This window comes from Saccostrea cucullata, unplaced genomic scaffold (assembly GCF_032062105.1).
Source record: "Saccostrea cucullata isolate Sc308-1 unplaced genomic scaffold, CSIRO_AGI_Scuc_v1 ctg3119, whole genome shotgun sequence".
Lineage (NCBI taxonomy): Eukaryota > Metazoa > Mollusca > Bivalvia > Ostreida > Ostreidae > Saccostrea > Saccostrea cuccullata.
This window is the reverse complement of record NW_026935434.1, coordinates 5,107-67,198: the sequence shown is the minus strand read 5'-3', so window position 1 is coordinate 67,198 and position 62,092 is coordinate 5,107. Positions and strand designations below refer to the sequence as shown.

At 32.9% G+C, this 62,092-nt stretch overlaps 2 protein-coding genes, 1 long non-coding RNA gene and 1 pseudogene across 3 annotated transcripts in view; all 4 read left to right on the top strand.

Annotated features, from left to right (window-relative positions):
* Positions 1 to 1,387: 1,387 nt before the first annotated feature.
* On the top strand, positions 1,388 to 19,415 carry LOC134242804 (neuropeptide Y receptor type 6-like; annotated as a pseudogene).
* A 3,785-nt stretch (positions 19,416 to 23,200) lies between these two features.
* Positions 23,201 to 24,748, top strand: LOC134242807 (neuromedin-U receptor 2-like). The gene has a single exon (XM_062724930.1). The coding sequence runs from the start codon at positions 23,539 to 23,541 to the stop codon at positions 24,646 to 24,648; it is 1,110 nt and encodes a 369-aa protein (XP_062580914.1). The 5' UTR covers positions 23,201 to 23,538; the 3' UTR covers positions 24,649 to 24,748.
* Positions 24,749 to 27,562: 2,814 nt separating this feature from the next.
* LOC134242803 (orexin receptor type 2-like) lies at positions 27,563 to 29,384 on the top strand. Its single transcript, XM_062724928.1, has one exon. The coding sequence runs from the start codon at positions 28,247 to 28,249 to the stop codon at positions 29,360 to 29,362; it is 1,116 nt and encodes a 371-aa protein (XP_062580912.1). The 5' UTR covers positions 27,563 to 28,246; the 3' UTR covers positions 29,363 to 29,384.
* A 31,681-nt stretch (positions 29,385 to 61,065) lies between these two features.
* Positions 61,066 to 62,092, top strand: part of LOC134242806 (uncharacterized) — a 1,406-nt gene continuing 379 nt past the window's right edge. The window contains exons 1-2 of the long non-coding RNA XR_009986927.1: positions 61,066 to 61,293; positions 61,458 to 61,568. This is a non-coding gene — a long non-coding RNA (uncharacterized LOC134242806). The remainder of the gene's footprint in view (positions 61,294 to 61,457; positions 61,569 to 62,092) is intronic.

Below are 62,092 nucleotides of genomic sequence, written 5' to 3'. Positions count from 1 at the left end.
AGATTATTCCATGTGATTTACCGTTTCAACGTGTCCGCGTATCTTTTTTTCTGCATTTCCAGTCTCTGGATCAAGTCCATTTATGTTCTACAAAAGGGGTGAATCGCCCTTTTCGCGCCAAATGTCACGAGTAAGTGATATTCGCGCCTTTTCTTGGATTGTTCTATTGTATGAATAGGGGTGCTAACTTCCATGGAATTAAATAAAGTTTGTTATTGTATTGTAACCTCCATGTTCTTATGATACAGAAATTCTATCTACAAATTATATCTTATTCCTTAAAACAAAATATGAATCGTATGTATCAGAATATGGACATGCAAAACAAAAGAAATGATTTCTCTAATTTGTTTCCCCTCTGTTGGTTTATTCCATATTTTAATGGACTAGTCCAATCACCACAAACGATCGACGCAATTCAAGCAGGTTCCAGACGATTTGACGAAAGAATTTACCTGTGCGAAATCTTGGATTTCTTTTCCACAAAGGCCTAAATGTTGGTTTTACCTATTTCGTTCTCAAAAAATTATAGTATACCCACGTTTCAGAAAAACAAAATCAATGGACACAAACTACTAATGCTTACTTCACTGGAGAAAATGCTTTCCTACAACATATGTATTTAGCTATATCCATCTAAAATGTTCACAATGAATGATTTGACAACAGATTTCAGAATAGGTGTAGCGTTAAATTTAATCCAGGGGTAGATCAATCTACTTGCAGAAAAGTCAATCGCATCATCTCGGGTCTTTTCCTCAGAGGTGGAAATATCGACATCATCGGATGTTAAAAATATATACATTTCCTGTCCATAGTAAAAACTGAAAACGGAGTTAGAAGTCCCTTCTATAGTATATTTTAGATTACATTGAATAAAGTTAACTCCATATTACACAGAAAATAGGTCTATATACATCACCCATGCTTTTATTTCAAAGTTTGTGAAAGGGGGGGGGGTGTCATGGCGTATAAATTAACAATACATTTGTGGTCTCCTTCCCTAGATAAAGCCCGAGGAGTGGGACCGAGGAGTTGCGATTGGCAGAAAATCCACATACATTAACCATTCTGTTAACAACTCTTCAGAATGCAGCAAAGGCATCGTTCTTTGACAAGTTAATTAATTAAATATTTTTACAAGGTTCTCAAATAAAAAAACATATTTCAAACACAAAAAAGTATTGCTCAAAAGGTTTATCACTTCTCTTACATATATTGATTGATTACGTCAGGCAAGCTTTTTGAAAAGCTGTTACTTGTAAAGGATTATTTTCTGGTGGTGTTTGTAAAAATTATCATAGATTGACCTTTCTGTCTTATTATATCCAGACAAGAATATGAATTTAACAGGAACCAATGACAATACATCTTCATTGTCTGATCTACACCTGGCGATCTGCTTCAGGAACTTAATGACAAAACAGCATTAAGATTTCTTCCGGTTATTATCTATATGGCACTACTGATGTTAGTGGGCACATTGAACATTGATGTGTATTGTCTATCTACGGAAAAGGATGAAGAATTCATCGGATTATTTCATCCTTAACTTGGCATTCCTGAATCTTCTTACATGTGTAATTGGGATTCCTGTGGAAATTGCCGACCTGCGATATCCATAGATGTATCCACGCACCAGCCGCTTGTAAACTGTTGAGAACGATAGAATCGTTTTCGAATCTAGCATCCACTTCAACTCTATCAGTTATAGCATTGGATAGATATAAACGTATATGCAAACTGGGGAAGCGGTTTTCCAAACAGGAAGCCAAGCGTCTGTGTATCGCTGCTGTAGTTATAGGCGCCATTACCGGATGGCCCGCCGCAGTGGTGTTTGGGAGGAAATATGTTGACACGGGAATTCCATGCGCCATTGGAATTAGATGTTCGACTGCAGACATAATGAAAAATACAATATATCCATTATTGTTTTTGGGGTTCATTGCTCTGTATTTCAGTGTCCGGCGCTTTTTAAGCGCTTTCCGTTTCCAACGGAAGACCTTCTACTATTTTTCTGATGGTAAAGATTATTATTCTTTTTTTTCTTCTACTTCCTAGACCGCAACTTTGAAGTCTCATATCTTACTCATTTCTCAACGGATTTCGCTCAAATTTTCAGATGTTATAGACGTTTATAAACTCTATCAGAATGCTGACTAAAATTTCAAAAAGTCACTTCCGGTTTTGAGTTATTTCCCTTTAAACGAAAATTTATAGGCTTTCGTTTCCAGACAAAGGCTCAGAGACGGCTAAAGCTGGAGCAGAAATTCTACTGATTTTAGATAATAGAAGGATTGAAATTGTGTACATCGGATTTTGTTTTTCGATTTCTCTATTCAAAATGGCGCTATATAGGGGTCAAAAAATAGAACGCTTAAAAAACCCATCTATTATTGTAATGTTTCTTTTTCTTATTATTATTTTTTTTCCTACACTGATATCTCAGTAACGGTACAGTGGATCTATATGAAACTTTCGGTGATGAAAGGAAACATTTATGGCTCAATCCAATACCTTCACTTTTTCTAATTTTACTTCCGGTCGTGAAATATTACATAATTTCTACAATTTTTGTCCGTCCTTCATTGAGAATACTACGCAAAATAGAGATTTGAAATTTTCAGGTATGATTAAATGTGAACTCTACATTTGTAACAGGCTTTTGAATTTTAAAGAAATTTTTTTAATTTTTCAAATTTTTAATTTAAATTTTTCAAAAAATTTTTTTTAATCCAATTTCAAATTTTTTTATGTCATCAAATAGATCTTGGCGAGCACTTTCCAAAAATGTATTTGTTTTGTATGTGAGTACAAAAATGAACATTTTATAAGCTCAGGTGTGTTTTGACATTAGAGTGCAAATGTACTTTTAGAACTTTTCTTTTAAAAATTCATATCTTTTTTATTTATAGACCGATTTCTAATTTTTTTACACCATCAGATAGATCTTTTCAAGACCTTTCCAACGGTATATTTCTTTTTATTGTACGTGTAATAATGAAGAAAATATAAGCTCAGGTAAGTTAGCCTTTCATTTTGACAGGACATGTCAAATTCATTATCAAGGATCCTTGCGGTTAGACGGTACTCTTTAGATCTCTTTGATCTTTGGTGGAAATCCTTTGATGTATGTAAAACGTCATATCTCGCTCATTTCTTGACCGATTTTAAAAATTTTTAAACCATCAAATAGATCTTTTCAAGACCTTTCCAACGGTATATATCTTGTGATTTTTAATGCACTAATAAAGAAACAATTACCTCAGGTATATTAGCATGCTGTTTTGACAGAACATGTCAAACTCATTGTGAAGGACGCTTGCGGTTGGTGAGAATGACTGTACTTTAAGATCTTTAGCTTGTGTCCTCTGATATAAACAAAAATAATTTCACAGTGTAATTGGAAATTTTCAAAGGTCAAATATAATGAAATTGAAACAATTTAAATTTTTCAATTTTGTTTTAAATTGCTTTCTAAGGTAAAATAAGAACTATTATTGCATATTTAAGGATTGAAAACATAAGACCACATAATTTGAAATCTTTGAAAGGTCAAAAATTGTGACTTTTAATCAATTAAAATTTTTCAAAATATTGAAATGGTTCCTAAATGATACATCTGCATTTTAAAAGATCGATAACAACATATGGTGATTTTTGAAATTTCTCAAATGACAAATAGAATGCAATTTAAATGGTTTAAAATTTTCAAAAATTTGAATTGCTCCCAAATGCGAATACTTCATTTGTATTTTGACGGATATAGAAGATCATACAACGTGTTTTGAGATATTTCAAAGGTCTAATAGAGTGAGTTTTAAACAATTTAAAAATTTCAAAAAATTTAAATTGCTTCTAAATGTAAAACCAAGTATTATATATGTATTGTGACAAATAGATAACAACATACAATGTGTTTTGAAACATCTCAGAGGTCAAATAAAGTGTGATTTAAACGATTTAAATTTTTCAAAAAATTTAAATTGATTCTAAATGTAACAATCAATGTACTATATTTGTATTGAGACAGATGGAGAACATCATAAAATGTGTTTTGAAATCTCTCAAAGGTCAAATTGAGTGAGATTTAATCGATTTAAATTTTTCAAAAAATTTAAATCGCTTCCAAATGTAAAATTAAATACTATATCTGTGTTACGACAGAGGGAGATCAATATACAATGTGTTTTGCAATTTCTCAGAGGCCGAATAAAGCTAGATTTAAACGATTTAAATTTTTCAAAAAATTTAAATTTCATCCAAATGAAAATTCAAAGATGAAATTTGTATTTTGACAGATAGAGAACACCAAACAATGTGTTTTGAAATCTCTCAAAGGTCAAATTGAATGAGATTTAAACGGTTTAAATTTTTTGAAAAAATTTAAATTGCTTACAAATGTAACAAAATGTATACAAGTGTATTTTGGCAGATAAACAACATCAGACAATGTGTCTTGAAATCTGATATAGCGCTTGATATTACATTAGAAGCTATTTAAATTTTTTGAAAAATTTAAATCGTTTAAATCTCACTCTATTTGATCTCTGAGAGGTTTCAAAACACATTGTATGATGTTCTCTATCTGTTGCAATACATATATAGTACTTGATTTTACATTTGGAAGCAATTTAAATTTTTTGAAAAATTTAAATCGTTTAAATCTCACTCTATTTGACCTCTGGGAAGTTTCTAAACACATTGTATGATGTTCTCTATCTGTTGCAATACATATATAGTACTTGATTTTGCATTTGAAAGCAATTTAAATTTTTCAAAAAATTTAAATCGTTTAAATCTTACTTAATTTGACCTCTGAGAGGTTTCATAACACATTGTATGATGTTCTCTATCTGTCGCAATCCATATTTAGTACTTGATTTTACATTTGGAAGCAATTTAAATTTTTTGAAAAATTTAAATCGTTTAAATCCTACTTAATTTGACCTCTGAGAGGTTTCAAAACACATTGTATGTTGTTTTCTATCTGTCACAATACATATATAGTACTTGATTTTACATATGGAAGCAATTTAGATTTTTTGAAAAATTTAAATCGTTTAAATCTCACTCTATTTGGCCTCTTGGAAGTTTCTAAACACATTGTATGATGTTCTCTATTAGTTGCAATACATATATAGTACTTGATTTTACATTTGGAAGCAATTAAATTTTTTTGAAAAATTTAAATCGTTTCAATCTTACTTAATTTGACCTCTGAGAGGTTTAAAACATATTGTATGATGTTCTGTATCTGTCACAATACATATATAGTACTTGATTTTACATTTGGAAGCAATTTGAATTTTTTGAAAAATTTAAATCGTTTAAATCTCTCTCTACTTGAACTCTGAGAGGTGTCAAAACACATTGTATGACGTTCTCTATCTCTTGCAATGCATATATAGTACTTGATTTTACATTTGGAAGCAATTTAAATTTCTTGAAAAATTTAAATCGTGTAAAACTTACTTAATTTGACCTCTGAGAGGTTTCAAAACATATTGTCTGATGTTCTTTATCTGTCACAATACATATATAGTACTTGATTTTACATTTGGAAGCAATTTAAATTTTTTGAAAAATTAAAATCGTTTAAATCTCACTCAATTTGACCTCTGAGAGGTTTCAAAACACATTGTATGTTGTTCTCTATCTGTTGCAATACATATATAGTACTTGATTTTACATTTGGAAGCAATTTAAATTTTTTGAAAAATTTAAATCGTTTAAATCTTACTTAATTTGACCTCTGAGAGGTTTCAAAACACATTGTATGATGTTCTGTATCTGTTGCAATACATATATAGTACTTGATTTTACATTTGGAAGCAATTAAATTTTTTTGAAAAATTTAAATCGTTTAAATCTTACTTAATTTGACCTCTGAGAGGTTTCAAAACACATTGTATGATGTTCTCTATCTGTCACAATGCATATATAGTACTTGAATTTACATATGGAAGCAATTTAAATTTTTTGAAAATTTAAATCGTTTAAATCTCACTCTATTTGACCTCTGAGAGGTTTCAAAACACATTGTATGAAGTTCTCTATCTGTCACAATGCATATATAGTACTTGATTTTACATTTGGAAGCAATTTAAATTTTTTGAAAAATTTAAATCGTTTAAATCTTACTTAATTTGACCTCTGAGAGGTTTCAGAACACATTGTGTGATGTTCTCTATAAGGATATGGAAATAACGAACAGTATTCAATCTCAACGTCCATTAAACAAATATACAAAAAACAAGAGCAGAGTTTCAGAGGTATCAGGTGCCATGGAAGACCGGTCACAATTTCAAATCAGGAAATAACGGAAAAAATTTTGAAAAATGGACTTGAAATCGTCAGCATTTTATTCAATGATAAATCTCAAGGTCATAATTTGACCTCTAGAAATTTCAAAACACATTGTTGATATTCTTGTTTCATCATTCAATGATAAATTGTATTTGCTGACAAGGTCATTGTATCGACCATAGAATTTACTTGTTGATATTCTTGTCATCAATTGCTTGTCAATAATTTACCTCGTTTAAGAAATTGTTCATACGTAGAGCATGCTCTTGCTATCTCTGAGATATAAATACTCCGTATGCAGGTGATTAAGGTATATTGCTGCATAAGTAAGGGAAGTTGACGATAGAAAAGTTAAAGTCATCACGTTTATTATATAGCTTGGTTGATAGATTATCTATCTGTCACAATACATAAATAGTAATTGATTTTACATTTGGATGCAATTTAAATTTTTTGAAAAATTTAAATCGTTTAAATCTCACTCTATTTGACCTCTGAGAAGTTTCAAAACACATTGTATGATTTTCTCTATCTGTCGCAATACATATTTAGTACTTGATTTTACATTTGGAAGCAATTAAATTTTTTTGAAAAATTTAAATCGTTTAAATCTTACTTAATTTGACCTCTGAGAGGTTTCAAAACACATTGTATGATGTTTTTTATCTGTCACAATATATATGTAGAACATAATTTTACATTTGGAAGCAATTTAAATTATTAAAAAAAATTAAATCTTTTAAATCTCACTCTATTTGACCTCTGAGAGGTTTCAAACACATTGTATGATGCTCTCTATATCTCATAATACAAATATTGTACTTGATTTTAAATTTTGAAAGTAATTTAAATTTTTTGAAAATTTAAATCGTTTAAATCTCACTTTATTTAATATTTGAGCGATTAAAAAAACACATTGTTTGATGATTTCTATTCGTCAGAAAAATATAGCCCTCGATTTTTAAAAGAAATTAAATTGTTTAAGTGATAATTTATTTGACCTTAAAGAGATTTTGGAACATAAAGTTTTATGTTCTCCATCTGTCCAAATACAAATTTACACAAATCAACATCAATTACCTAAAAAACATTATTCTGAATGAAAATCCCAGTCAAAATCTTATCTCATTTCATCAAAAATTGGACGGAAGACCCACTCGTTGCTCGCAACGAGATCGTATCTAGTTAGGGTCTTCCGTCTTCAGCGGAAGACCCTTCTATTATTATTCTTCCAACCGATTTTGTGCACGCGATTTCTCAGAAACGGCTCGGCCGATTTACATGACATTTTCATATGTAATAGCTAATCAATCGATCTTGATAGGTTTTTTTCGTTTTTATGACGTCACTTCCGGTCGTGAGATATGGAATTTTCTGATTTTAAAATGCAATTTTGTCTTGATTTAGTAGCGAAAACTGCTTAAGATATGAACTGAAGATTAATTGGAGATGATAGTTCATGATTTATAGCGTTGCAGAATCGCCTTTTCGTGCGTCGTCAGTACTTCCGGTCGATACCGGAAGCGAATTTAAAAAACGCAATTTTTCAACTTTTCTTTTTTAATATTTTTGTTTTAGAATTGAATAGAGACCCTTTTGCAGAAGCCAAATATGTAATTTGTTTGAAAATCGAAAAAGCCAATCTCGAGATATTTGCATTTGAAAACGCGAAGCGGCGATCCCAATGGCCGAATGGTTAGCGCGTTGGATTGTCACGCGGGCGACCCGGGTTCGATCCCCCGTGTGACCAAAAAATTTTATCATTTTTTCTGCTCGATTTTTCAATATTTATTAATTTTAGACCATTTGGAACAATATATTATAAAATTTTAAGCATATCTTGCGTAATTAGGGGTCACGAAGGGCCAGAATGTCAAATCTTTGACGCTTTATATCTCAAAAAGGGGGAATATTTTGATAAGCAATATTGAAAAAAAGATGATCAAAATAATGTTCTTAACAATATGCATACTTTGAATTTTTGTAAAACGGCCCCATTAAGGACTTGTATGAGTGACCCCTAAATATTTCCATTTAGCATATCTCCACAACGAATAGAAATCTCTGAATAAGTGTTGAACAAAAAAGCTTCAAAATCACAAGACCTTTCATTTGATATCAAGAAAAAGGGGCTGATCCCTCAAATTAGGGGCTCAGAGGGCCAAAAGTCTTTTATCTATAACTCTCTAACGATCAATATTTTGTTATACATTACTGAAGCAAAAGTATTTATCTTAACGATTTGCAACAATATATTGATAAAATTGGATCATATGTTTCGTAATTAGGGGTCACAAGGGGCTAGAATGTCAAATCTTAGACGCTTTATATCTCGAAAAGGGGGAATATTTTGATAAGCAGTATTGAACAAAAGATGGTCAGAATAATGTTCTAAACAATATGTATACTTTGAATTTTTGTAAAACGGCCCCATTAAGGACTTGTAGGGGTGGTCCCTAAATATTTCCATATGAATCATATCTCCATAAACGAAAAGAAACCTCTGAATAGGTGTTGAACAAAAAATCTTTAGAATCACAAGACCTTTCATTTGATATCAAGAAAAAGGGGCTGACCCCTCAAATTAGGGGCTCAGAAGGGCCAAAAGTCTTTTATCTATAACTCTTTAATGTTCAATATTTTGTTATACATTACTAGAAGCAAAAGTATTTATCTTAACGATTTGCAACAATATATGATAGAATTTTGATCATATGTTACGTAATTAGGGGTAACAAAGGGGCCAGAATGCTAAATTTTGACGCTTTATATCTTGAAAAAGGGGAATATTTTGATAAGCAATATTGAACAAAAGATGGAATCAAGAATAATGTTCTAAATTTAATATGGAAACTTTGAATTTTTGTCGAAAAATCTCTGAATTTTGCCCCATTAAGGACTTGTAGGGGTGGCAAAATTTTTCCATTTAAGCATATCTCCACAAATCTCAAAGAGAAATCTCAATAAGGGGGCATATCTCCACAACAACAACAATCAAATCACAAGACCTTTCATTTTTTGTCAAAATCTTTTTATTCAAAGGAATGAGTCAATATCATACCAGACCTTTTGGAACTATATCTTATTTTCATCAGGAAAATTAGGGGCCACCCCTCAAATGAAGCCAAATTCTATCTCTTTTAACAAAAGTTGTTCAAAATACATGTTCTTTGTAATACTTTGCAGAACCAAAAGTATTTGCTCTTAACGATTTTACCAATTTATTATTATTATTATTTTTATTCTTTTTTCTTCTTACAAAATTTGTGCAGACGATTTCTCGGAGATGGCTCGTTCGATTTGCTTCAAATTTTCACAGTCGATGCGTTTTTATCTGAAGTTAATTCCGGCAAATTTTTTTTTGAAATTCACTTCCGGTCGGGAGTTATCGCCCTTTGATCAAAATTTGGAGGACCTCCTTGTCTGTGATGGAACTCAAAAACGGCTCAAGCTAGAAAGCTGAAATTTTTAGTGATGATAGAGGACATGTTGCCACGTTGCAACATGGTCAGGATATTTTCCGGAAGTGCCTAGTATGGAAGCTCGGTAGGGGTCAAAATTTAGGACACGTTTTATGAGTGATTTTTTGAGACATTTTGTATCATATCTTTTAAAATATAAATATTTTGTTAAAACATACTGAACAACATTTGTGCAAAATATCAAGATCTTTCATATGATATCAAGAAAAATGTGCTGACTCATCAAATTAAGGGCTGAAAGGGGCCAACAGTTTTTATTCAATAACTTTTTAAAAGTCAATATTTTGTTATACATTACTGAAGCAAAGATGTTCATCTCAACCATCTACAACTATATATTATAATTTCCATGTCGTATGGTACATAATTAGGGGCCACAAGGGGCCAGAATGCTAAATCTTTGATGCTTTATATCTCGAAAGGGAGAAATATTTTGATAAGCAATATTGAACAAAAGTTGTTCAAAATAATGTTCTAAACAATATGCAACCTTTCATTTTTTGCTAAACGTCCCCATTAAGGAGTTGAAGGGTTGGCCCCTAAAAATTTCTTTTTCTAATATCTCAAAAACGAAAAAGAATTTCTGAACAATTGTTGAACACAAAATGTTCAAAATCTTAAGATCTTTAAGATGAGATCCCGAAAAAGGGGCTGGGCACTCGAATTAGGGGCCAAGAGGGGCCAAAAGTCTTCAATCGATAACTCTTTATCGGTTAATATTTTGTAATACATTACTGAAGCAAAGATGTTCATCTCAACCATCTACAACTATATATTATGATTTCCATGTCGTATGGTACATAATTAGGGGCCACAAGGGGCCAGAATGCTAAATCTTTGATGCTTTATATCTCGAAAGGGAGAAATATTTTGATAAGCAATATTGAACAAAAGTTGTTCAAAATAATGTTCTAAACAATATGCAACCTTTCATTTTTTGCTAAACGTCCCCATTAAGGAGTTGAAGGGTTGGCCCCTAAAAATTTCTTTTTCTAATATCTCAAAAACGAAAAAGAATTTCTGAACAATTGTTGAACACAAAATGTTCAAAATCTTAAGATCTTTAAGATGAGATCCCGAAAAAGGGGCTGGGCACTCGAATTAGGGGCCAAGAGGGGCCAAAAGTCTTCAATCGATAACTCTTTATCGGTTAATATTTTGTAATACATTACTGAAGCAAAGATGTTCATCTCAACCATCTACAACTATATATTATGATTTCCATGTCGTATGGTACATAATTAGGGGCCACAAGGGGCCAGAATGCTAAATCTTTGATGCTTTATATCTCGAAAGGGAGAAATATTTTGATAAGCAATATTGAACAAAAGTTGTTCAAAATAATGTTCTAAACAATATGCAACCTTTCATTTTTTGCTAAACGTCCCCATTAAGGAGTTGAAGGGTTGGCCCCTAAAAATTTCTTTTTCTAATATCTCAAAAACGAAAAAGAATTTCTGAACAATTGTTGAACACAAAATGTTCAAAATCTTAAGATCTTTAAGATGAGATCCCGAAAAAGGGGCTGGGCACTCGAATTAGGGGCCAAGAGGGGCCAAAAGTCTTCAATCGATAACTCTTTATCGGTTAATATTTTGTAATACATTACTGAAGCAAAGATGTTCATCTCAACCATCTACAACTATATATTATGATTTCCATGTCGTATGGTACATAATTAGGGGCCACAAGGGGCCAGAATGCTAAATCTTTGATGCTTTATATCTCGAAAGGGAGAAATATTTTGATAAGCAATATTGAACAAAAGTTGTTCAAAATAATGTTCTAAACAATATGCAACCTTTCATTTTTTGCTAAACGTCCCCATTAAGGAGTTGAAGGGTTGGCCCCTAAAAATTTCTTTTTCTAATATCTCAAAAACGAAAAAGAATTTCTGAACAATTGTTGAACACAAAATGTTCAAAATCTTAAGATCTTTAAGATGAGATCCCGAAAAAGGGGCTGGGCACTCGAATTAGGGGCCAAGAGGGGCCAAAAGTCTTCAATCGATAACTCTTTATCGGTTAATATTTTGTAATACATTACTGAAGCAAAGATGTTCATCTCAACCATCTACAACTATATATTATGATTTCCATGTCGTATGGTACATAATTAGGGGCCACAAGGGGCCAGAATGCTAAATCTTTGATGCTTTATATCTCGAAAGGGAGAAATATTTTGATAAGCAATATTGAACAAAAGTTGTTCAAAATAATGTTCTAAACAATATGCAACCTTTCATTTTTTGCTAAACGTCCCCATTAAGGAGTTGAAGGGTTGGCCCCTAAAAATTTCTTTTTCTAATATCTCAAAAACGAAAAAGAATTTCTGAACAATTGTTGAACACAAAATGTTCAAAATCTTAAGATCTTTAAGATGAGATCCCGAAAAAGGGGCTGGGCACTCGAATTAGGGGCCAAGAGGGGCCAAAAGTCTTCAATCGATAACTCTTTATCGGTTAATATTTTGTAATACATTACTGAAGCAAAGATGTTCATCTCAACCATCTACAACTATATATTATGATTTCCATGTCGTATGGTACATAATTAGGGGCCACAAGGGGCCAGAATGCTAAATCTTTGATGCTTTATATCTCGAAAGGGAGAAATATTTTGATAAGCAATATTGAACAAAAGTTGTTCAAAATAATGTTCTAAACAATATGCAACCTTTCATTTCTTGCTAAACGTCCCCATTAAGGAGTTGAAGGGTTGGCCCCTAAAAATTTCTTTTTCTAATATCTCAAAAACGAAAAAGAATTTCTGAACAATTGTTGAACACAAAATGTTCAAAATCTTAAGATCTTTAAGATGAGATCCCGAAAAAGGGGCTGGGCACTCGAATTAGGGGCCAAGAGGGGCCAAAAGTCTTCAATCGATAACTCTTTATCGGTTAATATTTTGTAATACATTACTGAAGCAAAGATGTTCATCTCAACCATCTACAACTATATATTATGATTTCCATGTCGTATGGTACATAATTAGGGGCCACAAGGGGCCAGAATGCTAAATCTTTGATGCTTTATATCTCGAAAGGGAGAAATATTTTGATAAGCAATATTGAACAAAAGTTGTTCAAAATAATGTTCTAAACAATATGCAACCTTTCATTTTTTGCTAAACGTCCCCATTAAGGAGTTGAAGGGTTGGCCCCTAAAAATTTCTTTTTCTAATATCTCAAAAACGAAAAAGAATTTCTGAACAATTGTTGAACACAAAATGTTCAAAATCTTAAGATCTTTAAGATGAGATCCCGAAAAAGGGGCTGGGCACTCGAATTAGGGGCCAAGAGGGGCCAAAAGTCTTCAATCGATAACTCTTTATCGGTTAATATTTTGTAATACATTACTGAAGCAAAGATGTTCATCTCAACCATCTACAACTATATATTATGATTTCCATGTCGTATGGTACATAATTAGGGGCCACAAGGGGCCAGAATGCTAAATCTTTGATGCTTTATATCTCGAAAGGGAGAAATATTTTGATAAGCAATATTGAACAAAAGTTGTTCAAAATAATGTTCTAAACAATATGCAACCTTTCATTTTTTGCTAAACGTCCCCATTAAGGAGTTGAAGGGTTGGCCCCTAAAAATTTCTTTTTCTAATATCTCAAAAACGAAAAAGAATTTCTGAACAATTGTTGAACACAAAATGTTCAAAATCTTAAGATCTTTAAGATGATATGAAAAAAGAGGGCCGATTCCTAAAATTAGGGGCCGTTAGGGGCAAAAGGCCGATTTTTTAAAGACTTTAATGTTCAATGTCTTTTTACAGATTGTGGTAAATCATTATTTTAGAATGAAAATCGCAATCAAAATCTTATCTCATCTCATCAAGAATTGGACGGAAGACCCACTCGTTGCTCGCAACGAGATCTCATCTAGTTATTATTATTTTTATTCTTTTTTCTTCTTACAAAATTTGTGCAGACGATTTCTCGGAGATGGCTCGTTCGATTTGCTTCAAATTTTCACAGTCGATGCGTTGTCATCTGAAGTTAATTCCGGCAAATTATTTTTTGGAAATTCACTTCCGGTCGGGAGTTATCGCCCTTTGATCAAAATTTGGAGGACCTCCTTGTCTGTGATGGAACTCAAAAACGGCTCAAGCTAGAAAGCTGAAATTTTTAGTGATGATAGAGGACATGTTGCCATGTTGCAACATGGTCAGGATATTTTCCGGAAGTGCCTAGTATGGAAGCTCGGTAGGGGTCAAAATTTAGGACACGTTTTATGAGTGATTTTTTGAGACATTTTGTATCATATCTTTTAAAATATAAATATTTTGTAAAAAACATACTGAACATCATTTGTGCAAAATATCAAGATCTTTCATATGATATCAAGAAAAATTTGCTGACTCATCAAATTAAGGGCTGAAAGGGGCCAGAAGTTTTTATTCGATAACTCTTTAACAATCAATATTTTGTTATACATTACTGAAGCAAAAAATGTTAAGCTTAAAATCTACAACTATATATTCATTTTTTGCTAAACGTCCCCATTAAGGAGTTGAAGGGTTGGCCCCTAAATATTTCTTTTGCTAATAGCTCAAAAACGAAAAAGAATTTCTGAACAGTTGTTGAACACAAAATGTTCAAAATCATAAGATCTTTAAGATGAGATCCCGAAAAAGGGGCTGGACACTAGAATTAGGGGCCAAGAGGGGCCAAAAGTCTTCAATCGATAACTCTTTATCAGTCAATATTTTGTAATACATTACTGAAGCAAAGATGTTTATCTCAACCACCTACAACTATATATTATGATTTTTATGTCGTACGGTACATAATTAGGGGCCACAAGGGGCCAGAATGCTAAATCTTTGATGCTTTATATCTCGAAAGGGAGAAATATTTTGATAAGCAATATTGAACAAAAGATGTTCAAAATAATGTTCTGAACAATATGCAACCTTTCATTTTTTGCTAAACGTCCCTATTAAGGAGTTGAAGGGTTGGCCCCTAAATATTTCTTTTGCTAATAGCTCAAAAACGAAAAAGAATTTCTGAACAGTTGTTGAACACAAAATGTTCAAAATCATAAGATCTTTAAGATGAGATCCCGAAAAAGGGGCTGGACACTAGAATTAGGGGCCAAGAGGGGCCAAAAGTCTTCAATCGATAACTCTTTATCAGTTAATATTTTTTAATACATTAGTGAAGCTATAATGATTATCTCTACACGATTCAACTATTTATTATAATTTTTATGTCGTATGATACATAATTAGGGGCCACAAGGGGCCAGAATGCTAAATCTTTGATGCTTTTTATCTCGAAAGGTAGAAATATTTTGATAAGCAATATTGAACAAAAGATGTTCAAAATAATGTTCTGAACAATATGCAACCTTTCATTTTTTGCTAAACGTCCCCATTAGGGAGTTGAAGGGTTGGCCCCTAAATATTTCTTTTGCTAATAGCTCAAAAACGAAAAAGAATTTCTGAACAGTTGTTGAACACAAAATGTTCAAAATCTTAAGATCTTTAAGATGGGATCCCGGAAAAGGGACTGGGCACTTGAATTAGGGGCCAAGAGGGGCCAAAAGTCTTCGATCGATAACTCTTTATCAGTAAATATTTTGTAATACATTACTGAAGCAAAGATGTTTATCTCAACCACTTACAACTATATATTATGATTTTTATGTCGTACGGTACATAATTAGGGGCCACAAGGGGCCAGAATGCTAAATCTTTGATGCTTTATATCTCAAAGGGAGAAATATTTTGATAAGCAATATTGAACAAAAGATGTTTCAAATAATGTTCTGAACAATATGCAACCTTTTATTTCTTGCTAAACGTCCCCATCAAGGAGTTGAAGGGTTGGCCCCTAAATATTTCTTTTGCTAATAGCTCAAAAACAAAAAAGAATTTCTGAACAGTTGTTGAACACAAAATGTTCAAAATCTTAAGAGCTTTAAGATGAGATCCTAAAAAAGGGGCTAGGCACTCGAATTAGGGGCCAAGAGGGGCCAAAAGTCTTCAATCGAGAACTCTTTATCAGTCAATATTTTATAATACATTACTGAAGCAAAGATGTTAATCTCAACTACTTACAACTATATATTACAATTTTTATGTCGTGTGGTACATAATTAGGGGCCACAAGGGGCCAGAATGCTAAATCTTGATGCTTTATATCTCGAAAGGGAGAAATATTTTGATAAGCAATATTGAACAAAAGATGTTCAAAATAATGTTCTGAACAATATGCAACCTTTCATTTTTTGCTAAACGTCCCCATTAGGGAGTTGAAGGGTTGGCCCCTAAGTATTTCTTTTGCTAATAGCTCAAAAACAAAAAAGAATTTCTGAATAGTTGATGACCACAAAATGTTCAAAATCTTAAGATCTTTAAAATGAGATCCCAAAAAAGGGGTTGGGCACTAGAATTAGGGGCCAAGAGGGGCCAAAAGTCTTCAATCGATAATTCTTTATCAGTTAATATTTTGTAATACATTACTGAAGCAAAGATGTTTATCTCAACCACCTACAACTATATATTATGATTATTATGTCGTACCGAACATAATTAGGGGCCACAAGGGGCCAGAATGCTAAATCTTTGATGCTTTATATTTCGAAAGGGAGAAATATTTTGATAAGCAATATTGAACAAAAGATGTTCAAAATAATGTTCTGAACAATATGCAACCTTTCATTTTTGCTAAACGTCCCCATTAAGGAGTTGAAGGGTTGGCCCCTAAATATTTCTTTTGCTAATAGCTCAAAAACGAAAAAGAATTTCTGAACAGTTGTTGAACACAAAATGTTCAAAATCATAAGATCTTTAAGATGGGATCCCGAAAAAGGGGCTGGACACTAGAATTAGGGGCCAAGAGGGGCCAAAAGTCTTCAATCGATAACTCTTTATCAGTCAATATTTTGTAATACATTACTGAAGCAAAGATGTTTATCTCAATTATTAACAACTATATGTTACGTTTATTATGTCGTACGGTACATAATTAGGGGCCACAAGAGGCCAGAATGCTAAATTGTTTATGCTTTATATCTCGAAAGGGAGAAATATTTTGATAAGCAATATTGAACAAAAGATGTTCAAAATAATGTTCTGAACAATATGCAACCTTTCATTTTTTGCTAAACGTCCCCATTAAGGAGTTGAAGGGTTGGCCCCTATATATTTCTTTTGCTAATAACTCAAAAACGAAAAAGAATTTCTGAATAGTTGTTGAACAAAAAATGTTCAAAATCTTAAGAGCTTTAAGATGATATGAATAAAAAGGACCGATTCCTAAAATTAGGGGCCGTTAGGGGCAAAAGGCCGATTTTTTAAGTCTTTAATGTTCAATGTCTTTTTATAGATTGTGGTAAATCATTATTTTAGAATGAAAATCGCAATCAAAATCTTATCTGATCTCATCAAGAATCGGACGGAAGACCCACTCGTTGCTCGCAACGAGATCGTATCTAGTTATTATTCTTTTTTTCTTACCGATTTTGTGCAGACGATTTCTCGAGAACGCCTCGACAGTTTTTCATGAAACTTTCAGCAATGATAGGAAACTATTTGAACTTTATGCGTTTTTTTTTTATTTTGCCGTCGTCACTTCCGGTCGCGAGATATAGCCATTTTTCTGTTTTCAAAGTGTCATTTTGTCCGAGAGTGTTCTCGAAAACGGTTTGATATTGGGTCCTGAAACTTTCAGGGATGATAGATTATGACTCCTAGATTTGAGAAGGATATATGGTTTTTGTTGCCGTTGCGTCCGTCGTCCACCGGAAGTAGTTTAAAAATATGCAAAATTTTATTTTTTTCTTTTTAAAATGTTTCTTATGAAGGCAAATAGAATGTCTCATGTAATATTATGTCCACCGGAAGTTATTTTTCCCAAACCGGAAGTAGTCCAAAAAATGAGCATTTTTCCTCGAAATTATCAGGGATGATTCCTTCACACTCAGAAAGGAGTTATAGGTCATTTTTAGTACTTCCGGTCACACCGGAAGTGAATTATAAAGACCGGAAGTTGTTTGAAATTTACAGATTTCACTCTTAAATGTGTTCTCACGTATTTTTAATAATTGATCTTAACACTTTTTTTCATTTAAAGTTGTTTTAGAACCTTATCGAAAATCGAACGGAAGACCAACTCGTTGCTCGCAACGAGATCTCATCTAGTTTTTATTACATTTGCATATCCACTGGTCTCTCCCACTATGAATCTGCAGGCTTCAACTGCGTTCATAGCACTATAGACGCAACTGCTTCTGCTATGAGTGCAATTGCTCTATCACACTCGTGTAGAACAATCTCTACTACACTTATGTACCGAGTTGAGAAGTATATATATGAAATGTTTCATGAGAGGAATAAAAATAAGTTTTTAATAATATTCTTTGAAAAAAAGGAAATTCAGAATATCTAAAATTGCTGATTCATATCTTTAAAAAATTAGTTTTGGTCAGTGTATTTAATTGTATAATAAAACTTTTTAAAATCCTAGAGAACTGCCATATTTTTATTTTTTCGTATCATGCATATTTGTACAAAGAACGATAACTCTTCACACTTGTGTAATAACTTTCAGAAAGAGAAAATTTAACTAGTATATCTACTTCAAGAATGATTTCAGCTATTAAAAATATATAGAAAAACTAAAAAAAAAATCATAGAAAAGCATTCTGGAGTAATAATCATTATAAAAGCATTCTCATTTTTCCATCAGAGATTTAAATTATTGATCTTTGTCGGAGGGTTTCAATAACGTTGATCGATGACGTCACAACTGTATCAAAACAAAAATTAAGCGAATGTGATGACGGCGCTGCTTGTATCCAGATAACTGTGTTTGAGAGGGAAATACTTAATAAATTGTTTGTGATTTATTAGAGAAAAGGATCATTGATCAGGTGTAGTGATTTTAAAGCCGTATGTTTTTCTTTACTAAAGACAAGAAGCTGCGTCAGGATTTCCTCTGATATTCTTGAAAAACGCAAAGAATGCAAATATAAGTAATAAACAACGATTATTCAGTGAACATGGTATTATGAATAGCAATAGCTCTGCTGGCATATTATCCATGATGCGCTAGCGCGCATCATGGAATATGCCAGCAGAGCAATTGCTATTCATAACACCATGTTCACTGAATAACGTTGTTTATTTCTTAAATGTATATTTATGTACGTATATCAATATTTATTCGTATGAGAAAATCTACACTCAAAAAGAAAACCGGTCCCGCGTCGTCACCTTTGCCCTCTAGCAATTTACAGTCAATCAGCAAAGATCAGTTGAAAGAGTCATATCATAAAAGGGAAATAGAAAACATCTCCAGGGTCAACACAAATAAGGTCACAAGAACGACCACAATTTTTGTTGTCATATCCATCGTATTTGTTGTAAGTTATCTTCCCTTTTTTGTTGTCATGGTTACAAGAAGCATTAAGACAAACTTTGAGAGCATTTTATCGCCAGGAGTCGAGGTGTTGTATAAGTTTTGTTTGAAATCGTACTTTATTAACAATGCAATCAATCCAATCATTTACGGCTTTCTAAACAGGAATTTTAGGGCGGAGGTGATTAAAATTATAATGAAATGTAAATAAACATTAAAGAGTTCATTTAATAAAATATTATAAAATAGCAAAAAGACTGACGCCTAAAACTGTCGTAGACTTTATATTTATTAATATGTTCTGTCATTTTATAAAGTAAATGAAATTCTGTAAACCAATTTTTCTCCAGTATTGCGACTAACTAAAAGTCGCGAATATTAATCGTTATATCGATCGAACCATTCAATTTGCTTTTGGTTTGAAGAAAATGTTTCCTTATTTGTGACAATTAATCGTCTTGAATGAAATTACGCGAATAATAGTTTGTTCACAGTAATAATACATGTACACGGTTATAGATATTCTTTCACAGTCAAAAAACAAATACTCTATACAAGATTAAAAGGCATGGAGAGAAATAAGTCGTCGAGGATTTCTACAAATTCTACTTAAAGTATTTCTTCACAAATAACAATTTTGATCAATATTTTGATCAATATTTTAAAAAAAAATTAATTTCCATTTGTCTAAATACAAAGTTGGTAAGCATAAAAACAAAATGCTTATGGGCCACAACGCTCACCAGAGTAACTTTAACCTTGATGTTCTTAACCTGATTACCCTTATGTAAAAGTAATACCTATTGTGGCCTCGGCTTACCCCCAGGGGTCATGGCTTGAATAATTAAAAATCTGTATCATCTCATAGTGCTTACACATAAGATTTAGCTTGTCTGGCCCTGTGGCTCTTGAGAAGAAGATTTTTTAACGAACCCAGCCTATGTTGGCCTTTTCTTGATTATCTTCTCTTGGAAGATGTCTAAGCCTTTTTTAAAATTATTTAAACTCTCCTTTCACCCGAGGTTGCTTTGTACAATTTTGGTTGAATTTGGACCGCAGAGAAGAAAGTTGAAACTGTGATAAGTTTTAAGACAGACGACAGGCAACAGCTGATTAGAAAAGATCACTGTAAAATATTAAGGTTTTGGCACTTTGTTCTCTATTTTTCACTCCTGATATACATTTCAGAACAGTGAAACACAGATCTAAATCTGCAGTTTAAAGCAAAATTCTTGATGTATTAATACATAAGGCATATTGTTACACGTTGGCTATATAAATAGTACATGTAGTTCCATTTCATCAAAACGTGGCAATATTATCTTATATCTGTTCAACAATACTTTTTACGAAAATGCATAATATTTCGTATCTTTGTTTTAATAAGCAAAATCACCAAGAATTCGATATTATTCGAAAAAATGTTAATGTTTATTAAAATGTATAACAGAAAAGACTGTATAACGCTGAAACATCTTAATACATTAAGGTCATACGCAATGTAGTTTGAACTTTATTGGGTTCTTCCCTGGAGTTGAAGAGTTCCACTAAATGAAGGACCTGTGTGCAATACATTTACTGTTGAAATATGGACTTGTACACCTCTTCTAAAATAATTTTTGATGGAAAAAAATCTGGAATTTATGTTTTGTAATTTTTGTACATTTTTCTTTGAATGCACAATTTGATACCTTTTCAAAACCCCTGGAAACGCATGCTGGTTTTTTGTCTAAGAACATGTAATGGTATTGTAAGCTTAGATTAAGAAAATCTTGAAAAATTATCAGTAGTTGAGGTAGGTTGCGTATATCCTTAACTTAATTAAAAGAAACTTGCTACATATACCAGGTTAATCCTCCTTTCTAACGACAGCTTCTGCATCTCGGGGTTTATTCTAATTATTTTCACGGACAATGGACATTGAAGACTAAAATGTATGTATCATTAGAATATATAACAAGAATATATGACATGGTTTTCTTCTCCTACAAGTATTTGTTTGCACTTTAAATTATTTTTAAAAAAGTGTTGAATATTTTGAATATTAATTAATATTTTATCAATATAAATCTCATAATTCACTCATCTAGTCATTCTAAACAACAACTCAAATAGTTGTGATATTTTACAGATTGAAATAGAAATGACAAGAAAAATAGGAGGGGTAGAGTGTGTTCGTCCTGATCAATATCTTTCAATCAAAGGAGTCTTAGCGTATCGGAAAACTGTACTTGTATACATACGTGTACTTTAATGTGCAGCACACTGACATATACCTCGCCAGACACACGGAAGTAAAAATGGAAATTTATATAATGAGGGATATTGTATACTGCTGTAGTAAATGGTACTATGAGGATAAAAAAGTCTCACCGATCTAGATTTAGACCTCATCAAATTTATTACTAAATTAGAGGTACTGTGAGCAATGAGCTCACTAAATGATACCCCCGCCTCCCATATGAAAATAATGGCAGTGTCCATGTTTTGCTCTGAAAAATCAAAAAGATATATTAGATCAAAAAGTAAAATAGGAGGTGCACAATGGCAATATGTAATTAAGAATCTGTGAAAGTTTCATTAAATTTCCTTCAGTGGTATGAGAGGAGTTGCGGATAAGAGATGGGTACCCCCAAAGCGTAACAGACGGACGGACGGACGGAAATACAGCAGATTACTATAAACCCTCCCACTTTTCAAGCGGGGGGGTATAATCATACCTCCCTGTCTATTATATATATTTTTTACAATGACATATTTCCACTTGACATTTGTCCTAGATACAACCAGATGTGTATTTCAGAAGTATCTATACTTATCTGAAGGATTGAAAATTCATCCGTTGGATACATGGCTTTTAAGGAGGCTGTGGGGTCAACAAATTAACCACCACATTTAACTTATTTTTTAGATACGGTATCTTCACCTGTCAACTATCATTTGGCAAAGAAAAAATTCATACATTTTAGTTTTAAAATTTGATCATTTTTCTATATCTTTATATGGAGCTCTTCTTGAGACATAAAGTTAACATTAAAGAGAACAGGAAATAATGCAGAATTCTTTTTTTTTCTACACCTCTTTCTTCCTGATTTTTTTATGCAACCAAACTGTATCAGGAAATATAGTAAAAATTAATGTAAAGCTGAGCGCTACGTACCAATCAATCAATGTTTTTGCCTCTAGAATACAACACCAATAAAATCATTGTTGGCATTCCTACGTACACAACATTCTTTTCCTGTAAACCCCCTCCTTTGTAGTAGAAAGGGTACAATAGATAAAATGAAAATGAAAGATAAAAGGTAAAAATAACTTTGAGAAGGAGGGGGGGTGTTCTAAATTTCCTCAAAATGTCAAATTTTATTTAAAATGCATTATCAAATTACTAACATTTAACTTTGGTACAACAAAAATATGTGGATTGGTAGGTGTGTGTGTGTGTGTGTGGGGGGGGGGGCAACAAGAAAGGTTTTTTTGCAAAGAAAGAGCTAGGGCAACCCCTCCCCCTACTGTGCACTTGCATTTTATTATAATTGTTTTAAGTCACTCTACGGCTATTGACCCTGATCTTTTTTATGAGCTTGAATATATACCAGTATGAAAAAGGGGATCGTCTAGCATTCTTTGTCTCTAATATTGATATATACTTCCTCTTGTCATTAAGTCCGCAAATGTCAAGACTTGGCACTTAAGGTCAGACAGAGACGTTCCTCAAAATCTGTTTTGTTTATCTTTGTAATGTATGGAAAATATTCAAAATTTTAATTACATTTTGATTTCTAAACCAGTTTCTAAATGTCTTTAAAAAATCCAAACACTTAAACATTTGATATTGGAAAATTATTTTTCCTCCAAAAAGTATTATAAGAAAACCTACCCCTGGTATCTTGCAGAAATGCCTGGTAAGGTACACCAAATTTTTGTGAGTAAACATGTTTAAGTAGCAATACTTCAATGACAAAATCATGGAAAATTTTATCTATTATTCGTCTGTCCTTAACTACAGGGATCTTTTAAAGAAAGGTCTATGCACGTACAGCTAACCCACGCTTTAAAGAAATAAATCACACGTAACTTAGGCTAAAAAAGTATATTTCTCAGACTCCGCAAAAAGTAACAGGAAGAAAAAAATTAATGTATTATGTACTGATAACTTTCCATACACACCGCCTATAAGACTTTTTTTTCTTCAGCCTATCTAAAAACCGTAAGATTTCAATTGATTAAAGAAATGTTTCTGTTGCTAGGCAAGGATAAATGATAAAGGATATGCCCGTCAATAAGTAACAAGAAAACTGATTTTAAAAAGTATTTCAAATTATCTCGAACACACTAAAAGGTCTCCGAAATAAAGGAAAGAAAGAATGACAGACTCACGATATACCACATTTAATGTTAATCAGTCCGGGACTATTTCTGATGTTGATGCCAGCAGACTTTTACAGAAACTTAACGACGACAAGGCTGTACTATATATACCCGTCATTGTGTACATGGTTCTACTGATGCTGGTCGGAATAGCGGGAAATCTGATGGTATGCCTTGTTTACATTAAGAAGAAATTCAAATGTTCTACTGACTTTTTCATTTTAAATCTGGCATTTCTCGATTTGCTGACTTGCTTCTTTGGAATTCCCGTAGAAATTGCAGATTTAAGGTATCCGTACACATTTGACGCTCCTGTCGCCTGCAAACTTTTCCGAACAGTCGAATCCCTTATCAGTATGGGTTCAACACTGACTTTGATTGGAATTGCTGTGGATAGATATAAACGGATATGCAGACTTGGAGAGCGCTTCTCTAATGGAACTGCGAAAAAGATTTGCGCTGGAGCAGTGATAGTCGGTATTTTAACTTGCTGGCCTGCGGCAGTTGTTTTCGGTAAGAAATCGGTGGACGTTGGGGTACCAGGAATTAAGGGGAGCGACTGCTCGACAGATGATACACAGCGACATACCGTGTATCCACTACTTTATTACGCTCTTGTTTTCCTTTATTTCTTAATTTGTGTCGCAGTAGTAACTTTCATTTATGTGAAAATTTCAATTTTTATCAGAAGAGGTAAGAATGATCTGATCAAGAGAAATTTAAACAGATATGAACTCAATGCTGAATTAACTACAACAACGGAAGTCAGCAATGATTCAAATGCGCATGCGCCATCAACATCTGGTGGATTCAAGGAACCAACAATGGTGAACACAATTAAAACTTTTAGAACAACCGTGATATGTATAGCCATTACAGTAGCTTTCATTGTTAGTTATCTACCGTTTCTCGTGGTCAGGGTCACAAGAAACATCAAGAAAGATTTCGAGAAGACCCTTTCATCTTCAACGGAAGTCGTCTACAAGTTTTGTTTGAAATCTTACTTTATAAACGACGCCATTAATCCTGTTATCTACAGTTTCCTCAATGCAGCATTCCGACAGGAAGTAGTCAGAAGATTCATATGTAAAGCATGCTATAAATAATCCAAACACTGACAGCTGGGAACTAGTTAATACCGTATTTCTCTGGAGTGTTTTTCTTGCATGTGAGAAAAATAATTTTTAATTGTCATAAAATCTTAATCATAATAATTATTAAAAGTTACATCACAATCATGCAAACTTTTACCTTGATATGTTAATTTAGAAATAGACCCTTTTTTATGACATATTTTGTCTGGGAGTTATTCCCCTTTGCCGCCATATTTTAGGGCAAAATATCCAGATCCCTTCATTATTCAACCAAGTTCAATTTGTTTTACTGGTTACTGAGGTAACAATAATGCTATTTTTCTTATGAATATACATTTGTCAAGGCTTCTATTAATTCATAATTTTAAAAATTGTACAAATATTTTTCCGCATATATTTCTTGCATGCACGTTTAAAAATTGGTTGCTCGAAGAGGTAAATTCACTACTTTGCCCTACAAGATGGCGGCTAAGGGGAATAACTCCTAGGCAAAATATGTCACAGGAAAAGGGTCTATTAAGAGACCCACATGTATAAAGCAATATGCGCTGCATTTTTTCCTTGTACACCGTATTGGAAGTTTAATTGTGACGTCATTGAAATTTAACAAGCCACAGAAAATTAATTAATGACATGATCATGCGTAAATAACAACTTGATTTTATTTATTTTATCAATTATTTATAAAATCTTGTAAAATTACAATACTTGATAGCAATACAGTCGACTAATGACGCAGTACCGGTGATCCTGAGGACTAGATCCATTGGTTTAATGATTACAATAACATGAATAATGCTCAAATAAATATGATTTAATCGCTAATTTTTAAACCTAATCATTAAAACTAAAAGAAAATAATTTATTAAAAACAATTTGTATAGAACATGAAATTATCTAGTGGTATTGGAGCTGCACATAGACAAGGAATTTAGAGAATAACATACAAATTTATTCGATATTGAGCAATGACAACTAGATATATGTTTCTATTTCTACGCATAGATGAATGATATAAAGTCCAACATTTATAAATGTGTCTCCGCGATAGATAACAGGGAAAGTGATTAGAAATCCATTGTATATTTTAATTATCGTTCACCTGTAAATACGCCCCTACAAAAAATAGTATAAGTTTCTCGATAATACACATACAGAATGTATAACGCTACCGAGAATATGTCGGGTAATGCCAGTGAACTTTTGCAGAAGCTGAACGATGAAAAGGCTATTTTGTATATTCCTGTGATTGTCTATATGGCAATACTGATGCTGATCGGAATAGTAGAAAACATAATGGTAGGCGCTGTTAATGTCAAAAAGAAAATGAAAACTTCACTGATTGTTTTATTTTGAATTTAGCAATTCTCGCCTTGTTGTACAAATATTTCAACCACCACCTTTCCGATGTACTCGCCGAAAAAGTTTTACAAAGAATGAGGCTGTAGACCACGGAAGGAAATCCCTGTTTTTGAATTTGATTGATCCTTTCGATTTTTATATAGGAAAAACTAGCAAGTAATCAATTCATTTTTCATGTACTTCTTGAAATAATAAATCATTTAATTCAACATTGAATCTTTTTATGATTTTAATTCTGAATTTATGAATGACCTGTCCTTTTAATATTCAAATCATTTATTTATATTTTTTAAATAATGAATCATTCATTTAACATTGATACTTTATGATTTTCATTTTCATGAATGACTTGTCCCTAAATTGATTTTTTTTGTTTATAAGTAAAAGCAAGGGTATTTCAGAGCCTTTTTGCCCACTTTAAAGTTAACATTTATTTGTTTGAGTCACTACTTCATATTTTTTACACAAACACTTGACCCACTTAAAACAATTAAAAATTGTTGCTGTATGCATTAGATACTTCAATACACGAGTCACTGTTTACGAGGAAAATACATAATAAAACTCACTAAAACAATTTTAAGTTCATATGGAATAATATAGTATTTAATTCTTTCAATCACTGATTTACTAAATATCAATTATAAAAGAAGAAAGAAGGTAAGAAATGTATGTAATACACGAGAAAAATCATCTCGTGGGGGGTGGAGGCATTTTCCTTACAATTATTACTTTTTTTCGAAATACGGAATTTGCTGTACTCATCTCCATATTAGAAAACTGGGAGAGGGGCATCAAAATTAAAATTAAAATACTTCAACTTAAACAAAAAAGTATGCTCGGGAAAAAGTTGAGATCCTCCCGCCCCATTCTACGGGCCTGCAATCTATTATGATTGAAATGGTGTATCGAAATCAACTATGTTTTGCATGTTATTATTTTATTTAAACTCAGATTTTGCATTTAGGCCTAAGGCGCGAATCCAGCAGTTTTTTTTCAGGAGGGGGGGGGGGGGGGGGGGTTCAATCCAAGTAAAAAAAAATCTAACCCAAAATATCCAATAGATCTGTGTTTTCAAGGAGGGTCTGTGTTTTCTAGGGGGTTGCAAGGTCACTTTTACTTGGTTAAATTAGTATATAATTTAATAACTCTGCAAATACATGAGGGGTCCCGCACCCCCCCCCCCCCTAGATCCGCTCATGCATTTTCTGAGAGATTTAAACTTTATCCACATGAATTTCAATTGACTGAAACTGAAACCAAACGTACGTTAAATGTATATGTGTCAAAAGCCATTGTTCATCTGAAAGTGGTCATTTAAAATTCACTCATACGTAGTATTCACAGCAGGGGAGGATAAAGAACGAAATGATATAATGGGTCATATTAGTATAAATTGTTCAAAAATATGGTTAAAATTGACGGATTAGCGACATGTGAACTTTAATCATGACAAAACATTGATATGTCAATCCGTGCGGAGGTCCCTGACATTTTATTTTATCAAGTTTATATCTATATGTACATGTTCTACTGTTATCCATGACCATTAAGGTACAAACGTGGTATAGAGCTAATACTTAACTCTATTTTATCTCAATTGGTTATATCATAACATTCATGTTTTTACATGTGGAGCTTCAAACCCGAGTATTCAATACACAAAACTGTCCGGGTATTTGAATTGTCGACCTACTTTGATATATAATCCCCTTGGAGGGTGCTTTATAAACATTTCTAACCGATTAGACACTCTTTTGTACCTAAAACTAAAGAAAGAGATTTAAAGCGCAGAGTGGAAGGACACCTTAAAACGAAGCCGCTGAAAAAAAAAACCTTGGTACATGAGAGTGCATTTTGTGTTATCTATAAGGGGAACTTTAAATGTTCAGAAATCAGAGGGGTATTTCCAACATCGACAAAAATTTGACAGAAGGAGAATAAAGAGTCCACTGTGTTAAAAACTCGTAAATCTTCGCCATAAGGAATTAATTATTATGTAACTTCCTTGTTCTGTGTATAAAAAAATGTTCCGTATAATTCTCAAGTTGCGCCCTCTTGAAAGATCTCAAGATAAACCATAGATGAGGCTTTATACGGATTTCGTTGTGTCATTTTAAAGCTATGGAGTGTGTGGTTTGTCGAGCTTCATCAAGGGATTTTGTCGTCCCTGGCCTTCCTTCATTGACTTAATGTCAACATGACCAGTCACGCATGTTGGAATAAAAAGTTCCAGTAGAAAAGGAAAATGGAATTAAACACATCAACGGTTAATTTTTCAATTATTTTGGAAAATTCTTCCCATCCGGATCCATATATACTTTTAAAGGAATTAAATGACAAAGCGGCTTTGCGTTATTTACCTGTGATAATTTTTCTGTTCGTGTTAATGATCTGTGGAATAATTGGCAATATTCTAGTGTGTATTGTATATCTCAGAAAGAAAACGAAACTGTCTCCGGATTACTTTATTCTCACTCTAGCTTTCCTGGATCTCTTGACCTGTATTATTGGAATTCCGGTGGAAATAGCAGATTTACGCTATCCGTACATGTTCTATGCCCCCGCGGCATGTAAACTCTTACGAACCATAGAATCTCTCTCGGCCATGGGGTCAGCCCTGACCCTAGTGGCGATATCCATAGACAGATATAAACGTATCTGCAGACTGGGGCAGCACTTCAATAACTCTACCGTGAAGAAATTATGTGTCGGTGCAATAGTGATGGGGGCGGTCATTGGATGGCCCGCGGCGGTCGTGTTCGGGAGGAAAACTGTATACGTCGGACTTTCCAAAATTGAAGGCGAGGACTGCTCGACCGCGGACGAAATGAGAGACACGATATACCCCCTGCTTTACTATAGTGCAATAATGTTGTGTTTTGTCGTCTCTGTCATATTTGTGATTTTTGTTTATGTCCGAATCTCAATTTTTATTCGAAAAGGAATTTCTTTACGGAAAAACCGAGCGAGTGAAACTGTATCGACCTATTCCATGCATGTTCATTTTATAAATGACGAGAATACGAGTGGGTCGTCGCCTAGTCAAGCTCACCCCATGTTAGATGCCACGCCCAAAAATCGTAAACGACTAGTCAACAGTTTGAGAGTCACAAGAACGACTACCATCTTTGTTGCTGTGACGGTGGCTTTTATTTTGAGTTATCTCCCGTTTCTCGTTATTATGATCATTCGCCATGCGAAGAAGGATTTAGAAGAGTCGCTTTCTGATGATGCAGAAGTCGTGTACAAATTCTTTTCGAAATCTTATTTCGTTAATAATGCAATTAATCCTCTAATTTATAGCTTTCTGAACAAGAGATTCCGAACTGATGTCAAAAAACTATTTAGCTGTAACAGATGACTTACTTTTAAATGCTTTCAGTTAATTATAATTTTCTAATAATAATTTTCTTTGTTCTGATTTCTTTTACGTTAACTTTACTTTTAAAGGGACAAGACAAGATATTAATTAAATTTTAGATATATTAAGGATACACCAAAGGTTTCCAAAGGGCAAAATTTAATTTGCTTGTAATTCTTTCATTAACAAAGATAACATATTAAAAGTATATATCATTTGAAAGCTTGTTAAATATACTATTTAATTATTGTATTTTAAATTCTCATTTTTATCTTATTAAAAAACTATTAATATTTTAATGTAAATATTAGTGCATTTGTATTTTTTAAATCAACTTTTTTGTATTCCACCTCTCAAAGTCAAAATTTTGTCTCAATGTAGATTAAAGATTGAACTTTAAAACCGTATCTCAGATTTTTGATAAATCTTCTTATTCAAAAGTTACATCCATTTGTCATTCAATGTTCCCAATTTATTAGCCTAGTTCTACATTTCCCCCAATAATTCTAGAACTGAGCAAGATATCAAAAATCTGAGATACGGTTTTGTGGACACACACTTGAGACGCATTCTGGCCAGTTTTCTGAGAAACTGGTCAATAAATAAGGGAGCTGAATCCTTTGAAATAATACCACCAACTGTCTGATCTTACTTTACAGTAGAGGGCAAAAACCCATTACACAACAAAGTCTGCCAAAGCTGGAAATATATGACACATAGGAGATTCAGCTTTGGATACCTGTCACTTTTCCATATTTCCTATGCATATTCACAAGAATGGGAGGTTCTATTCTTTATTTAGGTGCTTTTAATGAAGTAAAATAGGTTCAATTCTGAATCAGAAAGATTTCCAGGCAAAATGGCAAGAGCTAAGCTCCACCTCCTATTTCATGGTCATTAGTGACCTGTTAGATCTCCTTCCCTAAATCTAGAGTCCCTGTAGTTTAATTACTGATAACCTCTGTGTGGCTAGTGAAGAAATCCCCAAGTGGTCATAATGATTTATTGCTCCGTTCAGAAGCAGCCAGTTACAGACCAAATCAGAAGCTTCAATAACGGCATATTCACATGTGTTAGTGTTTGATTATTGTTAAATAATTAGAAAACCATTTAATAATCGGCAAGAATTTTTCATGCATTATAAAGCAGTGATCAGCATTGTTTTCTTTGCCAAAAATCTCAAAATTGACAAAAATCTTGAAAAAAGCCTTTGGTGTATCCTTAAGGATTGGATGATAGAACAAATAATGATTTGCTCCCATTATTAAATAAGTACTAGTTTGTTTCCCACATGCATTCTCAATTTCCGTGAAAAAGTAAAAAAATATTTTTATTTTTTGCATAAGCATGTGTCACATGTAACCAGGTGCAACTACTTGTACATGTAGGGTCGGGAACTATAATTGTTTGGGAAATAGAAACGGGATGTTTGATGACAAGCAACCTAAAAACGTTTGAATTAAGGTTGGTTTAAGTGAAGAATGTGACGCACCATATTTCATTTAAAAGCTGAATGAAATTTAGAGATAATGTCTTTTCGCATTTTAATGCAAACCTTAAAAGCCCATTGACATTTATTACATGTATTTACATTATTGGGAAATAATTTTATATTCTTAATGCTACGGATTTCTAAAAAAAAAAAAAAAGAGTTTTTATTTTTTTAGGTCAGTCTATTGATATAGGTGTTTTTCTCTGAATTAACAATAATTTTAAATGATTTTTAAAATTAATATGGGAAATTTTATATAAGTTTTTCTAGTAAAGGCATGTTCTTACATGTACTAAGTCATTATTTTTTTCTTCTTTTGTTGTATACCCAGATCCAAATATCTTTTTAAAGGTGGGAAGTTACGTAGCTTATTTTTTGTTTATATTCTTTACATGCATTGACAATCCTCATGAAAATTGAAGACAAAAAAATTATTCTAGTACTCACTTCTGAAAAAAATATATTGTATAGGGTCGGAATACATCAAACAGATCATTCTTTATTGTTGGCCTTAAATCTAAAGTTGTTTGTAAGTATACTATAAGAAACCCTATTTTTTTTTTAAACGAAAGCTTCACTATACAAGAGTTATTGGTTTCTTCACAAACATAACTCTACTTTTCGGTGAAGTGTAGCCAATTCGGTTTTAATTGCTTTTCTAGTTAAAGAAGATATTTTCTATATATTATTCTAAATTCATACATATTTTTCTAGATTGATTCAAACTTAAGGAGACGAAATACAGTTTTCATACTCAAAGTCAAATCAAAAGGAGTGGTTTGTTATCTGAAGGTTTCTTAACGTACTTTTTATATATGATGGTGAAGTGATCTCTCTCTCTCTCTCTCTCTTAATTATGAAATACGATGATCGTATACATATTTAGAAGTTAAAATTAGGCTCAACTAGGTATTTTTAAGCAAAGTGTGTTATTTGATTTATTTTTTACTCTTGTTTCCTGTCACCTGACTTACCCTTCATTTTACCCTGCGACCTTTACAGTTTTTTTTTTTACATTTTTAATTTTTTTCTCAAAATAATTTTTTCCCCTACCTAATTACCATAAGTTTTGGGTCAGAAGACTATGAACAAGAGTATATTTCCTTGGTCTAATAGTATTTCAATCAACTTTTATTATCTCAATATGTATTTACCATTTTTTTAATTTTTAACTTTCAAATTACATTTTCATTTAGCTTACATTGCATGCATATCAAATTTTCATATCAAAGATTCGGGCCGGGGGTATATCGATTTTTGTCGTTTCCGACCGTCTAGCTGTCTGTCTAATTATCTGTTTGTCCGCAAAACCTTTAACCTTGCCATAACTTTTGATTTAGAGAAGCTATGGCTTTCATATTTTCAATTGTTTATTCCTAGTGGTAAGACCTTTTATTTGGGTACCACCAAGTATGACCCTTTGACCTTTGAGTTTTACCCATATTTACACAAGTGAGACCTACTTTTAAAAGACAAACTTTAACCATAACTTTTAAACAGTTATGTCTAGGGCTTTCATACTTCACATATGTAATTCTTGTGACAAGAACTCTGATCCTTTAACCTTGGAGTTTGACCCTTTAACCTTGGAGTTTGACCTATTTAAAAAAAAATGACCTTGGCCGTAACTTTGGAACGGTTTGGGCTGGGGCTTTCATATTTCACATAAGTAATGCTTGTCACATTTGACCTTTCTTAAGAAACCATAAACTCTGACCCTTTGACCTTGAAATTTGACATTTTCAAAAATAATCTTTGGCCATAACCTTTGAGCAGGTGGTGCTATAGAAATTTCATAATTCACAATTGTATTTCTTGTGAGAAGAACCTACTTCAGGTACCAATATCTTTTATTTGCATTTAAGAAAAGTTTAATCTTCACTATGTTGCCATACTGGGGCATAAGTGTTTTACAAACATATTTTGTTACTAATCTTTCAATTACCGATTAGGTTATGAAGAGCAATACCATAGACCTTCGTTGATGATTAATTAACATTGATTAGAAACTGTCCTTTTCTATCTGTGTTGGGGTAAGATAATCTGATATGGCGGCTCCACTTCCTTGATCTTCCTGCATATATTTCTGTGTTGTGTTTTCCTTTACAAACGTTCCTTCGTCTACTTCCTCATAAACCGAGGAAGTATCAGGACACTCACTTCTAATTTCTTGCATATTTGCCTCGTTTAAAAACCCTTCTTCCTTTGTGTTTCTATGATATTTCAATTCTCTACAAGTTTTTTGCTCTGTGTCGTCCGATTTTATTGTTTGACGAGCAATAGAGAACTTTCTTCCAATCATTACTAGTAGAAGAATCATGGCTACAAATACTGCCGACAAAACAATCCATATGAAAAAATTAGTCTTTGCTTTGGAAGCATTTTCTTTAAAGCGGTCATCAGGTAATGATTTCTTTGTGGCCAAGCCTTCATCTTGAATTGGTTTTCTGGTTGTGTATATTGTGCTCATCAAGGATTGATTCTGAAGGAGTTGACCTTAAGTACGAAGAAAAAATGTTAATGATTGTTTTAACGTAAAACCACTTTAAAATATGATTTTTGAAATAAGAAACATTTGAAGAATTACTGCAAATTCCGGTTGAATTATAATCAACTCACCCAATTCTCAAAGAATTATCACAGAGTAAACAAACAGATATGTCAGTCAAGGCATTCCCATAATATCAAGTCCAAATAAGTAAAATACCAACCATTTTTTCCAGATGCAAATTCAACTTTTGGAGTTGACATAAACTTAGAACCATGCACACATCCAATAGCAATGTCACAAACACTGATGTCACAGGCACACTTCCATTTACAATTCTCACCATAGTGTGGATACAAACATTTGTGTGAGCAATCTAAACCGGTAAAACCTAGTTTACATTCTGAAAAGATGTAGAAATTTAATAATTTAAGTTTATTTTCATAAATCAAATTTATTATTGCTTATAAATAAGTTAATGTTAAAGCATATTACAAGTTTACGAGTGCATAATGCAACAGATAATATATACATGAAGATTGGAAAAAATATTGAAATTGGAAATGTGAATAATATTTTAGAGGGATGATAGAAAATTGAGAAATATTAAAACTAGGTTAAGAGGATAGGAGGTCTATAAGGCTATTTCAGCGGACGTTTACTTTTGAAAACAACATAACCCGATTTTTAAGTAGGTTATTCATTGATCATGTTTAAAAAAGGCCACTAATACAGAACTATATATATTTTACCGTTAAAAATCATAGAATAGATTTTGTTGATACCAAAATGTGTGTGACTTGTATAAGTATACGAATCGATAATTTCAAGCACACTTTTAATCGGGGAAATTATTTTTCATACATCCAAGAAAACATGAATTTCACAATAACACATCAATAAATTGAAATACAGGACACAACTGGAACCCAAAGATATTCCGACTGGTTGTTTGAATACCTTATATCTAAAATTACATCTATATTTTCACTCAGAAGCTTAAGCATTCGTTTTTCACTTTCAGATTTCTTATGTGTTCATTCAATGTTTTTATAAAAACAATATAAATTTTTTTACTTATGACCAAGGACAATGTAAGTAGAATAACCATAATTATTTCATTTCGTTTTTATTGAACTAATGTTTTTTAGTGAAATAACAGTTTTTTGTGAACATTGTCAAAAAGCTTAATTGGACTGGTACTTCTATCAATAGGGAAAAATGATTGTAATACATATTGAAAGGGTGAATGTTTTGTAGTTATTTTCTCAGTATTTTATACAAATAGAGCCAAAGATTTTGAATAATAAGTAAATATAGAAAAATGAAATTAAACATACTTGTACAGTTTCCAATTGTTTCATCCCATTGGTATCCGTTGCAACATACAGGTCCGTACTCTCTAAAATTAAAATTTTAAGGTGTTTTACACTTCAATTTTTCTGTGGTTTTTGTTCCACATTAAAATTTCTTTTTTATCTTATAAAAAAGTCTAAATAATGCCTAATTGTGATCTGTAAAAAGAGAGATTACAAGTATTCAATATCTGCTACATTGTAAAAAGTTTGTTTAACGTCCCTCTCGAGAATTTTTCACGCATATGGAGACGCCACCACTTGCCGGTGGAGGGTGTAAATTCTGTTCTATTATCGGAACTAACTATATCATTAAGCAACGAGAGAGTTTTTTTTTGTGCCAACACCTACTGCGACGCGGAACCTCCGTTTACACAGTCTCATCCGAAGGACCGGTCGCCATGTCCCATATGGTGGGATTCGGACCAACGACGTAATGATCAACTCCTCACTTCGCGACTCTAGAGCAGACGCTCTAACCACTGCTCCAAGCGTAAGCTGGCAAAGTAAAAATATTTTCAGACGCAGTCTAATTACATGTATTAAGAATATCGTAAGCCCAAAATGATGCATTAAACGTATAAAGAATATAAAATTTTGTTATCAAATACCGAACAGGTCACACATCAAAGGTAATCATACCGGTAGAGTGAATTTTAAGCATGGTTTACAATTATATATTAATTTTGAAAGTCAAATTGGGGATGAATTATACTTCAAGTATCGAATATCTGATTAAAATGTACCCCTGGCACATAGGAGAGCAATATCCATCATTCAATAAACCCAAAATGCTTAATATAAACAAGAACTCAAACTCCATTATTTGAACACGGAAGACTCTTTAGAAAATTAATATTCAAAATAAAAGAAAAAAAATTAAAACTCGTTATATTAATGAGGACATTATTCTAACTTTTCCTGAAAGTGTGTGTGACCTGTTCGGTATTTGATAAAATTTTTTTATACTCTTTATACGTTTTAATGCATCATTTTGGGCTTACAATATTCTTAATACATGTAATTAGAGTGCGTTGTTTAGTCAAAATGACATGTTAGCATCTGCAAGTATCGAAGTAGAAAATTTATTTAAATAAAGTCCAACTGAGGTGGGTATGGGGAGTTAGTAAGGGTAAAATACATAAATGGATTGGGCAGCAGGCATAGCCTATATAAGCCCTCTCCACAGGTACAAAGTTAATACACATGTAGTAACAGGTTCATATATCACCAATGAATTATATAAAGTATAAATGACACAAATTTATTATAATTTAGGAGAAAATGCAAAAAAAAATAAAAAAAAATAAAAAAAAAAATATAATAATTAAAAATAAAATAAAAAAATAAATGAATAAATAATGAATTATACCGGTTTTAGTGGAAATGAGAAGAAAAAAATCGGAAATGAGAATTACAGCATTTATAAACATACAATGAATGTGTACATGTATTTGATTTAGGCAAGAACTGGAATAAATATTTCAAAGTTTCACTTACTTATGAAACTTTTGGTTTGTGATATATATGTATAAACACACAATCAAATAATTTCATATTTTTTGCCTGAGAATCATTACTATCACCAAATAATAAAAGATTTAGGGATACAGGATGTTGCAGGTCTATACTAGATATATTGTCAATATGACGTCATCTCGCAAAAATGACGCAGTTTGTACACAGTGAGAGGCTGATCAAGTCACATTTTGTACAATGAAAATTGTCTTTTATTCTCAGATCAAATATTATTTGCAATTAAATAAAATCATATGGAGAAATGATGATCAGTTTATTCATGAGGTTGCTCCCACGTGATTTACTTATTAATATTCATAAGATCCTGCAAAAACTCCAGATATACCATTTCTTTATTTTTTAATTATTAAAACATGCAAGACTTTATTTATTTTAATTTCTTTAAGCACTCGACATATCTAAATCGTTAGAATTTAGCGTTATCGTCAGTTGGCAATTAATGATACCATATGTTTCAATAATAAGTAGGTCAGGCGAATGCAAAAAATTGCCGTTTTTAATTTTAAAAGGCGGTCGTAACTCTTCATACAATTTTATAACAGCGATATTTTCTAAAAATAGACCTTCGTTTGCATCTATAAATCGGCGGAAGAACTCTGTCATCATGCAATAAACACTTACATTTAATCGCCAAAAATGATAAAAACACTAATTCAGTTCTCTTTTCTTCAATAAAACAATGTACTCTCGCTTCGAATTTTCAAATCAAAAAGGCGGTCGCAACTTTCACTTTGGCATCAACATTATTGATACGAGGGTTGATTCAAAAGTAATGTCACTGTGTCCATATCTTTTATATTTGGCGTCACATTATCAAATATAATGCATCAAAAGATGAAGAAAAAGAAATCTAATCAAAATTGAAAATTTCATTTAATAATGTTTAATTGATTTTATTTTATAGACGTTTAAAACATTAAACATAGAGGGTGCCGCCGCGTCAAAACTAAACGTCACGTTTTAAAGTGTATATTGTTAGAATAATAAAGACAAACACATTTAAAAAGGCATTTAAAAAAGCGTCTTATCGCCCAATATTTTAAAAAAGACAAAATTGACAATTTTGATCTAGCCTTTAGTTAAAAATAAAATGGCGACATTGTTTTTTTTTTTTTTATCATAAACATTGTTGTTTATATCTGATGCATTGAAGAAAGGAAATGTCGAAATTGAATAAAACGCCGAACTGAGTTTTAATGCGTTTTTCCTTAAGAATTGGGAAATTGCCAGTAGAATCAATTAAGATGGTAAACCAGACTCGCAGAGGAAATAATGTTAAAACGAGACTTGATCATAGATGGTCTCAGAGATTTTGGGCGGATCATGGGTAATTAATTGATCAGCTGAGGACAGAAAGACCGAAAGATACGAGGTCGGGTGAAAGCGTTCAATGGCGTCGACGTTGTCAAAAAGAGATTCATGTCACGCGGTTTGAGTGATACATTGTATGAGAAACTTTGAAGTTTGTCTTATGGTACTGTTCAAAGAATTTTGATGAAAGACTAAATTACTGATAGAGTGTACAATTAGCGACAATAATTCTTAAAGAAAGTAAAATATGTGAATGTGTTTTCGAATATCAATTTTTTAATGAAACGATCGGGAAGCGTTTTTAAAACTGTGTGACGGCGCATATCTGTCATATGACGTTATTAGGGTGCGGCGACTACCATAATTGCACTTGGTATATAATTCGATATTTTGAAAAGTATAAATCATTTCAATTTGAATTTTTCAGGACTGATTTGAAATAAATGTAGCTACCATCATGTATAATCTTGTTAATTTACGTCGACTAGAAGCAATTTTATCGAAGTTGTGACATTACTTTTGGATCAACCCTCGTATTTTCGGTAAAGGATATAAAGAAAAAACAAAAGATCGGCGGAAGAACTTAATCCGAAATAGTTAGAATATAAAAATTAGCAATTTTTTGTAGGTTGTCTATATAATCCTTTATAGAATTTGCCGCCATTATAGCTCCAATATGGCGAATATGTAAATGAGCAGAATGAACACCATTTCTCCATATGAGCCGTTAACTTGTATACTATGTCTATTTTATTTATAAACTGTCCGTACTTTCTCCAGACAAGTGATACCGTCGTGTATTTGTATGCAGATTCATTGAAAAAGTAATGGAAGGGCCCAAATAAATCGGTTTATTGCACGGGCATATATCCTCAATGTATCTTGTCAAGTTTTTTCACATAAACTCAAGAAGCATTAAGATATTTGAAAAGTGCTGCGAACCTCATGAAATCTTGCAAATAAATTAATTAGAGCTCTATTTAAAGACGTACAACACACTGGGGGAGATAACTCTTGCGATTTCAATTGAACGTTTGACGTGACGTCAATTTTAACGTCAAAAATAAAGCGTCAAAACGACGAGTAAAACGATCCCGATGTATATCAATCATGAAAGAAAATTGGGATATGGGGCTTGGCTTTGATTGCGCGTACCATACTCAATCAATAAGTATTTTTTAATTAACCCGATTAAACTCCGTAAAAAGCAAGACATAAAATACCATCCTTTAATGTTTATTTCATTTCATTTCATATATACAATAAATTGTATTTTTGGTCAAAGTGCAGCATTTTTTTTTATTCTGAAAATTTTATTTTACATTGCCGAAATTCTCATAAATATGTACAATTTGCTATATAACATTTCGATTAATGGTCTTCATTACAATTTGTGCATTTACGATATAAATATTGTTTTTTTTTCTTTAATTAAATAAAATAACAATAAATAAACAAAACAAAAAAACTTTTTACAATGTAAAATCGATGTAGACCCTTACTGATCAAAGAGGAACAACTCTGAAAATGTAGGAGATGTTTATTTTCCTCCCTTTATTCACGGTTTTCCACAGAATCAGATACATTTACAGCCACTCTCTACCATCGGCTCATACATTCACTCTCTACCATCGGCTCATACATTCACCTCTGTCGTTGGCTCGCGTATACACAGTGTTAAACACGAGAAATAGTGCGTTTGTTTTAATTCAGTTTAATTCAATTTCTATGGTTATGTCTGAATTTTGAGATAGATATTTACTAAATCAATACAAAATTATTAATTTAAATTGAAACAATCCTTCAAATATCACGTTTTATACGTTATGTCAAAAATCTTGACGTGAGCCCATTGCAGAGGTGTCTGAGAGAGGAACGAACGACAACTCTGCATAGGAGATTGATTTACAGCAAGACCTGATAAATCCGAAAATTGAATACTATAGACCTCATATACACAATGTAAGTATCGAATTGAAAAGAATTGTTCACTTGTACTGAAATTATCTGCATTGATGAATATCCTATTGCAGCAAATCGTTTGACTTTATGTCAACAATGTCGGTTCGCATTTCCTCGAATCAAAACAAAACGTAGCCTATAAGATTTTAAAAAAATATCAAAGTGCGATTTGATATAAATTGAAATAGATGAAGAGTTTAATGTTTGATATTTTGAAGTTAATGTGGACGAATACATTATTTTCATACTAACTTTAGAAGCGACGACATTGAAAGAAATGCGTACAATATCATGAGGGGTGTACATCTATGCAAATGTCGATGTATCCCCACGGCCACATACTGTCTCGTTTGAAATAATGACATGAATTGATGAAAGAAACTACAATTATTTCATTTATATCACAGGAGATTTGAACATACACCATTTTTTGATGAATAAAATTAAAGATATAAAATTAAAAATCGACATATTGAAGTTCAACAAAACTTGAATTCGTATCCAGGTTTCATGTGATATGGAATGCATAACGCATACATATATGGACTAAACACTTAAATCCTTCAGTATTTTTTTCCTGATACATATAAAAAGAGTAGTCAATATTTATTCTGCATTCAGGAATTCAAGAACTAATGCATACCTCCGGGATTAAAAGGGCGAAATACCATTATATTTGCACTGTAAACGACGTTTCGTCAAACGCTAATGGTCTGCGACGCAAAAAAAGGAAGGGGTGAGGTGATAGGGGTATTCAAAAATTGTCTAAAAATCTACATTTAAATATGCTTTACATATGAGAACTTTTAAATTTGTAAGTTAATATATTTTTGAAGCAAAAGCAATATTCCAATTTATTTTTTTTAATGTGTATTTGTAGATTCATATAACAAAGTGATCGACCCCCGTCTGAAAGACGCGCGGGAACGTGATTTATTGAGAAAGGGGGAGGGGGTAATTTTCCGCTATTAAATCAAAACTGGTCGTACAAAATTTATACAAAAAATTATGAAGATTATTTTTACTACCAGCTACCTAAAGAAAGTTTTTTACCAAAATTAAACGACAGGTTTTTTCACAAAGAAATTTTGAATTTGAAAAATATGCAATTTTCAAGGCTTAGATAATTCATAGTTTTTCAGTTAAAGGTCTTTAAAAATTATTTTGATGATATGTATATCAAAAAGATGACTATGCTTTTGTGTTAAATGGTTAAAGGAATAAGCCAATGAAATTTGACATTGATATCTAACCTGGCTTTTTTGAAAATCAAGGTTTAAGTAGTTCATTGATTAAAAATTTTCTCTCCTCGTAAACAACTAAAGGGGGGTAACTTTTGGAAGTTCCTGTCCAAAAACCACTCGAACGATTTTGTCCAAAATGTGCATACATACAGTAGATATAGTCATGTACTAAATATACAAAAATAACGAAAATTAAACGACAGGAATTTTTTTGGGTAGGTGTGTTGTACATCCTTAATGTAGTTGACCAGCAAAATATTCAACCTGCCGTCCAACAAATTAAATTTTAGCAATTAAAATGAGAATCTTTTCACAAACTACACATAGTGTTGAAAAGGATTATAAATTAAACTAAGATTTTTATCTTCGTTATGCCCTTGCAATATTGGAATTTATAGATGACCTCTAAAATGCAAGCATTATTGCTAAAATCATGTGACGTCGACATCACGTGACAAATCTAAATAAAAAAATCTAAATGCCCCCAACGTGTAGATTTAAACCACATTACATTTTTTTATATCATTGAAGTCCTAAGAAGACTCGCTCATCCTAATAAAGTATGTATTTTTTATCTTTAAAAATCGCTGATATTTCAATTTGTAACCTTAACTGTGCTGCGTTTCCTATGTGCGTCAGGATGTCTCTTTAAGGTACATTGATACTCTGATAAGAGAAATAACTCTTAATGATATAAATCTCAATTATTCCTTTATAAATTTGTCAAGTTAAAGTGCCTTTTTTGTCAAATTTTGCCCCGCAAGCCACGATAAAATAGTTTGTATTTTTTTTAGCATATACTTTTCTTTTGGAAAATTATAAAAGTTAAAGAGAAATTCTATATGAGTAAGCAGAGGGTTTATGAACCTTAAACACCAGCAGAGTCATGACAGAAGTGAAATCGATACTTGTTCAATTTATTTCTACCTTCGAGGATCGGGTTTGACAGATCATCAGAGGTAAATACAGTTATATGATAAATAATTAATACTTCTTCAAATTGATACATGTAATTTATTTTAATAAAATGATAACATGAGTTCAATTAAAGGCAAAAATAGTAAAAAATTAAACGAGTTAAATGTTGTAAAGACATATTATTTGTGCATTGCAAATCGAAAGTACAAATTTGGGGAATTTGCAATCGCCATTATAAATAGTAAACACTCTTATTTGATGAGCTCCACAATCAGAAGAAAGATCATACTATTTAGCACTTATATTTAAGAAATATTAACATTATAACTTGCCAATTTGTAAGATGATAGGGCTTTTTTCTCAAAACTCCTTAACTTGAAGATTTTTTTCTTTCACTTGGTAAACATAGATTTGATGTATTTTTCACGTTTGAATAATTTTGTCCAGCCATACAAATCACTTAGCCCCTTCCTTATAAAAGAAGTATAAGCAATATATAAATGAAAAATGTATTTTCCATGTATTTTCACCCTGGACTTTGGCATTTCATAGGACTGGGAAATATTTTATAGGTGTATCGTTCTTAATAAATTGTTTGTCTAGCTGTTGGTTTTTGCCGAGTCGGTCAGATTCAGTGGAAGCTTGTTTAAAACATTTGTATACATGTTTGAATTATAGAAACGTCAGCTTATTAAAAAGAGAGTGGCCATGTATTAATTGAATTTTCTACAAAAAAAAAGAAGAAAACATTGAATAGCTTAAGTACTTATGTTTTAAACTCAATAAATTAGTTTATAGTGTATGAATCAGAATGTGTAATTCAACCTTATATTTTTTTTGAGATAGTATGGATATTTCTATAAAGCTTGCAATGCGGTTTTGGTATTGAAATCATTGTCCGCGACTGTTGAAATAATTATGTCAAAATTATGTAAATATATATTGGAATCATTGTTTAAAGCACTATTGAAATCAAAATTGTAATCCATATTGAAATCTTTATTTCAAAAGTGAACATTATTGCAATAGTGGTTGCAACCTATGGTTGTTATTGAAAGGATTCTCAACCACTATTAAAATGATTATGTCAATAGTGGTCGTATTTAGATAGTGGTTACTACCTGTATTTTTTATTTAAATGCACTCTCAACCACTATTGAGATATTTATTTCAATAGTGGTCGTATTTCAGCAGTGGTTGCAATCTATTGTTGTTATTGAAATGGATTTTCAACCACTTTTGAAAAAATTATTCAATAGTGGTTGTATTTCAATAGTGCTATCAACCTATGTTTGTTGTTGAAATGAATTCTCAACCACTATTTATTTCAATAGTGGTCGTTATTTCAATAATGGTTGCAACACAGCCTTAACCACAGGCGGCGGACCCACCCTAACAAAAATACTCAAGAAAACTATATTTAAGCATGGTTTACTATAGTTCATTAAAGTGTATCATAGTTCCAAAGTTTTATTTGTCTCTTTTTGATCAACGTTTTCACTATACTTCAATAAAGTTTCATTTCTTAAATTAAATTAAAAACTTGTGATTTTTTTTTTTATTAAATATTCGATGATATTGTCGCTTTTAGATTTTTGACATGGAATTGGCTTGTTTTTTGTTTGTTTAGTCTTTTGGTAAAGAACTGATTTAAATAAAGAAAGTAGTTAATTCAAATGTAACATTTACATTAAAAAATTAAAAAAAACATGTTGACTGAAATAAATAAAGCAAATATTTTAACTTTAAATGTAGTACATATCATTTCATGGTAAATTATTTTTCCTCAATAAATAAGACGTACCTTACATCTAGATCTGGATAACAATAAATTAAAATAAATTATTATATTATATTATATTATTAAAATAAATTAAAATAAATAAACATTGTTTATTGGTCGGGGCAAGATACAGCCTTTATATATCAATTCATTTTTTTTTATTCATCATTCTTGTAGGGGAAGGGTCTGCTTGGTGAAACGTTCGTTACAACCTTTATTAATCTTAACCGTAAAATATCAAAAAATGTAAAGAATGAGAATCTAAAAAATAAAACCAAGGGTTTTATCGTACTTACTAGCTAACATTTTTTTTTCAATATGATAAATCGAAGGTCCAACGTTTTTACTATAGTAAATCATAGTTCCAAAGATTTCGCAAGTTTCAGAGTTTTCACAATGGTAAATCAAATTTCCATTTTTTTTTACTATAATAAATCAAAGTTTTAGATGTTTCACTAGAGTAAATCAAATTTCCAAAGCATTTACTTTGATACTTTTGTTAGCTATAGTAAACTGTAGTTTACTATAGTTTACGAAAGTGTTTTTTGCTAAGGCGGGGGTCCTTAGCCGTCATGTTTTGCTAAGAGAGGCAGAAAAAAGACATTGAACATTTGGGCGTAGCTTCCCTCTACTTTGCAGTGTATTTAAAGAAGGTTAAGTGGTAGGTTTTTGATAAAAAAAAAATGATACTAATAGAAATTTAAACTTATCACAACAACCCCCCCCCCCCCTTCCAATAAAATTGAATTTTTGCGTTTTGACAATTTACTAATTTATGCCCATAAAAAACAAAGTTTTGAAAATCTTTAGATTGTGTATATGATTGTTTTTTTGTATGTATGAAAAATTTTAATTTTAAATATGTTTTTGGGAAGTCACAAACAAACTTTAATTGTCCTTTACTTACAAAAATGACAAAGTTTTAAATATTTAATTAATCGAGCTCAAGCTCATCCTTCCTTTATTGATTTTTGTCACCCGCTTGAAAAGTGGAGGATATTCATTTGGGTCTGTCCGTCCGTCTGTCATTCTGTCTGTAACGCTTTCGTTTCCACACGATATCTCGAGAACCCTTTGAGCTTTCGTCATGAAAATTTGCATATCAACTCCCTATGGACTAAAGAGGAACCCTATATAGATTTTGAGGTCAAAAGGTCAAAGGTCAATGTCATAAATTCGCAAATTCTGTCTGTTATAACACTTTCGTTTCCTCGCGATATCTCGAGAACCCTTTGAGCTTTTGCAATGCAATTTTACATAACAACTCCCTGTGGCCTAAGAAAGACTCCTATTGATTTTGAGGTCAATTTCAAGAAGATTTTGAGCTTTTGCAATGTAATTTAATACCAAAACTCCCTAGGACCTCTCTTACCGCTCTCAAAGGGCCCGCCCCGTTTGTTTTATTAGTATTTATTGTATTACATGTCGCTATTTTTAACAAGGGGGCATGAGAAGAGTTATAACGTATGACACAGGTTCTCGGTGGACTTTATATTATTATTACAATTATTAGAACTGTTTAAGACCAGTTCTCTGTAAAAATCAAACAGATTGAAAAAAGGTTGGCCACGACATCTCTCCGATTTTCTTCAAACTTGGCATATAGGACCTCCCTAGGGTAAAATTCCTATATATGGCATACTTTTTTTCTGGACATCATCTGTTACCATGGTAACCAGACTACAAAATTTCTGACCAAAATGGCTAATTTGTGCATTGCAATCTTGCTGAAATCACACTTTTTACACCATCTGTGCTGAACCCGTTTTAAGGATTAGAACTTGGTTACTAGTTTTTTATAAAACTACAACATCAACACTCTCAATGTATATCTTTATTTAGTTAAAGATTTATTTGAATATTTTGTAATACTTTGTCAAACAATGGCAAAATATCAATTTTTCGAAATTTAGTCAAAACTGAAAAACTGAAACATTTTGGGAAGAAAAATAAAAAATTAGCAGAACTTTCACAATGTATCACTTATTTCATCTGAAGGTACTTGTCACAAATAATGAAAATATTCAAAAACATTCATGGGCAAATAACAACAAATGTTGACTATAACAAATTGAACTAGAACTGTCCAAACGGGACAAAATACCCCCCGCTGGGTTTTTCAGAAGTAAGTTTTTCCATAATAAAGATACATGTATGTATCAAACACGAATTATGAAATTTTTATTCCAGTGACCTTGAACTTCCCCAAATAACCTTGGGTCAAGGTCATGACACACCCTTGGGTCATGGGCAATCTTTCAGTGAAATAAGAACCCTACCAAGTTTATCCATAAGAAAGATATGGACCTGACTTGAATTATGAAATTCTTCTTCCAGTGACCTTGAACTTCCCCCAAAAGACCTTGGGTCAAGGTCATGACACAACCTTGGGTCATGGGCAATCTTTGTGTGAAATGAGAACCTACCAAGTTTATCCATAAGAAAGATATGGACCGGACACGAATTATGAAATTTTTCTACCAGTGACCTTGAAATTCTCCAAATGACCTTGGGTCAAGGTCATGACACACCCTTGGGTCATGGGCAATCTTTGTGTGAAATAAGAACCTACCAAGTTTATCCATAAGAAAGATATGGACCGGACACGAATTATGATATTTTTCTTCCAGTGACCTTGAACTTCCCCAAATAACCTTGGGTCAAGGTCATGACACACCCTTAGGTCATAAGCAATCTCTGGGTGAAATGAGAACCTACCAAGTTTATCTATAAAAGATATGTATCAAACATGATTTATGAAATTTTCTTCCAGTGACCTTGAACTTCCCCGAATGACCTTGGGTCAAGGTCATGACACACCCTTGGGTCATGGGCAATCTTTTCTACCAGTGACCTTGAAATTCTCCAAATGACTTGGGTCAAGGTCATGACACACCCTTGGGTCATGGGCAATCTTTGTGTGAAATAAGAACCTACCAAGTTTATCCATAAGAAAGATATGGACCGGACACGAATTATGATATTTTTCTTCCAGTGACCTTGAATTTCCCCAAATAACCTTGGTTCAAGGTCATGACACACCCTTGGGTCATGGGCAATCTCTGTGTGAAATAAAAACCTACCAAGTTTATCCATAAGAAAGATATGGACCTGACTTGAATTATGAAATTCTTCTTCCAGTGACCTTGAACTTCCCCCAAAAGACCCTGGGTCAAGGTCATGACACAACCTTGGGTCATGGGCAATCTTTGTGTGAAATGAGAACCTACCAAGTTTATCCATAAGAAAGATATGGACCGGACACGAATTATGAAATTTTTCTACCAGTGACCTTGAAATTCTCCAAATGACCTTGGGTCAAGGTCATGACACACCCTTGGGTCATGGGCAATCTTTGTGTGAAATAAGAACCTACCAAGTTTATCCATAAGAAAGATATGGACCGGACACGAATTATGATGTTTTTCTTCCAGTGACCTTGAACTTCCCCAAATAACCTTGGTTCAAGGTCATGACACACCCTTGGGTCATGGGCAATCTCTGTGTGAAATAAAAACCTACCAAGTTTATCCATAAGAAAGATATGGACCGGACACGAATAATGAAACTTTTCTTTCAGCCACCTTGAACTTCTCTAAATGACCTTGGGTCAAGGTCATGACACACCCTTGGGTCATGGGCAATCTCTGTGTGAAATAAAAACCTACCAAGTTTATCCATAAGAAAGATATGGACCGGACACGAATAATGAAACTTTTCTTTCAGCCACCTTGAACTTCTCTAAATGACCTTGGGTCAAGGTCATGACACACCCTTGGGTCATGGGCAATCTCTGTGTGAAATAAAAACCTACCAAGTTTATCCATAAGAAAGATATAGACCGGACACGAACAATGAAACTTTTCTTTCAGCGACCTTGAACCTCTCCAAATGACCTTGGGTCAAGGTCATGACACACCCTTAGGTCATAAGCAATCTCTGGGTGAAATGAGAACCTACCAAGTTTATCTATAAAAGATATGTATCAAACATGATTTATGAAATTTTCTTCCAGTGACCTTGAACTTCCCCGAATGACCTTGGGTCAAGGTCATGACACACCCTTGGGTCATGGGCAATCTTTCTACCAGTGACCTTGAAATTCTCCAAATGACCTTGGGTCAAGGTCATGACACACCCTTGGGTCATAGGCAATCTTTGTGTGAAATAAGAACCTACCAAGTTTATCCATAAGAAAGATATGGACCGGACACGAATTATGATATTTTTCTTCCAGTGACCTTGAACTTCCCCAAATAACCTTGGTTCAAGGTCATGACACACCCTTGGGTCATGGGCAATCTCTGTGTGAAATAAAAACCTACCAAGTTTATCCATAAGAAAGATATGGACCGGACATGAATAATGAAATTTTTCTTTCAGCCACCTTGAACTTCTCTAAATGACCTTGGGTCAAGGTCATGACACACCCTTGGGTCATGGGCAATCTCTGTGTGAAATAAAAACCGACCAAGTTTATCCATAAGAAAGATATGGACCGGACACGAATAATGAAACTTTTCTTTCAGCCACCTTGAACTTCTCTAAATGACCTTGGGTCAAGGTCATGACACACCCTTGGGTCATGGGCAATCTCTGTGTGAAATAAAAACCTACCATGTTTATCCATAAGAAAGATATGGACCAGACACGAATAATGAAACTTTTCTTTCAGCCACCTTGAACCTCTCCAAATGACCTTGGGTCAAGGTCATGACACACCCTTAGGTCATAAGCAATCTCTGGGTGAAATGAGAACCTACCAAGTTTATCCATAAGAAAGATATGGACCGGACACGAATTATGATATTTTTCTTCCAGTGACCTTGAACTTCCCCAAATAACCTTGGTTCAAGGTCATGACACACCCTTGGGTCATGGGCAATCTCTGTGTGAAATAAAAACCTACCAAGTTTATCCATAAGAAAGATATGGACCGGACACGAATAATGAAACTTTTCTTTCAGCCACCTTGAACTTCTCTAAACGACCTTGGGTCAAGGTCGTGACACACACTTCGGTCATGGGCAATCTCTGTGTGAAATAAAAACCTACCAAGTTTATCCATAAGAAAGATATGGACCGGACACGAATAATGAAACTTTTCTTTCAGCGACCTTGAACCTCTCCAAATGACCTTGGGTCAAGGTCATGACACACCCTTAGGTCATAAGCAATCTCTGGGTGAAATGAGAACCTACCAAGTTTATCTATAAAAGATATGTATCAAACATGATTTATGAAATTTTCTTCCAGTGACCTTGAACTTCCCCGAATGACCTTGGGTCAAGGTCATGACACACCCTTGGGTCATGGGCAATCTTTCTACCAGTGACCTTGAAATTCTCCAAATGACTTGGGTCAAGGTCATGACACACCCTTGGGTCATGGGCAATCTTTGTGTGAAATAAGAACCTACCAAGTTTATCCATAAGAAAGATATGGACCGGACACGAATTATGATATTTTTCTTCCAGTGACCTTGAATTTCCCCAAATAACCTTGATTCAAGGTCATGACACACCCTTGGGTCATGGGCAATCTCTGTGTGAAATAAAAACCTACCAAGTTTATCCATAAGAAAGATATGGACCTGACTTGAATTATGAAATTCTTCTTCCAGTGACCTTGAACTTCCCCCAAAAGACCCTGGGTCAAGGTCATGACACAACCTTGGGTCATGGGCAATCTTTGTGTGAAATTAGAACCTACCAAGTTTATCCATAAGAAAGATATGGACCGGACACGAATTATGAAATTTTTCTACCAGTGACCTTGAAATTCTCCAAATGACCTTGGGTCAAGGTCATGACACACCCTTGGGTCATGGGCAATCTTTGTGTGAAATAAGAACCTACCAAGTTTATCCATAAGAAAGATATGGACCGGACACGAATTATGATGTTTTTCTTCCAGTGACCTTGAACTTCCCCAAATAACCTTGGTTCAAGGTCATGACACACCCTTGGGTCATGGGCAATCTCTGTGTGAAATAAAAACCTACCAAGTTTATCCATAAGAAAGATATGGACCGGACACGAATAATGAAACTTTTCTTTCAGCCACCTTGAACTTCTCTAAATGACCTTGGGTCAAGGTCATGACACACCCTTCGGTCATGGGCAATCTCTGTGTGAAATAAAAACCTACCAAGTTTATCCATAAGAAAGATATGGACCGGACACGAATAATGAAACTTTTCTTTCAGCCACCTTGAACTTCTCTAAATGACCTTGGGTCAAGGTCATGACACACCCTTGGGTCATGGGCAATCTCTGTGTGAAATAAAAACCTACCAAGTTTATCCATAAGAAAGATATAGACCGGACACGAACAATGAAACTTTTCTTTCAGCGACCTTGAACCTCATCAAATGACCTTGGGTCAAGGTCATGACACACCCTTAGGTCATAAGCAATCTCTGGGTGAAATGAGAACCTACCAAGTTTATCTATAAAAGATATGTATCAAACATGATTTATGAAATTTTCTTCCAGTGACCTTGAACTTCCCCGAATGACCTTGGGTCAAGGTCATGACACACCCTTGGGTCATGGGCAATCTTTCTACCAGTGACCTTGAAATTCTCCAAATGACCTTGGGTCAAGTCATGACACACCCTTGGGTCATGGGCAATCTTTGTGTGAAATAAGAACCTACCAAGTTTATCCATAAGAAAGATATGGACCGGACACGAATTATGATATTTTTCTTCCAGTGACCTTGAACTTCCCCAAATAACCTTGGTTCAAGGTCATGACACACCCTTGGGTCATGGGCAATCTCTGTGTGAAATAAAAACCTACCAAGTTTATCCATAAGAAAGATATGGACCGGACATGAATAATGAAATTTTTCTTTCAGCCACCTTGAACTTCTCTAAATGACCTTGGGTCAAGGTCATGACACACCCTTGGGTCATGGGCAATCTCTGTGTGAAATAAAAACCGACCAAGTTTATCCATAAGAAAGATATGGACCGGACACGAATAATGAAACTTTTCTTTCAGCCACCTTGAACTTCTCTAAATGACCTTGGGTCAAGGTCATGACACACCCTTGGGTCATGGGCAATCTCTGTGTGAAATAAAAACCTACCATGTTTATCCATAAGAAAGATATGGACCAGACACGAATAATGAAACTTTTCTTTCAGCCACCTTGAACCTCTCCAAATGACCTTGGGTCAAGGTCATGACACACCCTTAGGTCATAAGCAATCTCTGGGTGAAATGAGAACCTACCAAGTTTATCTATAAAAGATATGTATCAAACATGATTTATGAAATTTTCTTCCAGTGACCTTGAACTTCCCCAAATGACCTTGGATCAAGGTCATGACACACCCTTGGGTCATGGGCAATCTTTGTGTGAAATGAGAACCTACCAAGTTTATCCATAAGAAAGATATGGACCGGACACGAATTATGAAATTTTTCTTCCAGTGACCTAAAACTTCCCCAAATGACCTTGGGTCAAGGTAATGACACACCCTTAGGTCATGAGCAATCTTAGTGTGGAGTAGTAGATTCTAATGTCTCTCTGTAAGAAAGATATGGACCGGACACGATTACACAGACAGACGGACGGACGGACAGACGGACAAGGTGATTCCTATATACCCCCCCAAACTTCGTTTGCGGGGGGTATAAAAATCATAAAATTGGCATTTTGCCAAAAAACAGCTTTAACGTATATTTCATATAACAAGATATATTTTTTCTTATAAAAATTATAATCAACAAATTTAAGCTCAAAATCTGTAAAATCAATGAGACATTGTCAGCTGACCAATAAAAGAATAATAATTCATACTGATAGGTGAGAACATGATCAAAGATATAGAAACCCCCCTTTTTAGCATAATACAAAAATAACAATCCTCTATTACTGCTTACTGCAGTTACAGCATGCACCAGTTTATTACCGGCTGCATCATAATTTCTAAATTATATGTTTTATATTAATATATGAACATGATACAAAATACTGTAATCCAAAACACAAATAATTTATATACTAGTAGTTACTTGGTACATAATAAGCACAAAATGCTACAAAGTATTACATTTATGTAAGTCAAGGGTGTTGGCTTGTGAATTTTTTTTTTCAAAATCTCTATGAAAATTATCAACTACAATGTATTTTACAATGTATTTTAATTAGCAAACCATATCATATTTAATTTAAAGAAGCTCTTAACAATAACAAAAAGTGATCTGCATTATTATCATATAAAGGTATGCATATTGAGACTATTAGTTCATTTTCAACAAGTACCTGCCTTATTTCTACAGGAAAAAAATGCTTAGAGACAATGAATTATTCTAATTCATGAACAGAAACCATGGTTGTTTACAGTTGGGACAAATAATGCAAATATTAATAATTCAATTACTTTTTCTTAGTCTAAGATAATGCTATTAAGAGTATTTTAATCTATTACAAATTGTGCAATTGATGGTGAGCAGCTATCTTTCTATCCAACTTAGAAGGAAAGATCACTCTTAATGCATAAATTTACCCCTTCAAGTAGAGCTCTTTAGAGTGCTGTTTATAATTAGAGCTTCCTTAAATTATGACCTCATTAATTTTATTAGGAATATGACTCGAGCAAGTATGTAACTTCAGTATCCAGAAATGGATGAATCTTGTCAATATCCAGTATTGAGACATATAAATATTCTCATTTCCAATTTCCTCTTCAGGAAAATCACACCGACACACCAGCTACTTTGCTTTTCTTTTGGCAAACTAAATTATTACGGACACCTTGGTATATCTACGAAAAAATTAATGCCATATCTTCAACTTTCAAGGCTTCACCATTGTTTAGACATTTTGTGATATTCAGCTCTGCACTTAAATGATTTCATAGTTAACTTCATGATAATGCATCTCCACTCATATATTTTGGATGATTTTTTACCTGCAGAAGAAAATGAGAGTTTTGATATCTTCAAATGAAGACAAATATCAAACTGAATTTAATATACAGGTAAATGTAAAGCAAGTCCTTAATCAAGAAAGGTGTTTTCTAATGTTCATTATGTCAGTTGTTCCAGTTAAACATGTTTTCTTTGATACATGCATATATGTCAATGATTTTGATCAATAAAGAGAAATAAGCAGACCATATACTAGTATGTGCTTTTTCTAACAATTGAGGCCACCATTAAAAAAACTTTTTTTATGTACTCCGACCCATATTTTTCAAAGTGGGTAGTTAGGTAGGCTTTTAATTTTTTTTAAAAGTATTGAACAAATTGATGGATGATATAACAATAGGCTCATGGGCCTAATCGCTCACCTGTATAGCTTTGACCATGTTTTTCTTTACCAGATTTCCACCATGTAATACCTTAAGTGACCCAACCCTACCCCAGGGGTCATAACTTGGACAATTAACAAGAGGCCCACGGGCCTTATAGGTCACCTGAGCATTATGCAACAACTTTCCAGTTATTGAATTTGATTAATGTTTTAAGCCAGATGGTATATGACATTCACAATTTTGAAAGAGGCACCATTAATCATCATAACAATACACTTAGCAGTTGCTTAGCTTGGTTACTGAATACGCAGGGTAGGGGAACAAAAATGCATTCCAACTAATCAGTAGTGCCCCTAACACTGTGACCTAAACCCCTGACCCTTAAGGTCCACACATTGCACAAATTTTAAAAAGGCACCCTTAATATCAATAAATAAATGGTTTATAAATACAAAAGAGCAGATTTCAAACAATAAATTCATTTTCAGTATATAAGTAGAGCCCCCACCCCACCCCTGACCCTGGGGCCTTGAAATTCACAAGTCTGCAAGATTAGGGCCCTTGCTGATAATAACTATAAAGGTAGTTCATCTGCTTTATACCCAGAGACAGAGAAGAAAATTTTCAAATATTTAATGTAATTTCACTATATAATCAATAGAGCCCCGCCCCCCTAACACCAGAACCCCTGACCCTGGGGCCATAAAATTCATAGTTTTAAAAGAGGCATTTGTGCTCATCATAACTATGTACTTAGTTTATTTAATTCCTAGGAGCAGAGTAGAAGATTTTCAAAGAATTCATGTATTTTCAATATATAATCAATAGAGCCCCCCCCCCCAACACCAGAACCCTTGACCCTGTGACCATAGAATTCATAATTTTGGTAAAAACACTCTTGTTCATCATAATTATGCACTTAGTCAGTTTATTTAATACCTTGGAGCAGAGTAGTAGATTTTCAAAGAATTCATGTATTTTTACTATATAATCTATAGAGCCCCACTCTAACACCAGAACCCCAGACCCTGGGGCCATAAAATTCACAATTTTGGTTCAGGCACTCTTGCTCATCATAACTATGCACTTAGTTATTTTATTTAATACCTAGGGGCATAGAAGAAGATTTTCAAAGAATTCGTGTATTTTCACTATATAATCAATAGAGCCCCCCCCCAACACCAGAACCCTTGACCCTGGGGCCATAAAATTCACAACTATGGTAGAGGCTCTCTTGCTCATCATAACTATGCACTTAGTTAGTATATTTAATACCCAGGGGCAGAGAAGAAGATTTTCAAAGAAATCATGTGTTTTCACTATATATAATCAATAGAGCCCCGCCCTAACACAAGAACCCCTGACCCTGGGGCCATAAAATTCACAATTTTGGTAGAGGCACTCTTGCTCATCATAACTATGTACTTAGTTGGTTTATTTAACACCCAGGAGTAGAGAAGAAGATTTTCAAAGAAATAATGCATTTTCACTATATACTTATTTAGCCCCGCCCTAGCACTAGAACCCCTGACCCCAGGGCCATGAATTTCACAATTTTGGTAGAGGACTAAATGCTGATTACAATCATGCAAACAGTTTGACTGCTTGATGTCCAGGAGTTAAGAAGAAGATTTTCAAAGATTGCACTAATTTTAGTGGTTTTGGCCCCACCCCCCAGGCCCCAGGGGGGCAGGGACCATGAAATTCACAATTTTTGTTCCCCTTTACCCATAGATGCTATATGCTAAAATTGGTTGAAATTGGTTCAGTGGTTTCAGAGAAGAAGCTGAAAATGTTCAAATGTTAACGCACGACGAACGACGCACGACGACGGACGAAAACGGATAGCAATAGGTCACCTGAGTTTACTCAGGTGACCTAAAAATCTACACTATCCCACAATGCTTTTGCATAAGTGTCAGCTTTTCTGGCCCAGTAGTTCCTGAGAAGAAGATTTTTCAAGATATTTCCTATATATTTCAATGTAAAAGCTGGGTTCCCTATTGTGGCCCTGTCCTACCCCCGGAGATCATGATTTGAATAATTTAGAATCTACACTACCCAAGGATGCTTCCACCTAAGTTTCAGCTTTTCTGGCCAAGTAGTCCTTGAGAAGATTTTTTAATGACCCCACCCTTTTATTGTCGTTTCTTGATTATCCCCCCTTGTGGATGGACTTGGTCCCTCATTTTCAAAATTTAAACTCCCTTTCACGCAAGCTTTAAGGATGCTTTGTACCAAGTTTGGTTAAATTGGCTGAGTGGTTTTTGAGAAGAAGTCAAAAATGCCAAAAATTTACAAATGGACGGACGACAGACACAATGTGATCAGAAAAGCTCACTTGAGCCTCCAACTCAGGTGAGCTAAAAATCAGTGTCAGAAATTTATTATTGTTTTCATTACACACTGGATTACTTAGATATAATACTTATATTTTTTTAAAGAATTTCAAAGTACCAAAAAAATGAATGGTTAATAACTGTTTTGATTGTAGGAGTACATCAAACACATAATTTTTTTATTGTTTTCCCTAAAATTTGATTTTTAAAACTGGTCACCTTGGAGATAAATGCATCTATATAGGCTGTTCCAATTTCTTGAAATGGTCTTTTCCAAAATTAACTCCAAGGTTTCATTCAAATTCTGTTATAGCCATGATATACATGTTTATAAATTATGTTCTTCTTCCTTTTATTTTTTCTTCCTCTTTGGTGAATCCTTTTGAAAAAAAAAAATTAATGAATATAATCTAATTAAGTATAAATGCATGGAATTTATGATAAAAAATTAAGTTATTAATTTTATAACTAAAAATCAATTTAGCCCCTAATTATCTTTCTGTCAACATGATCAAAAGGAAAGTCATTTCATCCTTACAAAAATATGTACAGGTCAAGCACTATCTACTGACTGAACTATTTACATTAATGTATTCATGTATATAGGAGTATGTGTAATAATATGGCTGAAATGTATAGTGATTTACTGTGATACACAAAGATTTTACATGATATGTACCATGATTTTTCTTCTTCAAATATTTCTATACAAACTGTGGGCTTTTTTTAATTTTCTGAAAAGGGAAACTATCACTTGATGTTAAGAAGAATAGATTGATTGATTGTACATAAATAAAGTTTAATGTCCCTCTCAAGAATTTTTCTCTCATATGGAGATGCCACCACTTGCCGGTGGAGAGCTACAAATTTTTTCCTATACCTGGCACTCAAGGCCACTGAGCAGTGAGGGATCTTTTTTGTGCTAGCACCTACTGCCACACATGACCTCGGTTTATTTGGTCTCATCCGAATGACTGTTCTTCACGTCCCACAGTGGGATTCAACTCCTTACTTCACAATTCTAGAGCAGACACTCTAATTATAATCACTGCATCACACAGGCAATTAAGAAGAATAGATGCAGATCTTCAGAATTTGTAAAATAAAGTAATACTATCTAAAACAAAATATTTTATCAGCTGATAAAAGCTAGCTTCTCATGCATGAATGTTTCATATGTGTTTTTTTTTTTTTTTTTTTAGAAAAATGTATACACCAAAGATGAAAAGTTGCATATTCTTTTTCACTAAAACTAATCAGAAATATTAATAAATGCTGAAAAGGGTACATAGTGTGATATGCAAATATATGTTTTGTTTAACAGTTTTTAATGTACATGTATTAATGCATACTGGTATACCAATTGAATACTTCATAAGATCATTACACCCCTCCTTTTTAATAACACATGTCATTGTAAGTTACAAAAAAGTTTGAGTCATCTTTTTAAATACATGTAAATACTTTTCAAATGAAATGGACTAAAAACTAAAAAGTACAAGTTTAAAAAAAAGTGCACAAAATTAAGGAAAATTTGTACACTACTAAAGATGTGTGGTGTATTCTGGAATTCATTGTTTGGTAAAAAGTATATCATATCTCATGCAAAGTGATCAATAATGCTATGAAAGCTAAGGGTTAAAAAATTACAGTGCAAAATATCTGGCTATAAATTTATTTTCAGTCCCATAAATTAATATGTATAACATTGACTTTTGCAAAATCACAAGCAATTATTCTGTATTTATCCTGTTTAGAGCATTGATTCCCCATTGATGCATTGTACATGTAGATTTGCAAGAATTATTTTTTTTTAAATCTCAAATATAATTTCCCCCTATTTTTGGCACTGAAAATTTGCATTTCATTTAGGATATGATATTCCACACAAACTATCATATTCCACTTGGACAATTGGTTCAAAGCTGGAGGAGACACCCCCCCCCCCCCCAAAAAAAAAAAAAAAAAAAAAAAACCAAACAAACAAACAAAAACAAAAAAAAACATTAAAAATATCATATACCAATTAAAAATCTATGTTTTTTCAATAAATATTTTTACACACCTGGAGCAAGCCCTTATGCACCAGGATGCATTTTTTAAACTTCATAAAAAGATTGCTGACATGAGGAAAAAGTGTGATAAGAAATGTACAATGCAAAACTCTAAGTATACAGTGTTATGTAAGGAGAATGTGTCTGACCTACATGGTCTGTCATAAATATAAAACAATTTTTCATCGTGAAATTTCATGGGAGAGTCAGGGCAGAGGTCCCTTCAAGTGTCACAATTTTCAAAACAGAGGAATCTCGGGTTATATGCATGCATTGCCAATAAAATGGAGAGAGAGAGAAACATACATATACTAAGCATTTGTAATGGCTATAATTACCTCTTGTCTTCATTATGTATTACATCTTGGTCCTTTTTCTTCTTCCACACTGCAAATCTTCGCCTGCTTGAATAACTTTTCTCGCTCTCAGTCACCAAATCATTTATTTAGGTAGCTAAACACAGTTTCGTATAAAATCTAGGGGGTTTTTCCCAGAGAGAAGCATGCTGGGTAGGGATTTTCCTGCTATTTATAGGAGTCTAGATGAAAACTGCATCATTTTTGTTTTTATTCACATAAAGTAGAATCTTATCTTAATATTTAAAGAAAAAAATGTGCATTCATTTTTAGAAAAAAAGATTTATGAGACTTTTTAATAAGGGGAGATAACTCCCAAAACATCCGGTTTTCACATGTGCAGAATTGCATGAGTCAATTAGCAGGTAATGTAGCTCTTTCATGAGGTGGAAAATGTACCCTGAAAGCACACTAAAAGAAAACCTTAGGACTTGTTCTGTGAAATGCATACAACTTATTTTGTCTGATTTTTTCTGTTTTTGTTGAGCAGGGGGGTTAAAAATGCATAGGTGCACTGAAAATGGATGCATAAACAACTCAATATCCCCCATATTTCAGGTGTCAAATACCCCCTAGTAGTAATTGATGAATGTATTATAGTTGGATATTTACAAAATTCACAATTTTATCTTTCCATTGATATGCAGAAGTCTATGTAACAAGCCTCCATTTTATTTTTTTATAGGGGTCAGTTTTGCTTGTCCCTCACCAAGTAACGTCCTGATAACGTCATACATAAAACTGTGTTTTGCACCCTTACCATTACAATGTCTACATATAGTACCTCCAGGCGCTAGAGAGTAATCCAAGGGAAGTAATTTGGAAGCAAAAAATGCTTCAAAATGCAGAAAAAATTAATATTCACCTTTGAATTTGTTTTACAAATATCATTTGCCCACAAATTTTTAAACTGTTTTGATATTATCAAACATCGGCCTTTCATGTTTTATTATTGCCAAATTTGTAAACAGCTGCATTTTTTTGTTTTAAGTCTCTAAAAACTGAACAAAATTTACCATATTTTTTATATTTTGCCATGTATAACATGACCACTTATGAGCGTGAAATTAAAATCTAACCATAAACATTGTTGTTTGAATCTCTAGTATTGAATTAAAACAATAAACACAAAATTAGATAACTCATTTCATCTCTGGACATGATTTTTCATGAAAAGCACAGATTTTCAAGATTTACCAAAATGAGAAACTTTGTATCCCGTTTCCATGGCAACCAAGATTATAATTAAAAAACTTTTTATAGTTTTAACAATCACTCACACATCTGTATTAAATTATGATAGAAAAATCAAAATCTGTTACTATGCGTGGCCAGCCAATTTTGATAATTACAGAGAATTGGTCTTAATAAAAGTTAAATTAGACACCATGCATTGTGTAAAATTTTGACAATATCGAACGTGAAAATATACATGTATGTGACTTCATCTGTGCATATGATTTGTGTCAGTTTAAAGCAGGTCCGTGGTCTAGTGGTACAGTGAAGTCGCCAATTCCTGGTCATGTCAGGGTGTTTCGTTGATATTTTGCAAATCTGTTCAATTTATTTTATATGCAATATATGTATTGAAAGAACAAATAGTGAGTCATCCAAACATCTTTTTGTTTTCAAGTAGCTATACGGGAACAATATTTACAGGGGTATTCCACAAGGCCTATCTTCCCCAGTTACGAATCGTTTTCCCCATTTCCGGGTCATGTGACTTCATGGTCGTGTAACATTCATGGAAAGTTTCGGAACACGATTTTTATGATGTTGAAACATAAAACAATTCACGCAGCTTGGAAAAAAAGTAAAACACCACAGAAATATGTTTAAATTATTTTTAAAACAATTACAACAAAACAAACTGCAGTCTGCAGATTAAAAAGAAAAAGGTATAAGGATTAAACATAATACAATTAAATTCATTTATTTAAAAACAGTATGATTTAATAATCATTATAATTTTATTTGAGCAGCGATCATTATGATTGATGTCTGAGTAAAAACTAAATGCATTTGCCATACTTTCGAGCTCTTATTCTTTATCTAGAACTTTTATATCAGCCTTTCTGCAGCGAACAAAAACGAAAGTAGCCGTCACCGCAGCATAAACATCCAAGTCTTAAATGCGTGCGTTTCTGAATTTCGATTGTCGGATGCTCTTTTAAAGTTAATGATAATTTGTTTTAAATTAATTACATATAGAAAGGCCAATTCTTTATGACCAGAGTAATCATTAAGTTTTTTGCGCTTAAATTTTAACAAAATGACATAAAATACAATGAGTGACCCGGAATTGGAGACGACCCGGAATTGGAGACTCCACTGTATGTTTCTCGATTCATACGTGAGTGGCCCGGGTACGCATCTCGGACGATCCATTTTTTTTTTCAAAATACTTTTTATACTAAATGATATAGTATTCATCATGTGAAAAGAAAAATATATGAGGTCTGGCTTGTACAAACTCATAAAGTCATCATTACAGTGTGGTAAATAAACAAAAGAATCTTCTATACACATAATAAAGAATAAATAATCAAATCTTTATAAATTATCAACACTGGCATATTTTATTTGCTTCAGTATACATATATACATTTAATAATTCTACAAATTCAGTCAAGGGGATCCGAACTGCGCATGGTTTACTTTTTCCCTAAGTGGGGAACGCAAATTCTCTGAATTAGCTTGTATTTATTGCTTTCACAAACCACATACGTATACAAGCACATTTAGTATTGCATAAAGAAAAACGTTAATAATAAGTTAATGTGCAAAGGAATCATAAAAGCTTTATGTAATAATTTCTCGTTGTGTAGATTTTAAATTTTTTGCCTCAATTCTGAACATATAATACATGTAGCAAATTAAATGGTGAATTTTATTTAGATTACATCACCTATAATTTTCTTTTAATTTAACTTGTTTATTGCTTCTTGCAGATGAAAAAAGAAAAGGGAAGACAATATCTCTGGCCAGCTATTATCATTTGTATTTTTGTCCTTCAAAAGGTTTGATTCTGTTGAATGAAAGTGTAAAATACTTTCATAAGTTTACTAACCTTGTTGTAGATGGACGCAGAAGTTGATCATGTCCATAAGTATGGCATGCGAAATGTTGTATTCGATTTGTTTTCAATTTGGATTGGTACAATACAAATGAAAAAAATAACGAATACAGAAGGAAAAAATAAAAGTCTATTTGAAAGAGTTATGCTTGTCAAAGTTATAAGTGATATATGTGAGCAGTAAAAGTGTTCCTGATTGAAAAGTAATTCAACTGGGTTAAAGAAGTAAAAAATAATAATTATGTTTAAAAATAAATCAATTTCCCCTCTAATAACATCATGTATACAAAAAATGAGAAGAACGTTCGTGTACAATAAGAATTTTTTTTTATCGGGAAATATCTCTGATGATTTTAAAAGCTTGTACAATATATGCTATCGACAATGAAAAGTGACATTTTGTATAAATTTTAAAACTATGATTTTCGTACATTCATAAAATTTATCCAAAATTCATTAAATAAAGGAATGAATATTCAAGCAATGGTTCTTGTTCATGTTAATGTAGGCCTATGTCTGTAAATCGGATACTTGTAAAGCATCAAAACCAACTCTAGCTACTGTACCTACATGTCCACAAAGCAAAACAGAACTTCAGAGGGCTAAAGACGAGAAGGATTGTGGAAGTTTAGCAAGATTGCAAAACTGTTCAAAACCTGAGGACTTTGTTTATCACTGCCTTATTAGTACAACAAAAGACAAGCTATATGAAGTATGTGCTCCAGCAATTTACTCACCCGGTTAGTAATATCTTAGGTTTGAACACCATCTACCTTAATTTGTGTCTTCCTGTCCTACGTGTAAACGATATAAATACTAATTTATTGGGCCTTCAATTTAAGTATTATTTTATTTTTGGCTTCCAAATATAAGAATCCTCAGTCTTTGAATTGTTCCTTTATAGGATATTGTATCAGATATGACAGCTCAAGGCAAGATATTCAGGTATTATATACGGATCGCTGCAATGCAAGTAGCTGCTCCAAAACATTTTTCTCAGCAGACATACTTAACTGTGAGTCATATTTTGTTTTGTACAGAATATAAAAAAAGATATTATTCAACTCTGTAAGACAAAGAAAGAAACTATATATTTTATTGCAATTGTTTTGTAAAACACATTTTGTTTGGATAATGTTCTGATGTTTGAAGCAGTAAAACGAGCATTTACGAGAGTGAAAGCTTTTATTGTGACGTCATAATAGAGAGACAGCTAATGCTTCATGTAACACAAGTTTATTTTCTAAAAAGATAAGTGAGCTAGCACCATAGCAATTTTAACACAAAAAGGAATTCTTTCATGTGTGATGAATGAAGTTTTTTTGTTATCAGCAACGTCGTGCTGTCCCATTCAGGGGCCTCTTAATTGAAAATCAAACGTATTTATTTGACTCCTATACTGAGTACGTAGTTTTGTCTGTTGACCAATAATTTCCATTATGGCTCCATCCTCCTATCAAGTTATCCACATTCTTAAGTATTATCCATATAGACCTAGACCGAGGCTCCTTTAAATATTCAATTCGATTCTCTATTTTA

Bases quoted from the DNA above. Each gene is read 5' to 3' on its own strand.
- LOC134242803 (XM_062724928.1), top strand. From the start codon at position 28,247: ATGGAATTAAACACATCAACGGTTAATTTTTCAATTATTTTGGAAAAT.
- LOC134242807 (XM_062724930.1), top strand. From the start codon at position 23,539: ATGACAGACTCACGATATACCACATTTAATGTTAATCAGTCCGGGACT.